This window comes from Rattus rattus, chromosome 15 (genome assembly GCF_011064425.1).
Source record: "Rattus rattus isolate New Zealand chromosome 15, Rrattus_CSIRO_v1, whole genome shotgun sequence".
In the NCBI taxonomy this organism is placed as follows: Eukaryota; Metazoa; Chordata; class Mammalia; order Rodentia; family Muridae; genus Rattus; species Rattus rattus.
In genome coordinates, this window is record NC_046168.1 from 25,848,424 (window position 1) to 25,920,512 (window position 72,089).

The following is a 72,089-nucleotide window of genomic DNA, read 5'->3' on the forward strand; positions in this document are numbered from 1 at the left end:
AAAACTTCACGCATAAAATAAAAAATAATTAAAAAATAAAAAAAAGAAATTGGAGAATTCATATACTAGCAGGTTAACAGAACATCTGAAAGATCTAGAACATAAAGAAACAAATGCACCCAAGAGGAGTAAGGCAGGAAATAATCAAACTGAAGGTTCAAATCAACCAAATAAAAAACAAAGAGATCTACACAGTCAACAAAACAAAGTGCTGGTTCTTTGAAAAAAACTAACAAAATAAATAAACCCTTAGTCAAACTGACTAGAGGACACAGAGGCAGTGTCTAAATTAACAAAATCAGGAATGAAAAAGGAGACATAATAAAAGAAACTGAGGAAATTAAAAAAGTAATCAAATCCGACTACAAAAGCCTATATTCAACAAACTGGAAAATCCAGATGAAAGAGATGATTTTCTAGAAAGATTCAAGGAACCAAAGTTAAATCAGGATCAGATAAAGTATTTAAATAGATCCCTAACACCGAAGGAACTAGAAGCAGTCCTTAGAAGACTCTCAACTGAAAAAAGCGCAGGGCTAGAAGGTTTTAGGGCTAAACTCTATTATACCTAAAGAAGAGTTAGCACAAATAATTCTCAAACCATATAAAAAGAAGGAATAATACCCAATTCTTTCTATGACTCCATAGTTTACACTGATAACAAAGTCACGAAAAGACCCAACAAAGTAAGAGAATTTCAGACCAATTTACCTTATGACTATCAACGCAAAAATACTCAATAAAATTCTGGCAAAGCAAATCCAAAAACACATAAAAAACATCATTCACTATGATCAGGTAGGCTTGATTCCAGGAATAAAAGTATGGTTCAACATATGGAAATCTATTAATTTAATCCACTACATAAATACATTAAAAGAAAAAAAATCACCTGAATATCTCATAAGATGCTGAAAAAGTCTTTGGCAAAATAAAACACCCATTCATGTTAAGTTTTAGAGATACTAGGAACTCAAGGTCCATAAGTTTAATAAGGGTAATAGACAACATCAAACTAAATGGAGAAAAATCCACAGAGATCCCATTGAAATCAGGGACGAAACAATTTGCCCACTCTTTCCCTACCTATTTAATATAGTACTCAAAGTTCTATGCAGAACAAGTAGACAACAAAAGGAGATCATAGGTAAATAAATTGGGAAGGAGGAAGTCAAGATATCACTATTTCCAGATGATATGATAATATACATAAGGACCCCTCAAAAAAAATCTAGCAGAGAGCTGTTACAGTTGATAACTTCAGCAAAGTGGCTAGATATAAAAGTAATTCTAACAAACCAGTAGCCCTCCTCTACTCAAAGGATAAATGGGCTGAGAAAAAAATTAGGGAAACAAAACCTTTTAAAATAGACACTAATGTTATAACGTATCTTGGTATCTTTTACTACCAAAGGAAGTGAAAGTTCTGTATGACAAGAATTTCAAGTCCTGGAAGAAAGACATTGAAAGAAGACTTCAGAAGGTAGAAAGATCTCCCATGCTCATGAATTGGCAGGATAAATACAGTAAAAATGATCTTGCCAAAAGCAATCTACAGATTCAGTGCAATCCCTATCAAAATTCCAACTTAATTCTTCATAGAGTTAGAAAGAACAATATGAAAATTTATTTGGAATAATAAAAAACTCAGTATAGGGAAAACTATTCTCAATAATAAAAGAACTCCTGGGGAATCACCATCCCTGACCTCAAGCTATATTAGAGAGCAATAGTGATTTAAAAAACATATAGCATTGATACAGAGACAGAGAGGTAGGTAGATCAGTGGAATAGAATTGAAAACCGAGAAATGAACCCATTTCTATGGTCACTTGATATTTGACAAAGGAGCTAAAACCATCCAGTGGGATGAAGATAGCATTTTCTTTTTATTTTTTTATTAGATATATTTCTTTATTTACATTTTAAATGTTATTATCTTTCCAGGTTTCCTGTCCATAAGCCCTCCATCCCCTCCCCCTCCCCCATACGGATGTTTCCCCCATCCACCTCCCTTACCACCCTCCTTCCCTGCCTCCCAGCGTTCTCCTGCACTGGGGGTCCAACCTTGTCAGGACCAAGGCCATCCCCTTCTACTGGTGCTCCAACAAGGTTATTCTCTGCTACATATGCAGTTGGAGCCCCGGGTCAGTCCATGTATAGTCTTTCAGTAGTGGTTTAGTCCCTGGAAGCTCTGGTTGGTTAGCATTGTTGTTTTTATGAGGTTGCAAGCTCCTTCAACTCTTTCAATCCTTCCTCTAATTCCCCCCCAAGGAGGGTCCTGTTCTCAGTTCAGTGGCTTGCTGTTAGCATTGACCTCTGTATTGGACATGCTCTGGATGTGTCTCTCAGGAGAAATCTATATCTGGTCCATTTCAGCATGCATTTTTTAGCTTCATCAATCTTATCCAGTTTTGGTGGCTGTATATATATGGGCCACATGTGGGGCAGGCTCTGAATGGCCGTTCCTTCAGTCAGTGCTCTAAACTTTGCTTCCATATCCCCTTCTATAGATATGTTTTCCCCTTTTAAGAAGGAGTGGGAGCATCCAGATTTCAGTCCATAGCACCTACCACAACACTGTGTCTTTACATAGCTGCTGGAGGATACCTATTTTTATTTTCCTAAAACTGTGTCCAAAAATGGTCATTCATAGAAGTTCTATAAGTTATATCCAAATCCATAGTATAGTTCAAAAACCAAAACAGTGCCTTCCAAGGCAGCAAAAGTAATAGCTGTATATTTGTACCATAAAATTTTTAAAAAGTCTGTAATACATAGACTATCATACACACATGGCTGCATATGAATATTTTCTATATGTATGAAAAATATGGGTAGATAGACTGTAAAGTCTATATGACCATATCCATGTGCAACTCAAATATTGGGAAAGGGATCCAATACTAGTCAAGTCAGAATAGTAGGTATCATTACAGAAGGTAACAACTGACGGGATATTTGACTATAAGACTCCTGTTCGGCTTCTGTCCCATACCATTGGAACTTTTTTCATCATGCTCAAAAATTCTATTATACTGTCCAGTTGACTGTTTTCTCTTGTTAGCCTGCTCTTTTCTGAAGAGGAAACAGAGAGGGAATAGGTCTGGTGGTGAGGGGATATGGCAGGTGGAGCTGTGAGGAATGTAGGAGGAGAAACTGATTGTAATGAATTATATGATAATTTAATATATAGATAAAACTATAAAGTAGAAATAAAAAACAATGATTAATGTGTTTATGCTCATAAATACTTAAATGAAATTTTTCTTTTAAAATGACACATCAAAAATGTATAATCAGAGGACCCCAGTTCTAAATTAAATATTTTACACACAACCAAAATATGAACAAACCTTCAGTGTCTGGGCCTTGGGGACACTCTCAACAATGTTTTACACTGTTAGTAAATATTTTCAGAGGATTTTCATACCATATTATATGTTTTGCTACAATCAATGCATGTAATGAGAATGCTTAGGATAGAGATAAATTTAGGGGTTTTGCAGAACAGATTGTGAATGCAGATGAGGCCAGTTAGATATTTATTCACAGCTCCCCACAACATAAAAACCACTTTTTTTAACTTTTCCAGAATTAGACTTAATTTTATTTATCCTCTTCCATTTTCCTCAGCTAGGTATTATCAATTAAACATCAATTCTAAATTTAATTAGTTAAAGTTTTCATGAACCTTCTATTGTGAGATGATTGGAAATGTTTCACTTAGGAAAAGCACCATAAAATTATGTCTGTTGTAAATAAATAATACCATGTTTTTGAAATGTGGCAGCAAAGTATAAACTGAAACATCACCCAGCTTGCTTAGTGGGAGGCGCCATATGGAAGTAATGAGTCAGTCAAGCTGTCAATAAACATTTGCTGAACATCTACTTCGAGCCAAGTTCCACTCCAACAGTAAGAGTACACTGGTAAATCAAGTGTGCCGGCTACTGGCCCTCAGGAGGCTTGCTGGGAAACTATGCTCAGCTGGCCAGATGTATTAGTTCAAATGTTGAAATATTAAGGTGTCCTAAACCAAGCCTAAGAGTTTCATTTCACCCTTTATGCACATGCAATACTCTTGGCAGTTATGGGTCCAAAGTCAGCTTTTATTCAAAACTCTGTATGGGAACATCCAAAACTCTATATGCGATTTCACTATTGGTGAAATTGCATTAAGCATTTACAAGGGACTGTTGAGTGGGTAAACGAATTCAAGCATACGAAACTCGTGTTCATCTCACCATCAATGTAAAAGTCAGATGTGACAGTGAGCAACCAGGATGCCTACCTGTGGGTGATTAGGGTGAGGTTATGTAGATCCAAGGTCTCACTCGCCAGCCCAGCCAGCCACAATGTTGAGCTCCAAATCTGATAAGAGAGTTTCTCAAACAAAATAAAATGGAGAGAGGTACTGGGCTTGATCCCTGGCAGTGCAATATAAATAGTAAGTAAGCGTCCGTGAGGTTAGTTAGAATTGCTATTGTGTGAAAATTGTGTGGCAACTGTAATGAAAAGTTATTTTTCCATTAATTTATTTATTCACTTTAAATCCCGGTTGCTGTCCCCCTCCTGGTTACATCCTCATAGCGTCCCTTTCCATATCTCCTCTCCTCTATTCCTCAGAGATTGCAGAAACCCCCTCCCTGGGCCCCTGGCAGACCAAGTCTCTGCAGGGCTGGGTGCGTCCTCTCCCACTAACCCAGATAATGCAGCCCAGTTAGGGGAAAGGATTACACACACACACACACACACACACACACACACACACACACACACACACACAGAGACAGGAGAGAGAGAGAGAGAGAGAGAGAGAGAGAGAGAGAGAGAAATAGGTTGAGGTCCAGCCCCCAGTTCCAGTTTTATTTTTTTTTGGGCGGAGGAGGGAAGACCAAGCCGCACATCTGCTCTTAGGGCATGTATGCTCTTTGGTTGGTGACGCATTCTCTAAAAGCACTCAGTGCTCGGGTTAGTTGACTTTGTCTTTCTGTGTGCTTCCTATCCCTTCAGAGCCTTGAATCCTTCCCCAGCTCCTCCATAAGAGCCCTCCAGCTCCATCCAACATTTGTCTGTGGGTGTCTGTATCTGTTTCAGTCGCTTGCTGAGTGAAACCTCTTGGAGGTCAGTTATCCTAGACTTTTGTCTGCAAGCTTAACAAAGTATCATTAATAGTATCAGGGATTGGTGCTTACACATCAGATGGTTCTCTAGTTGGAAAGAAATATTTTAAAGTACAGGTGATAGCTACTAGGTATTTACTGACACCAAATTAAAGTAGTACACTGAATTTTATGAATTTGGATTAAAATCTACATTTCACTAAAAGTTTTTTTTTTCATGATTCAACATCTAACTTTCTAGAGCAGTAGAGAAATTATCCAAAGATATAACACTATGGTGTAATGATCTGCATTTTACAATTTAAAAAGTGCAACCACAAAGACCTTATAACATTTAAAATACATCACATTGTAGTAAAGGATACGAAGACCGACAGCACTCTAAACTCTGACCTAAACCTTCACTAATCCAAATCTGTCTACAAGAATAATATTAATTTTTTTCTCTTACAGTTCTAATTCTAGTGTTACACTTCTGCTGGTGAAGATTCAAACATGCATTTATTCCTGACCAACACTCATATTTTCTGTGTTGCAAAATGAAACAAATTATATTTCAGTTGCTGTCATAAAATTATATTCTCTCTCAGAATGATTTTAAGTGAAATACTCTGATTTGCTGTATAAAAAGCCAAAAACCCCTTACTCCCAGAATCTCACAGTTAATTGATATTCTGAACTTTTTGTTGACTTGATAACACTATTAGTACTTTTATCTTTTGATAACTTAGCCTATAAAAATGAAGCAGCAAATTATATATGTAATGATGCCTAAACTTTGTACTACAAGTGATTGTGATGGTTATGTAGACTTAGAAACTATAAATTAGCTCAGCCATTATTAAACTCAATTATATATTTTTGAGACCACCCTATACCACCTACAAACCACTGTTTTAGATTCATGTAGACCTTATTTGTAAATCCACGAAGAATTATGCCCACACCACTCAACGTTCAAGTTTCTCAAAAGATTTTTTGACTTTAAAGATGAAGTTTCAGTTTCCTACAAAGAAATTTCCCTCTGCTTATATCCACACTTCTGGTCTATATGAAACCCAATTGAAACACGAGAATCCTATAGACCTTGGTTACTATTTCACACATATCATAAGAACTGGAAAAAAGATACATTCTCATTACATGTTTTTCCATAATTTATCTAAAATAACTATCAAACCTACCCAAAACTTGTCAGTTTTATACTCAATGATTTATATACTATAGTTTAAGAAATTTCAGAACACAAATTTTAGTTTCTTAATTGTATTTCTTATTCATTAGATAGCTTATTGCTGTGTCAATAGTCAACATGAATGAAATAAAACCTAAGACATCAAGAAAAGCAACATTTGTTGTTAATATAAAACTTGGCCAACTGAGCAAACAAATGAAAAGATTAAATAAATCCAAGATGGCACAATGAAAATCTGATACTGTAGTCCAGCCAGAAATTCTTTCATCAAAGAAATTGGTTAATATAAGAAGAATAAAACTAGTTCTATATTCAATACTATGGGAAGAAAATAAATTATGATCAATTCGAAAAGTTACAGCTCAATGATAGTATAGGACTTATTCAATATTTATGTCAAACTCATACTTCATAGAATGATGAAAAAATAGTGGCTATTTTGTTTCATGGGCATGCATAAAATACAGTTGATATACATCAAACTTAAGACTAATGTTTTCTCCTAGCCCTGGTTTAAGCTACCTCAAGGGGCAATTATAACAGCATACTTGTTTTAAAGGGTATGATACACCATAAAATTCGAATTTTTCTGCAAATAGATATTTAAAACCTCTATCAAAGACAAATTTTGACAGATAGACTCAGACAAGTATGAATACAGGAACAGCTGAGTACAAGACTGGTGAAATGAAAAGAAGGAAATTCAGTCTTGAAAAAAGGGTCTAGACAGAAAGATGGAAATGCAGACTGTGATCAAAGTACACATATGCCTTCATACGCCTGAAGTGTTTCCTACTTGACATAGAAAACTGGTTCCTAGCTTTCAGTAAAATGATCAAATGAGGGACTATATCCTTCAATGTTTTCACTACTCCTAGGAGTATACAAAAGCTCTAGGTCTTAGAAGATTTGCATATGCATGGTGAAGAGAAATACTTCATAACTAATAGTTCACTTCATGAAGTGGGAAGTCTAGAAGAAGAACCTACCTGAAAGACTATTATGCCTAGAAACTTCTATAATATGGAGAATATGAGCTGTGGCCCTAGCTTAGCTGTTTGTTCTTTGCCTCCTTATGTTCCTTACCATACAAATTCCAGTAGGAAGTACAGTTATTCATGTGCCAGCATTTTAATAGAAGTCTGACTTTATATACAATGCCTAGAATTACCTGATGTATTAATTAGGCAGTTGTTTGTGACAAAGTTATTTTTTTTCTTATTTTAAATATACAAGCATGTCAAGCCCATGGCTTATGAGAATTCCTCTACCAAAGGTGGATTCAAATGTGACCAAACATAAAAATATCATAAATTTACTTAAAACATTATAGCGGCTTGTGATTTTTGTATATATATATATATATATATATATATATATATATATATATATATATATTAAGCTCTTAGTGTTTGGATATCAGAGGCCAACAGCTAAAGGACATATTACGAACCCTTGACATTACTTAGGGCCTACTGAAAGGAATCTGAGGAATTGGTCAGTGTGTCTTTGAAGGAGATGAAGAGAGTCTGGACCCTTTCTCTTTAGCTTACTACTAAATATCTACATTGAAGCAATGTCTTCTACCTTGTACTCCCATGGTGATGGACTGTACCTCCAAAGATTCAAAAAAATGAGTTAATGAACCATGGACTAACACCTTTTGGACTGTGGCACAAAATCATTATTTTCTCCTTTTAAGTTTATTTCTTGAACATTTTCATATGGAAACAGAAATTTCACACACACACACACACACACACACACACACACACATGCACACACACATTCTAATCACCATCATCAAATTATCAAAAGTGTACTTTCAGTAAACTATAGAAGGAAAAATGTTTTGAATGTATTTTATAAAAGTGATTAAATTTTTAAAGCAGATATTTAAAATGTTCTTGAAAAACAGAAAGATGAAATTGCATGTTAATTATTCACACGCTTTGTTGTGCAGGTACCAGATCTCTCTAGACCCTCTACAGTGTTCTACATTGATGTTAATGTGTGTTGCTACATCCATGCCACAGTTCAAATTCAAGGAATCAAATATAAAAAAAATGGGTCTTTCCATAGAAAACACAGTTTCTGTTTTTTGAGAGGACTTTGGAACTAATGCCTACTCTCTGTTCACTCTTCATCTTTAAGCCTCCTTAAAAGACGAGGTTACTTATTTTGCACCATATCAATGGAAACCAGGTTAATAGTTCTTAATGGGCATAGGGAGACATATCTGGAATGCACAAGAAGACTCCTTGGAAAGCCCCTAACATTTCCATGTTCTGTTATTAAAGTCAGTGGGCAAAATAGAACAAAAAAGTACCACAAGAATACCAATACCCTTTATTTTAGCATTAATATTTATAATTCCTCCAGTCAAAGGCTATGAACCACAAACTAGCTGGATTACAGCAAAAATCATATAAAAATTCCAGTGAAAATAATAATCAATACCAACCCGTTTTTCTTCTGACCCTATGGCAATACAGCACACCATAGAACATATTATTCACATTATGATTGGAATAAAATAATCATAAAGAGAAGGAATTAAAAGCCCATTCTTTTCTAGAGCATACCTACCAAGGATAAAAGTTCTTTAGTGTGTTTCTCTTTCTGAAGTCAAAACAAACTATGATCAATGAGGAAGGTAGGTAGAAGCAGTGTCACAGTGTCAGCAAAGCCCAACAAAGATCAGCTAAGAGTTGCAAGCCAAACCAATGCCAGAGTACCATCCACTGTCTGTTGGATTATGTACATGCCCAAATATCACATGTCCTTTCAAGTGTCTACTCCAGCAAAACATCACATGCCTCTTTTCCAGCAGCTTCCAGAAAAACACTATATATCTGCTTCAGCAAAACATCCTCTCATAACAGAGTTTCCAGAAAATCATTACATGTCACAACTAAGTCTCCACATCAACCAAAAAATTCTACTTCAGTGAAACATGAAAACAAACTGGAAGGGAGATGTGCCTATAAGCTCTTAAAGTCTGCTTCCGTGACATACCTTCTCCATCAAAGCCAAACCTTCTAAGCCTCCCCCAAAGCGCACTAACTAGAAATCAAGAGTTCAAACACATGGTCCTATGGGACACATTTCTCTTAAAAAAGAAAAAAAAAACACACTCATATACCTCTTCTACTAAACTTCAAGAAGAGGGTCCTATATTTTTATTAATTATCTTTGCTTTCAAAAGTTAGTTCAGACATAGTGTATAAGAAAATTTTAGGATTCTCTTCTTTATGTACTTTAAGGAAAACCTCAGATTTTGCCTAGGAAGCATTCCCTGTATGAGCCTGGTTTAAAATATACTGACTTGCTACGAGAGCTTATTTATCTCAAAGAGGAGCCAGACCCTGTAGAGACCATATCCCATGGATAGGTACGGACCCTGGTGGAGGGAAACGGCCACCCACCCATCTCAAAAATATTGATCCAGATTGCTCTTGTCAAAAGGAAATGCAGGGACAAAGAGTGGAGCAGAGACTGAAGAAAAGGGAGTCCAGAGACTGCACCACCTAGTGTTCCATCCCATCTGCAGACTCCAAATCCACACCCGTTTTTCGGTATTTCACTGTTGCACCCTGGCAACCTCTTGGATCTCTGGCATCTGGGACTTTCTGGAGGCTGTCTCCAGTTCCTCATCCCATGGCTATACTCCTCCATTCAAATTCCTGATGTTCTGTAATTCTCCCTTTTTCTCCACCACCTGATCCTGCCCCCTTATCTCTCCCTCCCTGAAAACTCCGTCCTCTTACCTCCCGTGATTATTTTTTCCCCATTCTAAAGTAGTACCAAATCATCCACATTTCGCTCTTCCTTCTTTTTGGTTTTCATATGCTCTGTCAGTTTTATGATGGGTATTCCGAGGTTTTTCTTTCTTTTTTTTCTCTTTGGGTTAATATCCACATATTGCTGAGTACATACCATGTGTGTTCTTTTGTGACTGAGTTAACTCACTCAGGATGATATTTTATATTACTCTGCTATTAAAAACAATGAGTTCTTAGCATCCACAATAGTGACTGGTTTTGGCGGCTGCCTATGGGATGGATCCCCAGGTGAGACAATATCTGGATGACCTTTTCTTCAGTCCCTGCTCCACCCCTTGTCCCTGCATTTCATCCCTTGAGTATCTTGTTCTCCCTTCTAAGGACTGATGCATTCACATTTTGGTCTTCCTTCTTCTTGAGCTTCATATGGTCTATGAATTGTGTCTTGGGTATTCTGAGCTTCTGGGCTAATATTTCCTTATCAGTGAGTGCATACAATGTGTATTCTTTGGTAATTGGGTTACCTAACTCAGGATGATATTTGCTAGTTCCATTCAATTGCCTAGGAATTTTATGAAGTCATTGTTTCTCATAGCTGAGTAGTACACTATTGTGTAAATGTACTATATCCAATTCTCTATTGAAGGACATCTGGGTACTTTCCAGCCTCTGGCTATTTTAAATAAGGCTGCTATGAATATAGTAGAACATGTGTCCTTGTTACATGTTGGGGTATCTTTTGGGTATTGGCCAGGAGTGGTATAGCTGGGTCCTCAGGAACACTATGTCCAATTTTCTGAGGAACCAACAAACTGATTTCCAAAGTGATTGTATCACCTTACATTCCCACCAACAATAGAGAAGTGTTCCTCTTTCTCCACATCCTCCCCATCATCTGCTGTCACCTGAGTTTTTGACCTTTGCCTTTCTGGCTGGTATGAGGTAGAATCTCAGGGTTGCTTTGATTTGCATTTCCCTGAAGACTAAGAATGTTGAATATTTCTTTAGGTGCTTTGCGGCTATTCAAATCCCTCAGTTGAGTATTCTTTGATTAGCTCTGTAGCACATTTGTAGTAGGATTATTTGGTTCTCTGGAGTCTAAGTTCCTGAGTTCTTTGTATATATTAGATATTAGCCCACTATTGGATGTAGGATTGGTAAAAACTGTTTGCTGACAGGAGCCTAACATGTATGTCTCCTGAGAGGCTCTGCCAGAGCCTTACTGATACAGATTAAAATACTTGCAGCTAACCATAAGACTAAGCATAGGGACCCTAATGGAGGAGTTAGAGAAAGGTCTGAAGGAGCTGAAGGGGTTTGCAATCCCATAGGAAGAACAACAATATCAACCAAACACACCCCCAGAACTCCCAGGGACTAAACCAACAACCAAAGAGTACACATGGGGAAGCCCATGGCTCTATCCACATACGTAGCAGAGGATGGCATTGTCTGGCATCAAGAGGAGGAGAAGCCCTCAGTCCTGGCTTGTTTCCCCAGTTTTGGAGAATGCCAGGTTGTTGATGTGGGATTAAGTTGGTGGGAGTGAGAGCATCCTCATAGAATAAGGGGGGAGGGGGATGGAAGAGGGAGGAGACAGAAAAAGCGATAACATTTGAAATCTAAATATGTAAAATATCCAATGAGTTCATTAAATTTTCAGGCAAATGGATGGAACTAAAAAGTATAATTTTCCTAATTCTTACAGGATGATAAATCATTCTGCGTTTTTGGTATATAAATGTCACTTTTATTTCATCAGTTAAAGTGATGAGATAAGAGCCGTATCCAACCATTACAGATTCATAGCTTGGGCAGAGCTTACAGCATTTCTAACTATCCCTTGGCCTAGTCCTGGAAACATGTAGCCTCCATAAAACCTAATCTTTGGCACGGCCAGAATTTGAAGGTTTCTGCTTCTAACTTGTTTCTGCTAACCTAGGCCTAGATTGTTTCAGCCTCTGATATTTACTGCTTTATGAACTCATCCTGTCAAACTCTTTCAGGACTTTAATTAGCTGGTTCAACTCAGCTGTCCTGGCTCAAACTCCTCTGCACAATGACTCATTCCAATTGTTTTCTCTCAGCTTCTGACTGAGTTCTCTGAAGTAAGTGATCAGAATCCTTGGAGTGCAACTGCTCTGCTCTGAACAGAGTTCAACTGCACTCAACTGAACACCTTTGAAATGAACTTTACTCTCCTTCACTGCTTTTCTTTTTCTTTTATTGAGTTTCTGAAGCTTTATTAGCACACAGTGATTAGCCAAATTAGCACATAATGGGCTTCATGACAATATCATTGTACAAGCATACAAAGTGTTCTTATCACAGTTACTCTAGTAACCTTTCCTGTAAACTTTTCACTCTCAGGCCTTTGCCAGGCGTCTTCATCTAATATTCTACATTATCACCATCATCATAATCATCATCATCATCACCGACCTCATTTATATTATTACTTTTTTACTTTTTATTGATTCTTTTATTCATATTTCAAATGTTATCCCCTTCCCCCATTTCCCATCCACAAAACCCTGTCCCATTCCCCTTCCCCTTCTTCTATGAGGGTGTTCCCCCACTCATCCACCCACCCATCCCTTCCTGCATTGCCACCCTGACATTCCCCTACACTGGGGGATCCAGCCTTGGCAGGACCAAGGGTTTCTCCTCTCATTGGTTCCCAACAGGGCCATCCTTTAATACATATGCCGCTGGAGCCATGGGTCTGCTTATTTGTACTCTTTGGATGGTGGTTTAGTCCCTGGAAGCTCTGGTTTGTTGGTTTTGTTGTTCCTATGGGGTTGCAAACCCTTCACTTCCTTCAATCCTTTCTATGACTACTCCAAGAGGACACCCTTCTCAGTTCAATGCTTTGTTGTGGGCATTTGCCTCTGTATTCATCATGCTTTGGTAGAGCCTCTCAGGAGACAGTTATATCAGGCTACTATTAGCATGCAATTCCTGGCATCAGCAATATTGTCTGGGTTTGGTGACTGTATATGGGTTGGATCTCCAGGTGGAGCAGGCTATGAATGGTCATTACTTCAGTCTCTGCTCCAAACTGTGTCTCCATATCTCGTTCTATGAATATTATTGTTCCTTCTTCTGAGAAGGGCTGAAGCACTTTTATCTCCTTCTTCTTGAGCTTCATGTGGTCTGTAGATTGTATCTTGGGTAATCCGAGCTTATGGGCTAAAATCCATTTATCAGAGAATGTGTACCATAATCAGGTTTGTGAGTGTGTGTGTGTGTGTGTGTGTGTGTGTGTGTTTCTGTGTAATTGGGTTACCTCAGGATGATATTTTCTTGTTCCATCCATTTGCCTATGAATTTCATGAAGTCATTTTTTTGACACCTGAGTAGTACTCCACCGTGTAAATGTACCATATTTTCTGTATCCATTCCTCTGTGGAAGGACATCTGGGTTCTTTCCAGCTTCTGGCAATTACAGATAAGCTCCACTATTATGGTGTAAACATAGTGGAGCATGTGTCCTTGTTATATATTGGAGCATCTTTTGAGTATATGCCCAGGAGACATATAGCTGGGTCCTCGGGAGCACTGTCTCCAATTTTCTGAGGAACCACCAGACTGATTTCCAGAGTGGTTATACCAGCTTGCAATCCCACCAACAATAGAGGACTGTTCCTCTTTTTTCCACATCCTTGCCAGCATCTACTGTCACCTTAGTTTTTGATATTAGCCATTCTGACCAGTGTGAGGTGGAATCTCAGGGTTGTTTTGATTTGCCTTTCCCTAAATGAACAAGGGTGTTGAACATTTCTTTAGGTGCTTCTCAGCCATTCGATATTCTTCAGCTGAGAATTCTCTGTTTAGCTCTGTACCCCATTTTTAATAGGGCTATTTGATTCTCTGGAGTCTAACTTCTTGAGTTCTTTGTATATACTGGATATTAGCCTTTCATTGCTTTTTAAGTAGTCTCTCATTTCTGCCGGTCTCATAAGACTTGGGTATATCCTATCTCTGATTCAATCTGCAAATCCTTTTTCACTTTGTCTGCCCCTTAGTTATATGTTGGTGCTTGGAATTAAAGGTGTCTAGTAAAGGCATGTTAATATTCCTGCCAGAAGGATTAAATGTGTTTATTCCAGCCAGTGGGATTAAAGGTATGTGACATGTTTCCATTGCAGCTGGATCACAATTTTGGATGTGACCTTTTGCCAGGGAAGCTATATTACAGTTCCTCTACATGTTTTAATGAACAGTTATTTCATTTAAGAGACTCTGATTCTGTGAATACAGAAAATAAGAGACTATATTATGCTACTATTATTTCTGATATCTAAGGGTAGAAAGAGAATATTGTAAAAAGGACAAGGTTGGTTTTGTTTTCCCTGATCAATGTGTGTGTTAACAACCAGTCAAGGTCTTCCATTGTGAAGAGTCCCTTCTCCTTCCTCCTCCAAACATAATGGACATTTCCACAGAACACTGAAGAACAATTGTGCTTTTGAATTGTAATAACAATACTGATGCTTACAGTAAAAAGATGACAATGTCCTTCTACCTATGCCATAAACTCTGAAAGAAAATTGCTAGAACTACGAAATATCAAGTTAAAGCATATGAAAGCCCAATTTACTTACACATCATATACATTGATAATTTTATTACTAATAGTTAGAAAAGCTCCTGCCTGAGGCCCCTAGGAACCAAATACCAGCTAGTTATACAATAAACACAATGAATTTATAACTAGTAATTTTGTGCATTTTACTTACACAAAGATATGTAAGTATCTAGATTTTTATCCTGTCTTTATTTATTAGAAAAGATCTAAAAATCTCTTAGAATAAACTGTATTTGTAACAAATAGGATAAAAATATATTTAAACACTGGGTGACACCATTCATTCCAAACAAACAAACAAACTAACAAACAAAAAACAATCAAATAATAAAACTGTCAAGGATGTTGTTGAGGAACTGTGTCTGGTGGATGTCAGAAACCACACATGTAAATTCTCTCCAATATGACTTCCTAAATATTAACTGAACAGACACAGGCTAGCAGGGTCTGGAAAGCTTGGTACTTCTCAGCTCTACACAAAAGTCTACAGGCAACTAATAAATGTTGAGAGGATGAGATGCAGTCTCTCCTATTGAAGAGTACAATTTGTTATCAAATATCAAATTATCAGCCTTGAAAACATATATATATATATATATATATGTAATATTATAAAATCTGAAAAAGTTTTTATTCATTAAGAAAAAGTATAATTAGAAATATCTATATTTATCAACTAAGAGGTAACCTAATCACAGAAAATCACATTTGGTATACCCTTATTGATAAGTGGATATTAGCCCAAATGCTCAAATTACCCAAGATGTACAGACCACATGAAACTCAAGAAGGAAGACCAAAATGTGGATGCTTCACTCCTTCTTTAAAAGGGGAACCAAAATATCCATAGGAGGGGATAGTGAGTCAAAGTTCAGAGCAGAAACTGAAGGAATGGCCATTCGGAGCCTGCCCCACATTTGGCCCTTACATATACAACCACCAAAACTAGATAAGAGGGATGAAGCTAAGAAGTGCATGCTGATAGGAACTGGATGTAGATCTCTCCTGGAAGACACAGCCAGAACCTGTCAATTACAGAGGTGAATGCCAACAACAAACCACTGGACAGAGAACAGGACCCTGTTGGAGGAATTAAAGAAAGATCTGAAGGAGCTGAAAGGGCTTGCAACCTGATAAGAACAACAATGCCAACCAACCAGAGCTTCCAAGGACGAAGCCACTACTAAGAGAAAGGATAAATAATGTAAATATAACTTCAGTATTATGAAAATTAATTTTAAAAGATAGTTGTAAGGCATATTACATGGCATGGGGACACGCTTAAGTCAATATTTCCTCCATCACCATTGCTGTTGTACACCAAAGACTATACATGGACTGACCCAGGGCTCCAAACTCACAGGTAGCAATGAATAGCCTTGTTGGGGCAACAGTGGAAGGGGAAGCCCTTGGTCCTGCCAAGGTTGGACTCCCAGTGTAGTGGATTGTTGGGGGGGTGGTAATGGGGGGAGCATGGGGAGGGGAACACCTATATAGAAGGGGAGAGGCAGGGGTTAGGGAACTGATGGACAGGAAACTGGGAAAGGGAATAACATTTGAAATGTAAATAAGAAATACACAATTTAATAAAAAATGGAAGAATAAATAAAATATGATCCTTTCAAAATTAAGAAAAAGATTGATGATTCACAAGAAAAAGGAAAGAGCTAGGAGGGACATGTTTGAGTTAGGAAGAGAAAAGATAAATAATGCAAATATAATTTCAGTATTATGAAAATTAATTTAAAAAGATAGTTGTAAGGCATATTACATGGCATGGGGACACATTTAAGTCAGTATTTCCTCCATCACCAATGCTGCTGTTGACTTTTCTTGCATGAATGTGGTAGATGCATCAGAGAACTCTCAATATATTCAGTATTAAGTCCTGCTTTCCCACCCCTGCACCTTCTGTGTAAGATTAGTGCATGTGGCTAAACAGAACAGGACCGAAATGAAGACCAGAGTTACAAGGGAACTCTGAGTCAGTTGTGAAAGCGAGTTATCTAAAGGAGGAGGACAAGGCACGCAAGAACAAATGTGCATCCTGGAGATGCATCTGCCTTCTGCAAACTCTAGTAGAGCCAGGAAGGAGCATTCCAGCCTGATCCACAGTCAGCACAGACCCTGTAATGGGAATAAAGAAAAATACGCAAGCCCTCACCTCAGTGTTCATCTCTGATTTTTGGCTCATATGGCCATCTGAACACACATAGTGCTGTGATAGTAGGAACCTCCATGCCCACAACTTACTTTGAAATGTAGTAATTATCTCCTTCACAGTCCAAACTTCTTTCATTCTATAAATATAACAAATTTTGCATTTCTTTGACACTGATAGAGATAGCTTGTCAAGGTAAAAATAGAATAAGTTTCACAAAATGTATATTATTTTAATTAACAGAGTAGTATTCTATTTTTTCTATTATTGAAGGAATCATCCCATCTTATATTCCTGATAATCAAATGAAGCCAATTTTCTTAAATCTTACAAAATTAAAAAAAAACATTAAAGAATACAACTGAGGAGAATATAAAATTCTTTTATATTCTATGTTTTATTATATAAAACATTTTTAATTTAAATATATTTCTTATTATCCATTAATTTGTTTAAAATAGATTTTTTTCATACAATATATCCTGATTATAGTTTTTCCTCCCTAAACTCCTCCCAGTTCCTCAAATAGCGAGTCCACAAAAATAGGTTAAAACCAAACACTACTGGACATTAAAGAAAAAGAAGTCAACAAAATGACTTCTAGAAGTATGCTGCTTTATTCATAGATCAAGGCCTAATTCAGTCATCATCAGAGAGGTTTCTTCAGTCAGCAGATGGGAACAGATGCAGAGAGCCACCCCCAGACAGTATATGGAGAATATCAAAGTCTTTATGTTTGCTCGATTTGTAATGAATAGGCTAACAATATGCAGTTGTCTCCATATTTAAATGAAGATAATGAGGTCCTTTTTTACACCGATATTTCTACTTGTAAATTATCAACATAATCAGGTGTTAGAAAAAAAATTAAAAAAACCCTTTTGTGAACTTCAGGTTTTGGTTGAATAGGAGCATTTCATTTTCACAGTAGTCAAACAAATAAATAGACACAGAGTGCTTTTATAACCTCAAGGCAAAGTCATTCCAGCTAGTATCTAGGTCATCTGTTGTTTTCTGGCTCTGTTTTCGCCAAACAAATACTTCTTTTCAACTCATCATTGACCATTAAAGGCTAGTACCATTCTCTGAATGCTATTTCTTAAATTGGTTTCCATCAGTGAAATCTTGAAAATCTTACAATTGAGACTTTCGAGTGGGCCTCAATAGATAAAGACAGTTCTGAAAGCAAGTGTGGAGCCCGTACAGAGGAGGGCGTGGGGTGCTGTACTGGAACACACATGTGGGGCCTACACAGTGCTTGGTGGGGTACTGCACTGCCACACTGTCCCTCCACACAGAAGAAACGGGCAAACACTGCTCAGTGTGCTTCAGAGAGATTCCTTCTTTCCCATTTGTGGATTAATTTTTCTTGTTGGTTATTTTAATCTTAGTTTTTTAAAATATAAAACCAATAATTTCTCCGTGTGATTGATTGGTACAGCACAGAGAACATAAATAATCTCTGCAATCAATGGCTTTGCTGATCTTGGCTCAACTATTGAAAGTTTCAATCTACATGAAATAGAGAAAGGAAAAAAGGGAAGTGTAAAGGAAGAAATGACGGAGCGAGAATATATTGGTGTACTTGAGTCTAGCTTTGTGCTGTGCAGAACATTGATACTAATCGCACAGAGGAAGATGATCCCTAAAAATGACAACTCTGCACAAAACTTATGACGCTTTAAGCAGTTTATTAATAGCAAAGTAAAAAGTCTTCCATCTGTAGCTCCCTACACATCTAGTTGCACAGGTCAATTAATTGTTACTATGCAAACAATGGAGGAATCCCAGGAAATAAAAGTGACACGAAAAGTCTAGAAAAATAGTTTTATGATTTCACTGGTAGGGCAAAACTTAATTACTGATCCTATTGGTGGGAAGTATAAATGCCTGCTCCTTTTGTGTCAGATGGAGAAGTGTAGTGTCAGAATGTCCATTTCAGTACTCTTCCCATGTCCCTTCTACACAAGCACCTCATTTGAAATTACCCCTCGCTGACCTTCTATCCTCCCCTGCCATGTGTTTTCTCTCCTCAACTTGCTGACCTGATTTGAATACTATAACTAACTCTGGGTTCCCCACAAGAGCTAATCATATTTCTACAACCCAAACTGATGAAATAGTTATGGTTTATAAATAAGCTGCCTATACTTTTCTCTTGCAAAAGTAGTGAAGTGTTGACATTTTTTTAACACTATTCTTTTTGTTGTTGTTGTTGTTTTGTTTTTTGAAATAACAAAGGGGAGGGAGAACCTGTAGAGACCACATTCAGAGATTAGGAAAGGCCCACAGTTGGGGAATGGATCTACCCACTCAACTCCAAATTTTTAACCCAGAATGACTCCTGTCTCAAGGAAATAGAGTGACAAAGTGTGAAGCAGAGGCTGAAGGAAAGGGAACCCAGAGCCCACCACACATGGGGATCCACCCATATACAGACACCAAACCCAGACAGTGTATCGGTTGCCAAGAAGTACTTGCTTACAGGAGCCTGTTATAGCTGTCTCCTCAGAGGTTCTGCCAGAGCCTGATAAATAGAGGCAGATGCTCACTGCCAACCATCACACTGAGCATGGGGACGCAAATGGAAGAATTAGAAAAAGGACTAAAAGAGTCGAAGGGGTTTGCAACACCATAGGAAGAACAATAACATCAACCAACCAGACCTTGCAGTCCTCCCAGGGACTAAACCACAAACCAAAGAGTACATATGGACAGACCCATGGCTCCAGCTGCATATGGAGCAAAGGATGGCATTGTCTGGCATCAATAGGAGAGGTCCTTGGTCCTATGAAGGCTCCATTTCCCAGTGTAGGGGAAGGCCAGGGCAGTGGGGTGGTAGTGGGTGGGTAGGAATGAAAGTATCTTTATAGAAGCAGGGGGACAGGGGAGTTGGGATGGGAGAGGAGGGAAAAGGGATAACTTTTGAAATGTAAATACAAAAATATCCAATTAAAATTATTTAATTTAATTCTTTAATTCTTTTTTACAGTCCAGACTTCATCCCCCTCCCATCTGCCCCTTGATCATGCCTCATCCCATACCTCCTCCCCACCCCACCTGTCTCCAAGAGAATGTCCCCACTCCCCATCTCCAACCCCACCAGGCCTCCCTGTTCTCTGGGGCCTCAAGTCTTCTGAAAGTTAGGTGCATTTTCTCTCACTAAGGCTAGACCAGATTATCCTCTGTTGTATATGTGTCAGGGGCATCATATCAGCTGGTGTATGTTGACTGGTTGGTGGCTTAGTGTCTGAGAGATACCGGGTCTTCCCATGGGGCCGCCCACCTCCTCCTTAGTTTCTCCCAACTTTTCCCCAATTCAACAACAGGCTTCCTTGGCTTCTGTCCATTGGTTGGGTGTTAGTATCTGCAACTGATTCTTCCCACTGTGTTGTTCCTCTCAGAGGGCAGCCATGCTAGGCTCCTGTCTGTAAGCACACCATAGCATCAGTAACAGTGTTAGGACTCTGGGCCTCCCCTTGAGCTGGATCCCAATTTGAGCCTGTCCACTAGGCCTCCTTTCTCTCATGCTCTTCTCGAATTTTGTCCCTGCTGTTCCTCAGACAGGAACAATTCTGGGTCAGCGCTTTTGACTGTGGGATGGCAACCCCATCCCGACCATCATTCCAACCCTTATTCTACCCTAATTCCTTCCAACATCCCATCACTAGGTAGGAAAGAAGGTTAGAGAGAAATAGGATGTAGACCTCTTAATGCTATTTCCTGCAGATTAGGGACATCAGGTTCCCTAGGGGCAAATCCAGTTTTATCATCAGAATATTCAACAATCCACCAATCCAGGAAACACAATGGTAAATGCAAAAGGAACCAGCAGGAGCCAGAAGGGACCAGCAGAAAGTAACAAGGGGAAGCAGCATGGGGAGCAGCAGCCACCACAGGCTCTCTTCAGATCTCCCATTTATACCCTTTTCAGAGTCCCAGAATTAAACTATCTGCAGCTGGTAAAAATCATTCTCCTGCTAGTACATGTGCAAATCATGACCATCTGCTATGAGGCAGCCTCTCATCCCACACCTGGAATTACAACAAAACATATTCACAGAATATAACAGTATTTTTTAAAGAAACCAAAACTCTCACTACAGTGAAGAGTACAGAACCCTCATTTTTCTCTGCAACATGTGTCATATTAGAAGCTCCAAAAAGAATAAACCCATAGCTCTGTAATAAAATTTCCAGCAAGCAATAAAAATGTCATGATAAATTATGAACCAGAATTATTTAGAAAAAAGGAGTGTGTGTAGTATATTGTACAGAGGTCAAAGAGAAACACCTCTGTGATGAGTTCCCAATAAATATGAACACAAACTAGTCCACAAAGTATTATTTGCTGTTACATTTCAAAATTGAGACTCACGATTGCATGAGTCTTTAAAAGAGCTTAAAATGGGCAAAAAATACACTTCCGCTAAGAGAGAATACGTTCTTTCAGCAAGATAGGGACAAGAGAGTGTGGAGGGCCTATTTGAGGTTGAGAAGAGGGGAAGTTACTCCACCTTCCTTAGCCTGCCTTAGCACCATGGTGATCACCCTTATAGGTGAATGAGGAAAAGATACCCAACATTAGTTTTCAAAGGTCACATTGAAGACATTGGCACTTCCTGCAATTAAAAACTATCTACTTCATTGTTCACCTTCTCTTTGGAGATACACATACAGTCGTCACTTTCTATTCTCCCTGGTTGTTCGAATGCTTTCTTACACATAAGACTTATCTCCTACTTTCCATTGACTTGAGCTCTGGGTGTGTCTGTGTATATATCCCCTGATATATCTGCACACAAAATAGTTAACTGCAATCTTCCTCTTAAAAGCTATAATGATATTTTTCCTCAATTTGTTGCTTAGATTGATAATTGTGATTAAAACCATAAGAATATGAATTAAATTGTGCATGGCTTCATATATTACATTTTAATACTATATGCTTAAATTCATTATGTCAAAGCTGTGAATTTGCACTGTTTTTTATTTTGTAGCAGCTCTATTCTAACAATACAATTTTTCTTTCTGGAGCATTTGACTCTGCAATTTCAAGTGTGCTATAAAATAGCTAATCTTTCATATATTCTACCCTCTTATGCATTTCAATCCTTGGAGAAAATCAAACTTAAAATACAATCTATGATTCATTCCACAAAACTCTAGTTTCCCATAATCTTAATAAAATATCCCCAAGCTTAGCATCCAGAAAAGGCTGTTCAATAATCGAGTAGAGCTGGCTTTGTTTCCAGGGAGGGAAGGCTAAATGGAATATTTTAAATAAAATTGTGGATGCAAATCTGATACATTGCCTCAGTGCTTTTGTCTGATTCCAGAACTGTTGGTTCACTGGGCTGTACCAGGATTCAGCCTAAGATGAATGAACCATGCAGTCTTAGAGTTGATCTGTATGGCATCAATTCAGCACAAGCTAGTTCTATCCTGTGAGATTAAAATTCCCTCTCCCCCATTTTAGTAAGGAAAACAGAAATGAATAAGACAAGAACTGCAATTTCTTTTTGTATTGATCACATTTTTGCCATTAAAAACATCTGCTCTTTAACCTTTGGTTTTCAGAAATCATCCAGTTTCTCAGATATTCAGGACACAAACATGTTCCCCAGAAGATACCACACGTAATATTTTTTTATTACTGACAATGTAAAAAATGGACAGGCTTTAAGCTTCCTACAATTACTTCTAAAAGACACAGGATATGATTGATGAGCAAATGGAACAGTAAAAATGAAAACCAGGAGATAAAGACAGAATAACAATATTTAATCATAAATAGAGAAACAATGAAAATCTGTGGATTACTATATTCTACTTGCAAATAATAACCTTTCTTCTGAAGAAGTGTCATTTACAGAGTCTGCATTAGGAATATAAATCCAGTTGTCTTACAAATAAAAGTTGTGGGCTGACACACTTTATATAACTGAAAATGTGCCATCTATTTTAATTTGGAAAGGTCTAATATATTTTGATATTTGCACAATCCCCAGCAAAGATTATCATATCTGTTACTAAGAAAAAAAAATGTCATTTTTTCTTAAGAGTTCAGCTATAATGAAGTAGAGTTTATTTAAAAATAGTTAGTGAATGATATCATACTACAATCGCATGCAATAACATGTTAGACAAAAATTATTAGCAGAAGTCCGTTGTTTGAAGCAACAGATATCATTACATAATACATTATAATTATGTCATTATATAACATATAATGACAAATGTCATGTGGTTAAATTTCTACCATTGTGTATGGTCTAACTAAAATGTTAAAAGGTAAGAAATTTTATTATAATTCCCCACACTCAGACCAAGTATTAAAACTTAGAATTAAGAAAGACACTCTGTCAAAAATGTTATAACAATTACATTAAATGCATTTACAGCATCTCATGTCATCCATTTGCTTTCACTAAATCCTGCTGCCAGTCCCCACAGTTCTCAGTAGTAAACATCTATTCACATTTACCTCCATCTACCCTTCTGTCCTTCTCCTAGTTTTAAAGGCCTAGCCTCTTGCAAATGTATCATTGTCATCTGGCTGAACACCCTGAATACTTTCTGAAGTAAGAGAGTAAGCTATTTAAGCGATTTTAATGTGTTTGGGGTTTAAAAAGGCTGGAATCAGGTTTGACTTAATTTTTTCCTTATTCACTAAAACTAAACTTTGAGTTTACTTTACTCTACATGATTCATTGGCAGTGAAGAGCCTGGGAGATTGTGACAGGGTCTTCTATAATATCTACTGTAGGTGTCACACAGTTTGTTTCATAATGAAAAGGCATGAGTGGGTGGACCCTTAAGAATAGTTATTTTCTCCCATGGCAATGGGCAGAGACACCTTGTTGGTAGTACTCCTGTATCAGTCAAAGACAGAGCAAATGGCAGTCCTTTGTTCATCCTAGCTTGATGCCTGGCTTGATGGTCAAAGCTGTCTTATGTCCAGGACTCACAAAAATCTAATCAAATCAAACCAAGTCAATCTAGGTAGTGCAGTATAGCAGAAGGAAGACAGACTGAGAACTGAACTCAGAATGCTAGGCCACCAATGGATCTGTCCTCTAGCACATGGCACAGGCAGGCCACAGATACCCACCTACTACCAAGCCATGCAACATGGATGGAGGTTATTACACATGGGCTCAGTAGCCATGTGCCTGCCTGCAGAGGGTGCCACCACAATGTGTGGTAGTCATATGGGATTTAAAGAGAAGTGGTCGTTGTGGATCCTGCACAGGGTGAACCAGTAATGAAAACTCAAGGGACATAAGACAAAGCAAGTCCCTATTTTCACCATCTTAAAAAGGTATACTGCATAAAACAATTCTTTAATAAATGTGTGAAGTTAATATTTCCTGGTCAGCATAACAGCTCTTAGAATTATATGTCAGTGAACACCCTTCTAGCCTTTATTCATTTAATTTCAATATTTAATGCCTTGTCCACAGAAGTTATCAGCTCTAAAGAAGAAAATAAATACCTTGAAAACACCATTGGAATTCCACCAATTTTATATAATTTTTACCTTATCAAAGGAAATACAAGCCAATTTTATGTTCTCTTAATACTAAGGATGCATGTCTTTCTTATCATTTATTTAGTTTCTCTCTAATCTGCTAACTAATGATTTAATTTTAATTTGCCAATATTCCACCGTTTTTCAAGCATCCAAATTGTAGTTCAGTGTTAGGTATGCAGACTATTCAGTAGGTCTGTGGTGATCCAGTCAGGAATGCAGTTCATTCAACTAGCTTGAACAGATTACACAGTGATCCATAGCAATCTTTACTCAGGATTCCTGTCAGCCACTCCAGAGTAATGTCAGTGTGAGTGCTACTTTTCTAATAGGAAACCATTCATGTTATTAAAGTTCATAATCTTAGATTCCTTACCTTCTGTACTTTCTTTCTATCTCAAGAAAAAATAGAAAAGAAAAAAGAAAGTTGTATCTCATCAGCCAACTGGCACCTAGGTGATGCTGACTAAGCAGGATCTGACCTCATCCAAGATCTGACCTATTCCTTTCAAGTCTCCTGATGTCACTGTTAGGTGCAGAAAGCATGAGATGTATTATAATTACTTTAATGAGAAAAGAAGCACCTTAATTGGAAAAAATGTGTCATATAAATAAAACATTTACTCATAATAGACCCTGAATCCCTGAATAACTTTACTCATCTGTTTTCTTGGAGGTTGTTGAGCTGTTGAATACTGTAGCAAAGTGGGGTGGGGAAGCTTAATTACAGAATGTTTTAGTGATAGCAGACAAATTCATGAATGTAAAAAGGAACATAGGCTAAATGGTTAAGGCAATGAGGCTGACAGGAACATAAACGTTCATTTTTGTCATCATTATTAGTGCACAAGAGATTGTACAAAAGGCCACTAAGGGTGAAATCAATAAACTGTACCAAAATTGCAAAGACAAATTGCAAAGATAAAAAAATACAAATTAAAATTTATGAATCCTTGCCAATTATAAATAATGGCATATCATAGATGATACCTGTTATTGCCCTCATCTTACAAAACAAAGAGGAATCTTGTTGCTGGAATCTGAACTCAGTTCAGAAACCTCTGGGAAAATCATGTACAGAAACAAAACAAGAACCACAAACAAACACACTTAAATGTGGGAAGATGTGTACAATGACAATTGATAATTCAGAAGCACAGTCATGTGATGGTTTCTATATGTTTGACCCATGGAGTGGCATTATTTGGAGGTGTGGCCTCATTGGAGTAGGTGTGCCATTGTGGGTGTGGGGTTTGAGACCCTACACCTAGCTGCCTGGAAGTTAGTCTTCCACTAGCACTAACAGCGTTCAGATGAAGATATAGAACTCTCAGCTCCTCTTGTCCTTGCCTGGCAGGATGCTGCCATGCTCCTCCCTCCTGCCTTGATGATACTGGACTGAACCTCTGAACTTGTAAGCCAGCCCCAATTAAATGTTGTCCTTTATAAGAATTGCCTTGGCCATGGTGTCTGTTTACAGCAGTAAAACCCTAAGATAAGTCACAAGCATTGGCCAGATATAAAAGCTCCCTAGGGGCTGAGCATTCACTAACATTCCAGTAATACCTACTGTGTCCACAACTCAATGTGGAAAGCAGGTATCCATAATGGAATCATTCATTAGTCAACTAGAGACAGTTTTGAAACAAGACCAGTGTCTTACACTTTATTCTTTTTGCCTGTGTTTATACTTTCTCAAATCAAGCTGAGATGATATTAACAGCATGAGAAATGAATACTTATGCATAGACTCTGTAACACCACTATCTTTTAATTTGTTTTTGAAATGCTGATGCTTTGTAATGAAGACCAAGTGATTGGAAACAAATGCTTTTCTTGGATATTCTACTAAATCTTGGAAATAGAAGTCAAATTCTATTTTTCTACAAAAAAAATCTCTCAGATCTAATACAAGATCTATGTAATAGTTTACCTGGTTCACAATAAATAACATTTTTCCTGCTGATAATTACACATGTACACTGTAGCTTACAAAAGCTGACAGCATGCAAAGAAAGAAAGACAAGGGCATTTGCATGTTGTGGTGACCTACTATGCAGTGTTTCTTTCATTTTTTCCTTTACATTGTGACAAGTTTCTTGCTGTGTTTCTTAGGCTTGCTCAGAAATCAGAGCTTCATGGCTGGAAATAAGGCTCACCAGATGGTCGAACCAGTGTGGAGGACCTGAATCCCATTCTCAGAAACCACTACCTTGAAGGAGAGAATGAACTCTCACAACTGGTCCTCTGACCTCTACATTCTTTGGAAGCCTGCCACCGAGTACATTAAAAATAGATAAATAATCAAAACATGTAAAAAGTTTTAAATGCAAATAAATTCTGGATTTGAGCCACCTTTCTGCCTCAGCCTCCACAAGTTCAGGAGCACAGGGAGTTTAATGTAACAGTCATTTAATGATTGTTTTTTTTTTTTAAATATTGCTTCTTTGGTACTGCAAAGTAACTGAGTAGGATAAAGCCTTCCCTTCATTCAGTTTCTATCTGTTGCCTTTTACTGTGGGTTACTTGCTTCCCGAGGAATATACAGATGTCTATCACACAAGGACAGTCTGAAATAGGATACCCCTAACATAGTTATGGCCCTTTATGGCTGTAGGCACGAAGATTAGAGTAACTAAAGGAACTAAATAACATGTTGATTCCAAAATATGTAACATCTTAGTTTCAGATCACCCAGTGAAAGGCCATACACAGCAGGAACAATCATCTACAGGAAACCGTATTATATCAGCAACCAACAAGCCTTTCTTCTTTGTACCTCCTTGTAGAACACGAACTCAAAAAGAAGTAAATTGACTATTTTGATTGACTATGTTGATCATTTATACGTAAGCTATAGTTCCCCCCCACCTTTTTATTTCAAACTAAAACTCGAAACACCATAAAAATAGATGTATTTGTCACTGAACACCTTTATGTCTCTTTTTCCAATGTACTTATAAAATAAATCTCTTTTCTCTACATTAGCTACTCCTTTAACTGGCCTATTGAGCAGGTGGCAGACCATGGACTGTTGAGTCTACCAGACTAAGAGTGTTTCCCTAAAGCTCACATTTTATATAAATTTATAAGATGGTTAACTTCCGAAATGATTTTTGGTATCATTTAGATACCAATTTCTTAGAGAATTTCTTAGAGAATTAATATGTATTAATATTTTCACTTCTCTTTGTTCAGGTAATTAAGCATTAATAGAATTTAATATTACTTGAAAAATAAATTGGGAAATATTTCGGCAATCCCTTTTTCAGTCTAATAAGTAAAATTAGATCTGTCAATTCCATGCTTAACATGATAAGCAAATTGTGACTAGGGTTTTTCATAAGTGTCATAGAATGTATGTAGCCTGTGAAAAGCATTGGATTCAATTGCCATTATCCTAGAGATTTTTTTTTAATTTTTTTAAAAGATTTATTCATTTATTATATATAAGTACACTGTAGCTGTCTTCAGACACACCAGAAGAGGACATTGGATCTCTTTACAGATCGTTGTGAACCACCATGTGGATGCTGGGAATTGAACTCAGGACCTCTGGAAAAGTAGTCGGGTGCTCTTAACTGCTAAGTCATCTCTCTAGCCCCGAGAAATTTTTAAAAAGTAATCATTATACATATTTCGGAGTTTGTTGTCTTTTGAAGGAAACCCTGTTTTATACTATCTAGTGTTTATCTACCATGCACAATTTTTTGGTTTTGGTTTTGAACAACTTATCTTGTAAAGTATATACTAAGCACAATCAAAACAATACCAAACAGCAGAGAGACAACAAAACGTCATCAGATAAGGTGCTCACCTAATCATCCAGCAGAAATGTACTGAGTTGCCCGGTTGATGCAGCCAGCTGGAATCCTAATGGAGTGCCTCCCTGGTTCAACAGTCCTCTAGGTGAGTGATTCACATTAAAACAAACAGCAACAAAGACAAACAAAGAACAGAGCATTATGATCAGTTCAGGCACTTCCCATAATCCAGTAGGAACGAACTAGAGACACAGAGATGATCAACTAGAATTCCCCACTGAACGGGTCTCTTCCATCCTCTTCATGTATGAGCTTCCGGTTTCTTTTTTTCAACTACAGATAGTTTATTACATAGGATAAACAGGAGTAATCTGGGGAGAAACAACTTCCCACTGTTCAAGTATGTAGTGTTTTTAACACCCTTAGCCATTTGCCATATATGTTTCTTCCTGTTACAGAGCCAGAGGGTCAGTCAGACATAGGACAGAGGATTCTGGAGACACTTGGCCTGCACATGCTTGGGACTTAAATGGGAGGCCATTCCTTCAATGCAACATATGAATACACCTGTACAAATGTATAATACAATATTATAAATTGGTAATTTATTATCGTTTCAATATCCTTGTCCATATCAAACTGTGACTATCTTTTGCAGAAAATCTAAGAAATGGAATCACTAAATCAAAGAATATATAGATTTATGATTAAATTTTGCCTATTGTTTATAAAGTTTGGATCGCTTCATTTACGTACATTGTAAATTTCCAAATTCAAGTTCTTGGCAAATAAAAATATTTACTAAGGCTAATTATTTGATTTTTTGATAATAAATGTAGTTAGTGTTTCAGAAATGGTTCAGGGTCATATTTTCTCTGAGTAAACAGTGATGTTTTTTTCATCGATTTTTCCGTTGCTATATAGGTCCTTCATTTTAAGGACCTCATTGTACAGAAGGGATATTAGTCTTTTGACTGCCACATAATTATTAAGTGGTTTTGTACATCACCATAGTTGTAGTTTTCTTACTCTTTTCTTATTTAGAACCTGTTACTTTTATGGTGTAAAATTTGACAATTCCTATTTAATGAGAAATTTGAAAATTGTTCAAGCATGATGGTTTGAATTTGGTTCCTCAGCACCTACATAAAAAGCTGGACTCTGGTGGTGTATAATTCTAATCCAAAGGCAAGAAAGCAGAGAGAGGAGGACCTCTTGCATGTACTGACCTTCCAGTCTGTCAAGTGGATGAGCTTCAAATTCAATGGGAAGCTGTGGTTTTAATATAACTTATTAAAAGACTGAGGAAGAATGCAGACACTACTACACCTGGCTCTTGACATGTGCCTGGACACAGAAACACACACACAGACACACACACACACACACACTCACACACACGCAGGGAAAGACAGAACAAACAGACAGACAGAAACAGAGAGACAAATATAGGCAGAGACAGAGAGAGACAGAGACACAGAAACAGAGACAGAAATAGACACATAAAAGATACTACCAAAATTTGAAATATTATAAAAGTTGTTTTCAATGTAATATGACAAAATAATTCTAGACTTTTCACCTATGTGTTCTACTTGACATTTGAAATGGTGATTGATTGGGAGAGATCCTAAATTGTGATGTGATGTATTAATTCTATTTCATATACTCACACAACCTTTAGGAACTTGTTCTCACATTGTTTCTTGCCCAGCTATGGATAAAATCATTCTCTTCTTAGGTTCTCTTTGATTTATAATTATGTTTTTCTCCATAGAGTTTTATTTTTCAATAGTCTTTAAATTCCTAAAGTGTTGTTTATTTTAGAAATTTCTTTCTATTTTTTTCTAATCATCTGTTTCATTCAACATGAATTTCCTAGAATAAAATGAGCCTCCACAATCCCATAATACTCGTTTTACAGAAAACAAGAATATAAAAGTCATATGTGATTAAACAGGTTTTCTTAACATACATCAAGAATAAACTATAATAAATGTGTCTAGTATATATCAACATATTCATTAGTCATCTACTTTCCTTTCACAGCTTACATCCTGATAATGTTTCTGGAAATCAGTATGTGAACATTTACCACTTGGATTAAAATGAATAGATCATGTAGTTTGAATGAAAAGAAATGTACTATTATAAAATAATATTTTATGCTTTCACAGAGAAGAAAGATTAATTTCCACATAAAAGAGCTCTATTCTTGTATTAGATCCACACAAAGGAAAGTTGCTTTTAATGTACTCAATAATATATTTATCCTTTAAATTTCTAAAGTGTTGTTTTATTTTAGAAATTTCATTCTATTTTTATTGATATTTTCCATTGATTCCACTTGTAAAGTATTCCATTCTTCTGAAATAGAAAAGAGATATGTTTGCATTAGACTCACATTTAATATTCACTTATCTGACAACCTTCCACACTCATTGCTGCTTTTCCTTTGGAATCTGCTCAATTTTCTACTAGTTGTCAATCAGTGGTATTAAGTATTTATAATTAAGCTCAGCTACACTTTTATGCATAGCATTATTATTGCTTATGGTTTTATCTTAAAAAAGTGATTTTTATTATTACAATTACTTTGAGATTGGGTTCCATGTACACTCTACAGGCTTCCATTTGTAAATAACTGGAGATGATGATATGTTTGATCTTCCAGGTCTACTTCTTGAAAACGGGTACTGCAGACATGCTTTACCACACTAGGTATAAGAGTGCTGACTATTGAATCCAGGACATTACATATAAAAGAGAAACACTCTACCAACTTAAATACATCAGCTACAAAAATACTTTTTGGGTAATTTTCTCTTTTTCACATTTTTACAGGAACAAAGCAATGGATACATACATACATACATATATATATACACATTTATATGTATATGTATATATACATTTATATGCATATGTATATGTTTATGTTTTTATTAACTTCTCAATGTTCTTCATTTCCTCTAAGGATGACCATTTAGCAATTCAAGATAATTACTCAGACTATCATCTCATAAATAATAAATCAAATGTTTGACAGATTTCCATTTAAAAGACAGTTGCATTCTTACAGAGGCAAGAAAACCACCACACCCCTGCCCTTTTTGTCTTTTCTTCAGATTTTAGTCACTGATAGTTTCCTTCCTCAACTCTGCTGACAAAAAATTTATAGGTTCCTGCGAATGAACCTGCAATAAGAAATGGATTCATCCAGACATTGCAGCTCACTCTGTGGTCTCCGCTAATGCTGGCCAACAGATAGACCAGATGGCAAGAAATGTGTCGTGTGTCTTCTCTAATGTATGCATGTATTCCCACTGTCAGGTGTTGCTAAGGATAAAAATATCTCTTTTAAGAGGCACTGAAAATCTAAATTGAGTACATCTGGCACCCCTCCTTTATTTACTCTTTGTTAAGCATCATAAAGTATCCTTTCAAGGTGAATAGGGAATGATTTACATTTGCGAAGTCCTTACTGATTTATTCCAAACCAATTTTGTTTACCCAGATGATCTGTGTTCCACTTTCCAAGATCTTTTAAACTAGTTTTCCAGGTGCAGAGGTGAGAGTTGCCAGGGTATAATTTTTGGATTACTCTTAACTCCCTTCTGCAAGATGTTCAACATATTGGCTGTGCTCCAATCTCCTGCTACATTCTCTGCTTGAAAGGATAAATTGCATATTTTTGTAATTACATATATACTTTGCCAGTGAAGATGCCATATTTGCCAGCTATCTTAAAGCATCGTTAGTTTCTTGCACTCAAATCTTAAAATAAGCTCTGTGTAAAATTAAATCATTTTTTTCAAGGTATTACCAGACGACAAACAGTAAATCATGAAAACAAATTGTCATAAATTTAAATTTTATGGGGTGTAATACAATAATTAATGATAGCTAAAGGAAAGATAGAGCAATTGTTTTAGATACTTGACCACAGCAAGCCGCATATGAGGCCAACATTTTGAAGAGAAATTCTGTCATCTTTAATCTTCAGCTTACCAAGACCCTTAAATAAACCTTACATGTATGATTCTCTGCTTCCTCAACTGTAAACTAAATGTTTCCTACAAAATGTTGTCAATTGTTACAATATTAATAATAATGTAAACATTAAGTCTGCTGATTTGATGTCCAGAACATGAATTGTTCAAATCAAAAGTCCATATCACCACTGTAAACTGAAATTTCCACGATAATGACTTTTCTATGTTCAAGGCTCTATAAAACTGACTGGATGAATAGAACTCCATGGTAGGGAGAGTTGAAATATTGAGGACCTTTCTCCCTGACCCATGATTTGTGGCTATTGAGGGAAATCCTTTGGAATGTGTAAATGAAGCTATAGCTTCCACCCACTCAGAAGCTAAGCAACTCATGCAAAAGCACTTGATATTTTAATAAGAGGTAACCCTGATTACTTGAAACTATACCTAGTGCTTCCACCAATGTCTTAAAAATGCCTGATACACCTTACTTTGTTCTGTAACTGTAAAATCTTCATGAAACTGTTTCTATAAAACATCATGCTGTATGAGGCAACCTGCATCTGGACTACTAGGCCATCCTTACTCATATTTGGCTAAGAATAAATTTTATTTTATTCTCCCTGACATGAAAAGTGTGTTCTACATCAATACTCTATTACTTGAGAAGTTGGAACTTTTGGAGATCCTGCCTACAAATTGCGGTTTCTTTACACAAGTCCCCTGGGTAGCAAATGTTTGATTATGCAATATCAATACCTTATTGTAAGTGATCAATAAAATAACAGCAGACAATCTCAGAAGAAATGCAAAGCATTGGGCAAACACTCAAAATGAATCTTGAGAGAATATTTTGCATTATGATTTGAATATTTTCTCAGCTTTTTTCAGGACTACACTGGAAACCTTTATCAATCCAAGTATTAACCAGACGCAACTCTGATTATTTTCCAAGACAAGATTTTACAAGGGTGATATGGATGTAAACTGATGCTATCCTTTTTCTTTTGTCTAGGAAGCAACTTATGAGGAAATTAGTACTAAAAATTTAATTAAAGCCCTCAGCGCACTTAAATCATATATGTTTTAATGAATTCTAATACAGCTAACAAACAATAGGGTAAACAGATTATTATAAGAGAGGAAGGTTAATGGTAAGCCTCATTAACTTTCATTAAACAATGCATAAATATGTACAGAAACCTAATGAACTTACGAGGTGCATTAACCTCTCTCAGACTAATATCCCAAATCCATGACCTTGCATTTTAAGTGTTTTATTACAGTTGATATGAGAAGAATAATTTGAATTGAGTATAACTGTTTGAATGTATCTTGATGAACCATATCACAATTATCTCTACTTTCTAACTTTTCATTTTGCAAGCATGTTTTTTGATATTTCTGGCATTAAGTCTTTTATAACACCAAATAGTTCAAGTGATGTAACATTAACACTGTTCCATTTTCCATCATTCCTACTTCTTTTACAAAAAGAATTTTTTTCTAAAATTTTACAGCAATTAATCAGATTACTACACAAAATTAAAAGAAATGAGTAAAAAAGATAACTTTATGACATTCCTTTTATAATTGTCTTATCGTTGTTGTATTAAAAAAAACCATGAAACTCATTGTCCAAATACACAAATTGCTTATTTCCAATTAAGTACCCCCATAGTGCTGATATTCCCTCTACTGTTTCTGAGTGCAAACTCAAATAAGTATATCCATAATAATTATGTTTCATAGGATACAAATATTGTTGTCACCCTCACTTTAGCTCACCTCTACTTTCTTCCTTCACGAAAGCCAAATATTTTCATGATCTTTCTACAGATTAATTAGAGGTCTAGCATTTATAAATCACAATTTCTGATAGAAATATGTTTTATAGTTGCCAGTTCATATGAGAATATTCGCAGCATATTGGACTTGGAGAGATGGCCCAGTTGGCTGCTTACTCAATTTTTGTTTTCCAGCACCCACAACCAACTGACTGTATCTCCAGTTCCAAGGAATTCAACACCTTCCTATAACCTCCATGAGCACTGCATGCAAATATTTATAATTAAATTTAATTTTCTGTTTCTTAACTATCTTTGGTGATTTCACCACAGCTCTTATTGCAAAGAAGTCTTGTCTAGATATCAAGAAAAGATATCCTTGATCTTGACTCCTGCGTAGACTTTCATTTTCAGCATTATCATATCAAATGAAACATTACTTCAAATTCATCTTTTACACATCCTACTGAATGAATATATTACTGAACTAGAAATTTCCAAGATTTTGTTTTTCTTGTTCTTTATTATTGATTTAGCATTCTATTTATTTCTCATGTGCTTTGCAAAATACTAGGAAACTTCAGTCACATAAACTATTTATTTATAAAATTTTCTATTTATTATTTTCAGCCATGGCTAGTTGAAATATTTTGTCATATTTATCTCAGTGTTCTAATAAAATTTTTACAGGTATATTGATTTTCTTAATTAATCATATCTTGACATTATTAATTTCTTGTTTGAATACCTTTCCTTTTTATCTTGTAAGATGCAGTGGTTTCTTGAATTGAAAAATCATGATATCCAACCCACACTTAATAATAGAGACTAAGATTAAAAGAGAGGTTTTACATTAAGAAAAAAATTACATCAAGTGAGAAATCACGGGGTGACAGGTTTTTGGGGACCAATTCATCACAGCACAAGAAAGCCTTCATACTTGCTCTCTACTACTTAAAATGTACACTTTATTTTAAAACAACTTTGGGGTGATATTTTCTTTTTTATTTTCTTCTATTTACATTCCAAATGTTATACACGTTTCCAGTTTCCCCTCAGGAAAATCCACTATGCCATTTCCCCTCCCCCTGCTTCTATGAGGGTGCTTCTCCAACCATCCACTCCCTCCTGCCTCCCAGCCCTGATATTCTCCTACATTAGAGCATCTAACCTGTATAGGACCAGGGGCCTCTTCTCCCTTTGATACCCAACGAGGCCATCCTTGGCTACATATGCAACTGAAGTCATGGGTTCCTCAATGTGTACTCTTCGGTTGGTAGTTTAGTTCCTGGGATCTCTGGGAGTCTGGTTAGTTGATATTGTTGCTCTTCCTATGATATTGCAAACCTCTTCTACTCTTTCAGTCCTTTCTCTAACTCCTTGATTGGGGACCCCTTTCTCAGTCCAAAGGTTGGCTATGAGCATCTATATTTGTATTTGTCAGACTTTGGCAGAGTCTCTCAGGATACAGATAGTCTCTCAGTCTCCTCTCATCATGCACTTCTTGATATCCACAATAGTGTCTGGGTTTAGTGACTGTATATGGGATGGATCACAGGTGGTTTATGTTCTAAGATCAACAATATACAAATGGCACCTCATAAAATTGCAAAGTTTCTGTAAGGAAGCAACAAACAGATTGGGAAAAGAGCTCTACCAATCCTACATCCAATAGAGAACTAATAACTAATATATACAAAGAACTCAAGAGATTAGATTACAGATATTCAAAAAACCCTATTTAAAAATGGGGTACAAAGCTAACCAAAGAATTCTCAGCTGAGGAATATCGAATGGCTGAGAAGTACTTAAAGAAATGCTTAACATCCTTAGTCATTAGGGAAATGCAAATCAAAAAACCACTGAGATCCACTTCACACCAGTCAGAATGGCTAAGATCAAAAACTCAGGTAACAGGAGATGCTGGTGAGGATGTGGAGAAAGAAGAACATTCCTCCATTGTTGCTGGGATTGCAAGCTGATACAACCACTCTGGAAATCAGTCTTGTGGTTCCCCAAAGAATTAGACATAGTATTACCTTAGGATCCAATTATAACACTCCTGGGCATATACCAAAAAGATGCTCTAACATATAAAAAGGACACATGTTCCACTATATTCATAGTGGCCTTATTTCTTATAGCCAGAATCTGGAAAGAAGTCAGATGTCTTCAATAGAGACATGGATACAGAAAATGTGGTACATCTACACAATGGGTACTACTCAGCTACTAAAAACAATGATTTCATGAAATTCTTAGGCAAATGCATGGGTCTAGAAAATATCATCTTTAGTGAGGTAGTCCAATCATAAAAGAGCACTTCTGGTATGCATTCACTGATAAGTAGATAGTAGCGCCAAAACTCACAATGCCCAAGATACAATTTAGAGAACACATGGAGCTCAAAAGGAAGGAAGACCAATGTGTATATGCTTCCGTCTTGGAAGGGGAACAATATACTCACAGAAGGAAATACAGAGACAAAGTGTGGAGCAAAGACTGAAGGAAAGGCCATCTGCAGTATCATTTTCTGATATTCCATGTTACACATTAGGAGTTCATAGGAATATACATGAGCAATTTATTATTTCTTATAAGTTTCTCACTTACCATCTTGTTCTTGAAACCCATTTTTTGTTCCTATAGTACTCTGCCATTTCTTAGTCTGACACCCTTTGGAGATTTGCCTGGAGAAATGCTGTTTTCAGCAGTTAATTACTTAACCATTCATCTTCTTTGATTTTATAGAAGTCCATCAAATCTCTCTCTTCACTACTGACATCCTACACTTTTCTGGCTTGTAAACCTATCTTAATTTTTTTCCTGATGCATGTTAACACTTGAACACATGAGACACAAAGTAGTGTCCACTTTGCTGAATTTTTCTCTTTTCACATATCCAGTTAACCACTGTAAACTATGATCTTAGATAAATTAAAAGAAAATTTCTGGAAAACCTCGATTTACGGGGTTGACATCCTGCATTTCTCTGAGCATCATCCTGGCTACTTATGCCATATCGCTATATCTCACCTAATAAGATATACTCTTGTTCATTTCTCACCCAGAGCGCACTCAGCTGCTGGATTTACTGATATTTGTTTGTGAATAGTAATGATGATCATTTTCATATGTCAAAAAGCAAGCATAGAGCTCTTTTATCTTTGTTTATGAAATTGCGAAAAAGAAAAATAGCGTTTTGGTGCATTTCAAACAGTGGGAGTTATCATGATATGTTATAAGCACTTAGTTATATGAAAAGGCAGTAAATTTGTGGATTGAACACATAAACAAAGACTATTTTCTAATTTACAGAAACATACTTTATTGTAGAAGATGGAGGGACTCATCTCTTAAAACAAGTGACACCAAGTCCCTTGTCATCACAACAAGAATAAGTAAAGTAAGAGATTGTTTTAGAGAAGAGATAATATATTTTAGCATGTCATGTGTCTGTTTGTATTATTTTATTATTGATTACTGTTGCTCTTTCAATATGCCTAATTTAGTTTTATAATAGTTATGTTGCTTCTTTATGTTCCATCATCTGTATCTAAATGTATCATCCACAGTGTTTGACATCAGATTGAACTTTGAGGTATCCTCCGCACACAGAGGGACCACGTGTGTAAAGATGTTACTATCAGGGCTGAGCAATCTGTGTCCATTTTAACACAGTAAAATCCTGAAGGGAAGTTATTACTTTTTCACTGTACTTTTCTCTTCCTTATCTCAATACAGGAACTATGCAACATATTTTAAAAGAATGTGAATGAAGAATTAAGAGAGTAAAAAAAATATACATCCTAGTAACAAATTATGGCAAAGACACATCCTATCACAATCTGCAGGTTATGGTCAAGGGCTTCTTAAGAAGAGAGTGTATAGCAATAAATGATTGTATCCAAAAATCTGACAGGCTTCACAGCTCTGGAAATGCAAGTAGCCTGTCCCCCCAAAATAATAAAGACTGGCAGAGAAATCAGTGAAACAGAAATTAAAAGAATACACAAAATCAAAAAGCTGATTCTGTGAAAATAAGTAGATTGGCAAACCCTTAGTTGTCTGAAGAAAAAGTTAAGAGGAAACAATATTGACAAAATCAGAGCCTGAAAGTTGCCATGACAACTAAATCCTAGAAAACACAGGAAATCACAAGGAATGGTTCTGAAAACATAACCTCCAAAAAACTGCATAACCCATAAGAAAAGGAAAAACTTCTAAATGTATATCATCTACCAAAATTAAGCCCCAATGAAATAAAGAAACTTACTATAAGCATATTATAACTAAAACTTACTAATTTGTTCTACAAACTAGAAAATGGTGGAAGACTACCAAGATAAATTTATGAAGTTTGTAATATAGCTAGGCCAAAACTAGGTAAAGAAATTTTCACAACAGGGAACTATAGACCAATTTATTCGATGAACTCATATGTAAAAGTTCTCAACAAAATACTTGATTTCAGCAGTCCTCAGTTGTAAAAGTAACTTTTATTTGATGGTTGTAATTGTTGTCTCCAGAGACTACTTTAAATAAGCTCACCATATCTAGTTCTTTCTGAACTCTGACTGGTCAACTTAGCTGTTTGGTCAAAATTCTTCTTCAATAGAGCTGAATTAATCCACCTTCTCTCAGCTTCTAACTAAATTGTTCTGTCTGGCCTCATATGAACTTTGGCAATATGCTCTATTTGTCAGCCTCCTTCTCATTCTCTGACTTGTTCTGTCTTCACCTGCAATGTATCTCTGAAAAACTCTCAAGTAAAACTATCTCCCCTTTCTCTGTGTACTGCTTATTAAGTAACTGCTCTTTCCTTTCTGTTCTCCTGAGAGTTGGGAAAATATCATTCCGAGTGAGGTAACTCAGTCCCAAAAGGACATTCATGATATTTACTAACTATAAAGTAGATATTATCCAAAATAATACCAAGTACAGAATACCCAAGATACAGTCCACATAACTCAAAAAGATCAACGGGCTGAAGGGTCCAATTGAAGACAACTCAGTTCTACTTGGGAAGGAGAAGAAAGAAGTCACAAGGGGGGAGGGAGGGAGTGAGAGAGGGAAGAATCTTGGAGCAAAAGGGGACCGTGGTCAGGGGAAGAGGGAAAGATAATCTGGTATTGGGTGGTGAAAAAGTACTGATGCCCTGAGGGCCAGCAGAAAGAGAGGAAACAGGTGACCTTCGGAGGACAGAGGTTGGAAGGACCTTCCAGAATGTACCAGAGACCTGGGAGATTCTGAAGTCTCAAAGGGGAGACCCTAGATGAAATGCCCTACAGCAGGGAGAGAGAACTTGTTGAACCCACTTCCAGCAGAAAGACAGGGCATCAAGTGAGGGATGGGGTTGCTATTCCAGAGTCAAACCTCTGATCCATAATTTTTCCTGTCTGAAAAAATTGCAGGGATGAAAATGGAAGGGATCCTGAGGAAAAGGAGGTCCAGAGACAGGCCCAAAAGGACATCCAGCTCAAGGGGAAGCCCCAAGGCCTGGCACTATTACTGAGGCAATATATAGAGTTCTCACAAAAAGGGGCCTATCATGACTGCTCTTTGAAAGACCCAGTAAGTAGCTGAAAGAGTCAAATGCAGATTTTTGTACCCAATCAATGGACAGGAAACTAATTACCACTGTGTTGAATAAGGGAAAAGCTGGAAGCAAGTGAGGAGGGTGACCCTGTAAGAGGACCAGCCTCTCATTAACCTGCACTCCTGAGATCTCTCAGACACTGCACCACCAACCAGGCAGCTGCATCATCTGATATGACGCCCCTGACATATACATTACTGGGTCTGGGTTCAGTCAGAGAAGACTCTCAAGAGATTGGAGGCACCAGGGAGTTTAAAGGTCTGGTGGTGTGTTTCAGGTGGAGACATTCTCATTGAGATGGGGTGGGGGAGGTATGGGATGGGGGAACGGTCAGTAAGTAGGAGGACCAGGAAGGGAATAAAATCTGGAGTATAAAAAGAATCAAGAAAAAAAAGAAAGAAAAAAGGATAGAAAGTTAGTTATATTTCCAGTTTGTCATTGGATGTGTTCTTTGAAGGTGGGTATGTGTATTAAAATGTATTATATAGTGAAAGTATAAAATATAGTGTTAAGTTTCTCAGACTAGCTCTTAGTGGGAATTTAAAATAGATAGGAGTTTATTAAATTGTACAGTCTTTTCAACCTTTTAATTTCAGTATGTGATTTTATTTTAATATTGTGACTCTTAAATAATAAAGTATAAAATTAAAAAATTAAAAAAAATATTTGTTCTCAAGCAAAAATGGGCTTATCTAAAATTCATTGCATATCTACTAACATTTCTAATCTGTTATATAATAAATAGCAAATTAATGTTATTACTATGAGGAAATGGTTCATTTTTAATTTTCTTAAAAAGGAAAATAGTATTATCTACAGACCTGTTAAATTAGCAAGGCCTCCTGTAAGTGAAATATATTTACAATACAGTGCTCATTCAAGGGAATCCATTAATTTACATAAATATCCACACAGTACAGAATTGATGGATAAATTTTTATTTAATGGCATGTACTTATCAAATATTCATGTCTGTGCATCTTATAAATAGTTGTACCCTGTTATACTTGTCACCAGTGCAGGCCCTGGATAACTCAGTAGCTTTTTTATGTTATTAGTTCTGAGTTGTGATGTTTAAATATCACTCACAACACTACAGCTATTGAAGAGTTTTCAATGGATAACATTATTAAAACTTCTACAGTGTTTATAGATAACATACAATTTAGTTTAACATCATTGAGAATGGTGTCCTTTTGAATAAGAAAGTAAGCAGAGAACAGTGTGCTCTCTTTTTAAACTCAGTGAACATGTTTTCCAAATGCCATTTCATATCCTATTTACATGAAAGAGAAAAGCTCAATTCCTCTTTAAATGTCAACTGACACCCCAACATTGTTTAATCAACACTGTGTTATATTTGTTTTCCAGAAGAAATAAATTTTTTTTCGACAGTTCAATACAGACTCAATATCACAAATTATTGGATGCATTAGAGATAGAAATCAGCTCAATGCACTTTTATTTGGATGTGTTTTTCTTTATTTTACACAATCCATAACATGACACAAACTCCAAAATGAAAAAATGAGGTGCCAGGAAATAATTTGAGAGATGAGACGTTGTCAGTTTGAACTGTGTTTTAAAACATTGGGATTTTGGTTCCCAAGAGCCTCAGAAGCAACATTTTTCAAACAATTTTCACAGTGAAAGCCAAGGAAGGAAACGATTAAAAAGAACCTATAGTATGGAAGAAGATATTAGGAACATTGGTTGGTGTCTCACTCATTATAACTGAAGTAACTAAGTGTATCACATCCAGCCAGGACTGCTGTTATCTTCCCAGAGATAAGCCAGTGCAGAGGATAACATAGTGCACTCTTACTGAACCATCTGAGATGGCTTAAAGCTCCCAGGGTCAGAAGATGAAAAAGGGGAGCAGAAACTCTGCTGTCTTCAATTCATCTTCCCAAAAGTTCTAGTTTGAGAAATCCTTCTATGTGAAAGACAGGCTAGCAGATGTTTCCAATCAATGGTACCTTGGTTCTTGGATAACAGAACTACATGACAAAATTATGAGCTCATAGCTGGGGGTAGATTTCACCTAATGGTTATAGGAGAAATTTATGTTTACAGAGAACTGGAGGACCTATTCAAGATAGCTTTCAGCTAAATATAGACAGGGAAGGGAGGGAGAAAATTGTAATGAATGTCAGACCATAAAAATCAAATGAAGGAAGTACAAAGAAAGGCAGAAAGAAAGGTTAAAGTGATATCACACATCATCAAAAAGCCTGTTTCTGAGGTCGCCTGGTGCCCTCTGGCCACTTGCCCAGAAATGCACCTTCATAACTGTGTATCCATTTCAGTCTGGGTAAAAACTCTTGACACAGTCATTTGAAAACTGTATCAGAATTAATAAATGATTGACAGACACTGGTTTCAATATGGAATGCTGATAGGAAGCTTGTTCTTTTCACAGCATGACTACTTAGAGTGCTTAAAGCATGTTTTGAGGCCTGCTGTGCTTTAACAAAGGGAAAACATACTTCTTTTCTAAGTATTTGTTTTAGGGATACACAATCTTCAGATTCAGTGCAGAATGGAGATGGGAGGCCTCACTAAATGTGGTCCACTGTTCCAAAGGTTCTTCTGTAGGGACAATGGCAGATCCTACAGAAGAATCTAGGCCTTTGCACCAGTGTTGTTTTACAGAAAATCTATACTTTTGATAACTATGTTGTTTAGTAATAATCGGGTCTTACACTCTGACCTTCTTAACTCTTAGCTCTGTGAGAAATTATGACTACTCGTAATGTTTTGATAGCTATGTATATTTTTTACTTTATGCTCTCTGAGCTTTAAAAAATATCTCAGGCTTGGTACTAATCTGAAAACATATATATATGTATATGTATATATATATATATATATAGTGAAGAAAAACACACAGGTATACACTCACATATGCATTCACTCTTTCATACACACGAACACACAAATACACATACACATGTGCAAGAAGGTGTCATGGTTTGCATGAATACGTAATCACCTATTATACAGACTCACACTTGTTGAGTGACTCATGGAATAATCTTTATTTTCTTATTAAAAATAAATGAAGAATATCTATGCATGTTTTTATACTTCCATAAGGAATGCAAATGTAAAAATAAATTGAAGATGTAATATTGAATACAGAAAGGTATTATAATATCACTTTAACAGACTTGAGGGGAAGGAATGAATGAAATAGTATTGTCCCTCTAAGTTTGATAGTCGTGTCTACTTTGAAGAGTTTGGTAAGAACAGACCTGTACAACTTATGTGTGTTTTCTACGTCAACTGGCTAAGCCATTTTTTCTAATATTTTGATAAACAATACTGTTATTATGGTCATATGTGTCTGTAAATTTTGGAGAGATACATATATACGTGTGTGTGTGTATGTGTGTGTGTGTGTGTAATCCATGAGAAATATAGGCATATTGTATTGTGTTGTCTGTACATGTGAGGTATATGAGTGTGTGTGTGTGTGTGTGTGTGTGTGTGTGTGTGTGTGTGTGTGTGTGTATCTGAAGGATATTGCTGGCATGTGTGTGCTGATGTCCAAATTCCAAATGGAAATTTGATTGATAGTATTACTAAACACTGGTCTTATTCTCCAGTCACTGACAGTGTTTGCAAGTGAGATCAACAGTCAAATTAATAGAGAGTGTGTGTATTGTCTTTTCTCTAGTCAGTTTAGACCTTTAGAAGATAAGTAAAAGAGAAATAAATAGTCACCTAAGAAAGAAGAAATTCTGCTTTCAGATTAATTTCAGGCTAAACTGCAAATCTTCAGTCTGCAGTGGACCAACCTCCTTTTACTTTTTTGCCATTCAGTGTTTCTCGCTCCCTCTGTTTTTGTCTGACTTATACAGTTGGATTTGTTTCTCTGGAAATCCTTTGACTCAGGAACATTCTAGAATTATATTCCAGGATTGACATGCAATAACTATATGAATTGTAAAATTATGAAAAAGAGCCATTTCAGCATTTTAGAGAATAATTTTTCAGGTTTCTTGTGAAAAAAAAGAAAATATTGATCCCAACTTTTTGATTCACTTTTATCAATAACATTCATTTCTGCAATGATTAAAAACCTCAATTACATTTTAAAGGCAACGGATTTCTTTTTTCTATATCAGATCTATTCTGATTGCCAATGATCTCCTTAGATTTCAATATTTAAGTCTCTTTAATTAAAAACAGTCATCAATATTGTTCTTGATCTGCAGAATATATTATCTAACCTAACTTAGGTCAATGGGGGAAGAACTATGGTTTAAAGGCTATAAATTAAGGTATACATCATTGAAAAGCATCTTGTTTCAGTGCATTGTGGCAAGGCTAAGTCTGACCCCTGCTCACACTCTATCATTAGAATCCTACGTTCTACAAAAAAAAAGTTTCTTATTATTAGCAGCTCCTGGAACAGGGCACTTAATGCAGGCTTCAGAGAAATAATTAAAAAGCAGTTTTTTACAGAAACTCTGTTGCATGTGTCCAATAGCTGCTATTAGTGAAAAAGAGTAATTTTCTAATGGAGTATGCTTTGGCCATTTAGTCTCATTCTTTCTGTAAAATATTTCGGTGTACTCCAATTTTGAATAGCAGCAAGGAAGCATCATAAACTAGTTTTTATTTAATCTCTGTTTGTCTATCTCTCTCTGTCTCTGAGCCTGTGCCTGTGTCTGCCTCTGTCTCTACATATATTTCGTTTGCTCTCTCTCTTCCTTTCTCTTATTACATTACAAACATCTGGGACATGCAACACTTCCACCTTGTTTTCTGTTCCATGTAGCAGATTGGAAACTCCCCAAAGCATTTGGGTGTTAGATGCACTCCTTCCTAACATCACACAAAGTATCACATACTGTAAAGGAAGAGCAGAGGAGCTGCTTCAGAATTCTTGAGAAATCCATGTTTCGTCTAGCTGGTCTGACCTTTATGTAGAGTCAGTGTCTACAGAGCAGCTTGATAGATGTGTGTTGGCCTCTGCAGACCCATACATTACAAACGTCCATTCCTACACTGTTATTAATGCAGTTAACATTTCAATTCTCCTTATTGCAAGCACCCAGGGTGCCATAAATAATGAAAGACCAAGGGTGGCTGCTTCCATTCCAACCTATTACAATTACTTTTGATCATAAGGATCATAAGGATAGTCAAAATGTATCTGTTATTTCTATATCTATCTCACGAATATTTTTAAAGAGACAGAATAACGTGTAGAAAGTGCCTATGTAATCTAGAAATCTCACAATGGACATTAACAAGGGTTCCAATTAAAGGCAAGGTGCCAGTCTTTTTGGCTCCAGATCAGTATAATATTGAATAGTGAACATGTACTGATAGATTGCACATTTCAAACGAGAGTGGTGAATCCAGAATACTTTTGGATGATAAATAACAGTATTTTCCTGGTCAATGTTTGAAAGGCATTAGAATGTTTTAAAAAATGTTAATTCACCAGAAAGGAATCTATACTTAAATATTTATATTTAAAATATATCTTTAAGAAAATATAGATATTGATGAATTTTATAAAACACAATTTCTGACAATTAAGTACAGAAGTGAGCAGGGTTGGATGTAGAAAGAAGTTGGATAGGAAGGAAGATGTAGCTTCCATTATCCTTCCTATAGTGTGGAAAAAAGGGTAACCTTTGCCTAAGGGAGATAATATTAAGTTGTTCAAGAAAGAGTTATTTTAATCCACAGATTTTTTTTTTGGAAAACTCACTATTTTTGAGTTGTAATGCCAAGATTTGTGATGTCGCCTCCTGACAGAAGCAGGACAATCAGGAATTGAAAGCTGACAGTGTTACAGAGAATGCATGGCAGCTGGAACAACTCAGTGAGACTTGATTTGTTCTAATGAAAAGTTACAAAGGCTTGGCCATAGTTCAGTTTTAAGGCTCTTTCTTATCATGCAACCCTCCACCAGGTTCAACTTTTAGTATGAAAAAAATGAAAGGCACAGATGGATGAAAGAAAAGAATCCAGTTCCCTTTTAATTAATGTATCTGTGATCTGAGTAGTCTCAAAAAGAAAACAACAAGAAACAAAAAGCCAGTCCCCACAAGAGCAGATAATTGGATGAGCCTGTTGTCATTGAGATTTGGTTACATGTTTGGGGGAGTCACATTTTAGTTAGTCACGTAATACTAGAAATCACTAGTACAGATATTCTTATGGCCTGAGCCTGCAGCAGAATCCTTCAGTGGGGAAATATAATTAAGGAGAAGCCAAAGAATAAAGGGGAAAAGAAATTATAAAAACAAAGGAGGTATTTGCCCTTCCATCCCCAAGAAGGGTAGTAAAACAGAGATTGTTTAACTATATAAAACTGCATCCAGCTGAGGAACCAAGGCTAAGCATACAGAGAAGAATTAATTGGCTTTATTTTTGAACACATGTGGTACCATGAATCTAGCTAACTATCCGTGACTAGTGAAGTCAAGGATCATGGAGGACAACCTACTCTTGCCACTGTCTTGAACCAGGATAATTTTTAACTACCTTCTGAACACTAGTTCTTATACCCATAGATCAATGTACTTCTCACCTTTCATCAAAGAAGTATCTTTTTTTGTGTTAGATGGAGACTATTATAAAAGTCCACATCTGGTCACCATGCAAATGACCACTGGGTGCCCATCCTCAACTGATATACCAGCAGCACACCTACACTTAAGGCTCAGGGAACATTCTGGGAAAAGGAGGGGGCAAAACCCACCTGTACAAACCAGAGGATCCAGCTTGTGCTGTACTGAGAAGAATATTTAGATTTCACCTTACAGAGTTCATCCCAGAGAATGAAAGAATAAGTTGGGTTATTAAAGGATTTTTAAAATATATTTTCTGCTCAGAAACAAGTAAGCCACAAAAATGTTCAACCACATCTGCAAGCCTAGTTCTATGTCACAACTATGGGAGGAGAGACAAAAAAGGACCACTCTTTGGACGTATTTCTGAAAAGCTTCTCTCCTTTATGTCCTTCCTGGCTTCATCCGTGTGGAAATTCCAGGCGCTTTTCAATGACACCAAATACTTAGCACACTACCTCTTAAAAGATCTATCACCTCAAAACATAGCTGACCTAGCAGCCAAGATCTCACCCCATGATCTTATGAGAGACAAAGCAGAAAATTTGTGCCATAAAACATAAAATAAAATATGGAGTTGTTGAATCATAGTGACACAATTTGTGATCTTCCAACATTAAAATACAACTTTAATTCTTGTGTATTTTTATAGCAATTCTTTAACACCCTCCCAGCACCTGAGGGCGATTCCTCCCTGACCCATCTTCATGGGTATTTTAGAGAAATACTTTGAATTGGTTCACAGTCTCTCAGACATTCTAAGAGTTATGCTCTGTGTGACATGTTTCATTATGGCTCTCTTGCTCTATAGTTGACAATATAGTGATCACTTTTGTTCAGCACATTTCATGTAATTTTGGTTAATCACATCAGTCAGCAAGAACTGGAAATAGTAGACTGAAAAGAATTATCAAAACTATGATCCAAAGTGTTTATATCATGTAGATAAACAAACCAGTGACACGGTGTCTTCTCATATTTATTTTCTGTTTTCTTTAAAACTACTTATTTTATTCCTGTTCTTTTCAAGACTTTTAACACAAAGGATATTGAATTTTGTCAAATGCCTTTTCAGCATCTAATGAGAGGATTATGTATTTTTTCTTTGAGTTTGTTTATATAGTGGATTATATTGATGAATTTCCATAAATTGAACCTTTCCTGCATCACTGGGATGAAGCCTACTTGATCATGGTGATGAATAGTTTTGATGTGTTCTTGGGCAACCCCTTAGGAAGAACAACAATATCAATCAACCAGATTCCCCCAGAGCTCCCAGAGACTAAACCACCAACCAAAGAATAAAATGGAGGGACCCATGACTCCAGCTGCATATGTTGCAGAGGATGGCTTTAAGTGACATCAGTGAGAGGGGAGGCCCATGGTCCTGTGAACGCTTGATGCCTCAGCATAGGGCAATGTTAGGGCAATGAAGTGGGAGTGGGTAGGTGGTGGGTGGGGAAGCACACTCAGAGAAGCATGGGGAAGAGGGTGGGAAAAGGGATAACATTTTGGAATGTAAATAAATAACGAATATATTTTTAAAAAACTACTTATTTTAAAACTATGTTGTGAAGATGTTTTTCCCAGTGTGTAGGATGCCAATTTGTCTTATTGACTGTGCCCTTTGCCTTACAGAAGCTTTCCAGTTTCATGAGGTCCCATTTATCAATTCTTGATATTAGAGTATGAGCCATTGGAGTTCTGTTTAGGAAATTTCTTCCTGTGCCAATGAGTTCAATTTCTTTCCCACTTTCACTTCTATAAGATTCAGTATATCTGGTTTTATTTCAAGGTCCTTGACCCACTTGGACTTGAGCTTTGTGCATGGTGACAAATACCAGACTATTTTTTTCTACATACAGACATCCAGTTATAGAAGCAACATTTATTGAAGATGCTTTCCTTTTTTTCATTATATATTTTTGGCTTCCTTGTCAAAGATCAAGTGTGTATAAGTGTGTGGTTTTATTTCTGGGTCTTCACTTCTATTCCATTGATCAACCTGTCTTTCTCAGTACCAATAGAATGCAGTTTTCATCACTGCCATATGATATCATAAGTCAGTCTTTGAGGTTTCCTACATGGATTGTGATGATCTAGGTGAAAACATCTGTGACTTTCTACCTCTTATATTGTGCATTTCTGCAAAACCATAATATATGAATAATACAGAAAGCATTGCTAACTTTAACAGGAGAGAGCACCCTTGCACCACAGATGCAGCAGTGTGGAAGACGAACCTATGACCCAGGTCTACTCCTTTGTATCATCTAGGAGTTGATGTAACAGGCAAGTCCAATTACTTAACGGCTTCAAAGCATACTATCTCTTTTTCTAGTTCAAAGTCTTTGGATTGGCTTTCATAATTCATCTCTTCAGTGTCCACCTTCTTTGGTCACAGCTTTATGTGTGTATCTTTTCTTACAACATTCAGATAAACCTGAATGTCCCGCTGCCTTACCTTTTCCTCTGTACCTTTAGATTCAAACTCACTTAAAATCATCAGCAAGGAGAAAGGAAGATAGGTTATCTGTACCAGGGTAGCAGGTATTTTCCTAACTTAGTTCCCAGTAGCATTCCCTTTGAAATCTCATGACTTTGGTCTTCATTGTTCATATTCTCATTACATTCTGCTCTTTGGACTATTCACCTAATTGTCTAGGGAGACCCCTGTCCAATTCTCCAAACTTTTTCAAATTTGTTCCTTCAACTAACTTCAGAAGTTTATATACCATATGGTCATATTTAGATATTTAGTCAAAAAAGTTACCTTCACAGCAATATTTCAATATTTTTGTTTTAAATTTTTATGTCTCTTAACACAAGACATTTGAAAAAAAACTATTTTAAATAGGAAGTATTTGCTTCCTATCATGGTCAGGAAAGTATGTTGGAATGTGGAAGTTCTCATTATGCAGGCTAGACCACACAGATACACACAGATACACACACACACACACACACACACACACACACACACACACAGACACACGGGGGACTAAGGGGAGGGAGGAGGTAGGAAGGGAGGGAGGGAAAGAGTTTCTTTACAGGTGGTTATCTCCCCTCTCTCATGGGTATTCAGCCTGCAACTTAATGCCACCCACATCTAGACCAGGGCATCCATGTTTAATAAATCCTTTCTGGGTATTCCATCACAGACAGTCCCAGAGATGTGACATATCAGTCTTCTAGATGTTTCTCAATTCAACCAATTTGATAATCAAGATTAATCACTATACATTTGCAACCAATCAATTATATTTTCAAATTCAAACATTTTGTTGGAGGTGGTGGCTATGTTGTTGTTTTTGCTGTGGTTGTTGTTGTTATTGTTGTTGTTCTTCCAGGAATGGAATGTTATCCAAAATATTCTGTGAAGTATAGCTCACAAACTTGAAACTGCATTTCTTGGATAAATATTTGCAAGGACATTCTATGGATTCATAAACACTTAAAAATTAAAAGACTTACCACAGAACACCTCAGCTGGAAACATCCAAATTTCACTGATGATTGTTTCTGTGTATCAACCAAACATCATTGGTCCTTACATAGGCCAGCATCGTTAGCATCTGTGATCACCATATGCCAAGTTAACCTACCTTAGAGCCTTACCCTACTGTCCTCACTGTTGAAAATAGCTTCTCATATGGCTAAGATGAATGAGGTTGCCTCTTCTCACACAAGGCATAGAAACAGAACTTGGAAATGGAAGAAATCATAATTCTACTCCAAAATTTTAATTACCTTGAATCTTAGCAACTCATTCATTTTTCCTCCTTGTTTGTGGTCTATGCTCCATCATGCTTTGATATTTGTGAAGAGTCATATGTCAGTGAACATTATAAAAACAAAGCATGGTTATGATTCTTAAATTTGTGAGATATCAAATTCTATTCTTGCCTATTTACCTGGTTTTAATGACAATCTATAATCTTGAACTGAATCCATAATCAAGTTTGTTACAACGAATTTCCTCCTCTTGGAGAAATGTACCCTAGACATGTTTTGTAATAATTACTTTATCTTTTTTAAATCCTCATAGACTATTGTGCCTCACAGCATCCTGGAATTTAAAACATATTCATTGCGTGAAAAATCTGGCACCTCTTGGCTAAGACCTAATCAGAGACACTCACGTGCAGCTCCATGCTTTTTCCTTTTTATGCATTATTATCTCACATTCCTTGGACTTCATAAGAACCTGAGTTTTCTTAGGTTAAAGACTGAGGGTGTCCTGAGCCACCTAACTGATAGGAAAACTTGAATGATTTTATTTACCTGTGAACTCCCTTAGATGGTTGGGAGTGGGAGAGACCATATGAGCCAGCTGTGAGGCTTCCAAGAGACCTCCTCTGCAGCCAGCACTAGGCCAAGTTTAAGCCAGGCAAAATGCCTAGAGAGCTACTGAATAGGTTAGTGCAAATTACATTGTCCTGCTGGTTTGAAAGCACACATTTCTGGAGTCATTAACCATAATCATCCTCAATTACAGGCACTATAAGCATGCATACAGCCAGCCAGTAAATGAAGCCTTTGTCTGCCTGTGGAATCCGTAATCCACGAAGACATTTCCTTCTCTTACCAGATAGGAAGGACTGTCTTCTCTGTCCCTTTTCTCTCATCTGGCTTTGTGTTTCTCATGTCTGAAAAATTACGTGTGAAATAATAGAAGTGTTTTAACTTCACTGACAACTTGATATGTTAAGGATTCTGCTCTCCCCAATTCTAGGTTACAGTGTCTACATAAATTTAAAAAAAATCTGGTTATCTTTCATCTCTGCAATTATTGTAGCCCATTTAAACAAACAAACAAACAAACAAGCATAATGAACTGGGCTGAAGAATTGACTCAGCATTTACAAATGCTGCCTGTTCTTCTGGAGAACTAAAATTTGGTCCCTTGCATGCACATGAACCATCTCCCAACAACCTATATTTCCAGTTCCAGAAGATACAGTACCCTCTTCTGGACTTGGCAAGCACTGGCATGTAAGTGGCATATATTCACACAGAGTCACATGAATGCACATAAATACAAATAAAAATTATTTTATCCAAAATAAAAATGTCTAAGTGCAGTGAAATGTGTCTATGAAACTATAATGTTGAGTGTCTCTCGAAAAAAATGACAAACTGGAAACTTGGTTTAAAGTAGTCATTATTTAAGCCTTTAATCATTATTAATACTCCCTTTTTAAAGACATTGGCCTTTACATAAGTTGAAAATTAAGATAAAACAGGTCAAGGGTTTGGTAATCTATAAGAAAATGTTAACACCATTCTCATGCATATATGAACTGACAAGTTTATGAAAACTTTGCCTCTACTCAGAAGCTTGTAGATTTTTCTTCTTGACTAATTGGCACATCAAGATTTTGAAGTTATAGAATATTGCAGGATAAGAAGTGGGGGCTCTCTTGAGTTAGTTTTTCTTGCTTTTAGTAGTTATTTCTTATCTACTTCTGCATCTAACCTAGTATCTTTATGTCTTCTGGGTAGGACTCTTAGAATGAGAATTAATCTTGACAGACTATTTTGGAAAGCTACTAATTCTGTAAAAAGATTTTCTGACCTTGTGAAAAAAAATATTTGAATTTTTGGTAGATATCCCCCAGTCTCTCTTTTGTCCCCTATGTTGGTAAGGCCACTATTTTTTATTTTACTTTGACATAGAAATATGATAGCATTTCTCATTTCTTCCAAACTCATCCTGCCCTTCATCAAATTTATGGCATAGTCTACCCATCAATTATCTATTTATCTATATAACCTCTCTATTTTCTATGTTTTATCTATCAGTCTGTCAGTCTATCCATGTACATACCCATCTCCTCATCCATCTGCCTGCTATGGTTTGAATGTTTGCCCCTTCTTAAATGTAATTGCCATCAAACCAGTACAAAAAAGTGAGATCTTTAAGAAGTTGATATCCTGTGAAGACTGAATGCTGAAATTTCTGGTCTCAATCAAGGATGGTCATAAGAATATTTACACTTGGTTCTCCAGTCCACACGCCAGACAGTGCTTCTTCCATTCAGAACATGCTGCATTCAGATAGGCCCTTATCAGTCACTCAACTTTATTTGGTCTACTTAAGTCTACATTCATGAGAAAGAAATTTCTATATTTTAGATACATTTCTCTGTAACTTTATTTGGTCTACTTAGGTCTACATTCATGAAAAAGAATTTCTATATTTTAGATACATTTCTCTGTCTGTGGTTTTCTCTTATAGTTGCACAAAGAAATTGTGCTTTGACATTTTCACATTTTTGAAATGTTTCATGTTTCATATTTAAATAGCCTTTTCAGTCTAAATCAGCATTACTGTATATTCAGAATACTTCTAAAAACAGTGCATTCCTTCCTATAACTACTATATACTCATAAAAATACAAAAAATAGTACTAATATAGTAAATTATATAGTCCAATTATGTTGTTTAGATTTACCAGATATATACCAATGCCCTTTCTTGTTCTGGGAGCTACATAAGACAATGCATTCTCTTGCATTTCATTTTCACTCCCATATAATACATTCATTGATGTTCTCACTTGTCTGATGTCTCTTGTTCCTCATTATGAGCTTAACTACAGGTTCTAAAGTATTAAATACAAATTACTATTTTTTCCAAAATGAAACAGCTGATGTAACATGACACCCTTTATGTCAGAATTGAAACTTGAATGCTTATGCAGTTTTATCTTGGATATTTTTTCCAACATTGGATTTTTCCTTGGACACGTTGTTTCAGGTTTTACCCGTAGGAGGGACTTCCATCTATCCCTGCATTCTGCTGAAATGCCCAATTCATTTTGTAATTTGCCTTTACTTCTCTACACTATAAATTGTTGGATGTATATCTAATTTACATGTTCTAGTCCCTCGATATGATTTTGATAAAAACACTGTGTACTTTTATGTCAACAATGGTAAATAGATATTGGATTCCAAGTGATGGATTAGCCTACAATTTTCAGAGCTCTGGAAAAGGAAATAAGTTCATGTGTACATGTACATTGCACTGAGTGTCATGCCCATCTTTATATAGTAATTAGCATGAGATCAGACTGAACCAGTGCACTGCCATGACTCTCATTTGGCTATTCGGTTACTGTCTTTACATCTTTGATCTCTACTTCCTTTCTCTCAATAGTATTCCAGACTCATCAACCACACACATTTCATATTTGGCCTAATAGTTTCCTAAGTAATCCCTTGCCACGTTAAACACATGTCTGTATTTTTCTTACACTTTTCACTTACTTAATCATCATCTCTAACTTAAAAAGGGATTGAAAGATTTATCAGTGGTTGAAGGTACTTGCTGACAATCCTGACAAGGTGACTTTGATTTCCTAGAATTTACATGCCTGAAGGAGAAGTAACTCCCAGAAGATATTATCTGACCCTCACAATTTCAAAACACACACACACACACACACACACACACACACACACACACACACACACACACACAGAGAGAGAGAGAGGGGGGGGAGAGAGACAGAGAGAGAGAAAGAGAGAGACACAGACAGACAGACAGACAGAAACAGAGACAGAGAAAGTGCTAGAACTAATAAATTTTAATATTTTTATTTAATGTAGAAGGTGGGCCTAATGCTACATGTACTCTAATGTAAACTTGGCTTCTCCAAAACAGTTTGCATGAGAGAGTCTACATGTAAGTCACTTTGGGAACCTATTCAAAGTTAATTCTATTTTTTTCTTATTTATATTTCTTTTTTTATTTTATTTTTTCCCTCCATCTTTATTAAATTGGGTATTTCTTATTTACGTGCCAATTGTTATTCCCTTTCCCAGTTTCCAGGCCAACATCCCCTAGCCCTTCCCCCTCCCCTTTTATATGGGTGTTCCCCTCCCAACCTATTACTGCCCTCCCCCAAAAGAATCCCATTCACTGGGAGTCCAGCCTTGGAAGTAGCATGGGCTTCTGCTTCCACTGGTGCCCTTACTAAGCTATTCATTGCTACCTATGCAGTTGGAGCACAGGGTCAGTCCATGTATGGTCTTTGGGTAGTGGCTTAGTCCCTGGAAGCTCTGTTTGGTTGGCGTTGTTGTTCATATGGGGTCTCAAGCCCCTTCAAGCTCTTTCAGTCCTTTCTCTGATTCCTTCAACAAGGGTCCCTTTCTCAGTTCAGTGGCTTGCTGCTGGCACTTACCTATGTATTTGCTATATTCTGGCTGTGTCTCTCAGGAGAAATCTACATCGGGCTCCTGTCGGCCTACACTCTTTGCTTCATCCATCTTATCTAGTTTGGTGGCTGTATATGTATGGGCCACATGTGGGGCAGACTCTGAATGAGTGTTCCTTCAGCCTCTGTTCTAAATTTTGCCTCCCTATTCCCTCCCTAGGGTATTCTTGCTCCCCTTTTAAAGAAGGAGTGAAGCATCTGCACTTTGTTCATCCTTGAGTTTCATATGTTCTGTGCATCTAAGGTAATTTGAGCATTTGGGCTAATATCCACTTACCAATGAGTGCATACCATGTGTGTTTTTCTGTGATTGGGTGACCTCACGATGATATTTTCTAGTTCCATCCATTTGCCTATGAATTTCATAAAGTCATTGTTTTGGATAGCTGAGTAGTATTCCATTGTGTAGATGTACTACATTTTCTGCATCCATTCCTCTGTTGAAGGCATCTGGGTTCTTTCCAGCTACTGGCTATTATAAATAAGGCTGCTATGTTGGGGCATCTTTTGGGTATAAGCCCAAGAGATGTATAGCCAGGTCCTCAGGTAGTGCAATGTCCAATTTTCTGAGGAACCTCCAGACTGATTTCCAGAATGGTTGTACCAGTCTGCAATCCCACCAACAATGGAGGAGTGTTATTATTTCTTCACATCCTTGCCAGCATCTGCTGTTGCTGGAGTTTTTGATCTTAGCCATTCTGATTGGTGTGAGGTAGATTCTCAGGGTTGTTTTGATTTGCATTTCCCTTATGACTAAAGATGTTGAACATTTCTTTAGGTGCTTCTTCGCCATATGACATTTCTCAGCTGTGAATTCTTTGTTTAGCTCTGAACCCCATTTTTCAATAGGGTTATTTGTCTCCCTGCCATCTAACTTCATGAGTTCTTTGTGTATTTTGGATATGAGCCCTCTATCAGTTGTAGGATTGGTAAAGATCTTTTCCCCATCTGTTGGTTGCCATATTGTCCTAACCACAGTGTCCTTTGCCTTACAGAAGCTTAGTAATTTTATGAGATCCCATTTATCGATTCTTGATCTTAGAGCATAAGCCATTGGTGTTTTGTTCAAGAAATTTTCTTCAGTGCCCATGTGATTGAGACTCTTCCCCACTTTTTCTTCTAATAGTTTGAGTGTATCTGGTTTGATGTGGAGGTCCTTGATCCACTTGTACAGGATGATAAGAATGGATCAATCTGCATTCTTCTACATGCTGACCTCCAGTTGAACCAGCACCATTTGCTGAAAATGTTATCTTTTTTCCATTGGATGGTTTTGGTTCCTTTGTCAAAACCAAGTGACCATAGGTGTGTGGGTTCATTTCTGGGTCTTCAATTCTATTCCACTGGTCTATCTGTCTGTCCCTCTACCAATACTATACTGTTTTCATCACTATTGCTCTGTAATCCTGCTTGAGATTAGAGATAGTGATTCCCCCAGAACTCTTTTTATTGTTGAGGATAGTTTTAGCTATCCTGGGCTTTTTGTTATTCCAGATATGTGTGGAGACAATGAGGTTTTCAGACTACTGCTAACTACAGACTAGATGCTCAAATATAAGCCTCTTAGGGACATCTTTCACAGTTTTATAGTACACATGAAATCTCACAACCTTCTGTAATTACAGTTCCAAGAGCTCTGATAACTTCATTGTCTCCACAGACATCGAGTCCATATGATGTACACGTATTATCACACTTATTATCTACTGGATTCTTTACAAACCATTAGGCAACAACCTTTATGCACACGCTTGATCTTCTAAATCTTGGCATATTAAGAGAGTGACTGTATGATACCCTGCAATTGGATTAGAATACAACTAGAATTTTAATAGCAGCATAATAAGTTTCACTATATATATGTCATATGTCATATGTCATATATATGACATATATATGACATACATACACACACACATGTGTCATGTAGTAATTAATTGCTTACTCAGCTAGATGCCTGGGAAATGGAGCATTTTGTGGGTATATCTTCAAATTGACAGTAACATTAGTCTAGAGACATAAAAGAGCACTGTGAACAAAGTTTACTACCTTCCAGCTTAGAGCATAGGTTAATAATGTGTGAGTGGGAAAAGTATAAAAGATAGAGACAAATAAAAATGAATCACAAGTAATTAGGATGACTCCAGAGGACCTTGAAGCACATTGGTCTACAGACTTGTAGTTTTAGTTTTTTTTTTTCCAACATACATTTTCTCCTTTATGCAGTAAAATTGTTAGGAATTCAAAGAGCTTGCAATGTTGATATAAATTTAGCCTCCAGGGTTTTTTCCCCATCAGATGGCTCAGGATACTTATTAGAAATCCTGGATCCTGAGTCTGTATCCCAGACTTACTAAATAACCACAAGTGAGTAAGTCAAAATAGATGCAAATTTACATGAAAATTTTGTGTATATAAGGCGTAGGGAGCATTTTAATGGACACAATGTTGAACCACTCAAAGTAAGGTTTACCTTGTCTTTTTTTTTTTTTTTATTAACTTGAGTATTTCTTATATACATTTCGAGGTTTACCTTGTCTTTATTTTTGATTTATGCTGTTAGAAGTTTAAGCAAAATCCTAACAATTAAACGCACATTTTAAAAGGAGACATGATGTAAATTTTAACCATATTTAATGTTCCATATTAGTATATGCATAGCTTCTTCCTCCCAGGCTTTTCAAATCACACCAAATATTAATGCTTAATGAGAAAGGAGAAAGTGAGACAAAATATAGAAATAAAATATTATGTAATATAGAGTGTTTCAGTTATAAGAGTACATTATACAATCATCACAGTAATGTAGAAAATGTGATTTATTCTTATCCTGAAAAATGACTTCATGACTTCATGATATATCCAAACACACTCCAGCATATGAATTAAGCTTGTGCATCCCCATCAACTCTGACATTAGCACACAGTTCCCAGCACCCAGTCACCCCCCACAAGATTAAGCTACAAACATGATCTAGAACTTAATACATCTCACTATTGAAACAAATGCTAAAAAGAATAAAAAACATCCTAATGGAATTAAGATTTCCAGAGTCTCTGGAATTCGTGCTGTTGGGTCTTCCCTCATCTCTTTATGACTAACATAAGGACATTAATATTTTATCACTTAGTATCCTTGGGTTGCCTGTAATCCTATTACTCTATTTTAGACACAAACACAAAGAAGCAACCCGTCTTTGAACCTGCTTATGCAAGAGACCCTACACCATAAGTCAGCCACTAGATGAATTCTGGAGAGAAATACAATATATTTATTATAAGTTAGAGAATTCAAGTAAAGATTTACTATTTTAGAGCTTTATGAGGACCCTGGAAAGAAGCCAAACATTGCAGTGTTTTCTATGTCTTTTTCAATATTCTATGAAAAACTTTTACATAATAACAACAGCTTTTATTTATATTTTTTTAGTGGTGTTGTAAATACTTTCACATAGGTTTATTTATTTGTTCCAAAATAGAATCAAGTGCGACAAGCAAGATATGCATTATTACTGTTTTACTAATAAGGAAGATCAGAAAAGTTTTAATTCTCATAAATTATAGTAGTTATAAATCAATCCAACTCTTTTAAAATCAATCTAAAATGTCCCTGAAATATAAATATAAATTGCAATTTCTTTAACAGGAAATTAATATGGTAGTTAAGGACATAAATGTGATTGGCACAACCGGTCCCCATCTACACCATGAGCCAGGACTGTTCCATAGCCCTCGGACACAAACTCCCTGCAGAGAACTGGTCTGTCAGAAGCACTCTCTGCACTAAGCCCACAGCCCACAGGTAAGACCTCACTATCATTCCATTGACTATCCAAGGAGAGACGAGCTGGAAATGCACAGGACTCCAGAGCCATAGGACAGCATGGCACAGGGTCCTTCAGGTCTCTACTGCACCCAGAGCAGGGGCTGCCCCACAGCTCTCAGACCCAAAACTTGCCAACACAGAGCTGGTCTGCAGGAACACTCTCACTCCAAAGATCACAGGCTCACAGACCCACAGGAGAAACAAGATCCAGTCAGAGACAGCAGGACCAACTAACATCAGAGATAAACAGATGGCTAGAGATGAGCACAGAACCTACGCAAAGGATACCAAGACTACTTGGCATCATCAGAAACCAGTTCTCCCACCACAGCAAATACTTGATACCCCAAAACACTGAAAAACCAAGATGTGGATTTAAAATCACATCTCATGATGATAATAGAGGACTTTAAGGAAAACATGACTAACTCCCTTAAAGAAATATACATACAGCCACCAAACCTAGACAATATTGCTGATGCCAAGAAGATGACAGGAGTCTGATATAGTTGGCTCCTGCGAGCCTCTGCCAGAGCATGACAAATATGGAGACGAATGCTAGCAGCAAACTATTGAACTGAGAATGGATTCCCCATTGTTGGAGTTAGAGAAAGGATTGAAGGATCTGAAGGGGCTTGCAACCCCATAAGAACAACAATACCAACCAATCAGAGCTCTTAAGGACCAAACCACAACCAAAAGAGTACACATGGACAAACCCTTGGCTCCAGCTGCATATGTAGCATAGAATGGCCATGTTGGGAACCAATGGGAAGAGAAGCCCTTGTTCCTGCCAAGGCTGGATGCCCCCTGCCCCAGTGTAGGAGAATGTCAAGGCAGGAGGTGGGTAAGGGTGGGTGTTTGGGTGGGGGAATAATCTTATACAAGAAGGGGGAGAGAGTATAGGAAAGGGAATAACATTTGAAATGTAAATTAAAAAATCCAATAAAAACATACAAAAAATGGAAATACAGGACAACATAGGTAAACAAGTAGAAGCCCTTAAAGAGAAAACACAAAAATTGCTTCAAGAATTGCAGGAAAACACAAACACACAGGTGAAGGAATTGAACAAAACCATCTAGGATCTAAAAATGGAAATAGAGACAATAAAGAAATCACAAAGGGAGGACACCCTAGAGATAGAAAACAGGAAGGAGATCAGGAGTCATAGACGCAAGCATCACTAACAGAATATAAGAGATTGAAGAGAGAATCTCAGGGGAAGAAAATTTCCTTGGAAACATTGACAGAATAGTCAAAGAAAATGCAAAAAGGAAAAAGCTCGTAACCCAAAACATCCAGGAAATTCATAACACAATGAGAAGTCCAAACGTAAGAATAATAGGTATAGAAGAGAGTGAAGATTCCCAATTTGAAGGGACAGTACTCCAAACAGATTGGGAATTTCTGAAAAGAAATTCCTCACATCACACAATAGACAAAACACCAAATAAAAGAAAGAAAGAAAGAAAGAAAGAAAGAAAGAAAGAAAGAAAGAAAGAAAACACGTAAGGGAAAAATGTCAAGTAACATAAAACAGCAGACCTATCACAATTACACCAGACTTCCCACTAGAGACTATGAAAGCTAGAAGATCCTGGAGAGGTGTGATGCACACCCTAAGAGAACAAAAATGTTAGCCCAGGTATTATATCCAGCCAAGCCCTCAATTATCATAGATGAAGAAACCAAGATATTCCATGACAAAAATAAATTTACACAATATCTCTCTACAAGTCCAGCGCTACAAAGGATAGTAGATGGAAAATCCCAACACAAGAAGGGAAACTATACCTTAGAGAAAGCAAGAAAGTAATCCTCTAGCAGCAAACCCCAAAGAAAATAGAGCCACAAACATAATTCCACCTCTAACAACAAAAATAACAGGAAACAACCACTATTCCCTAATATCTGTTAGCATCAATGAACTCAATTCTCCAATAAAAAGATATAGACAAACAGACTGCATAAATAAACAGGACCCAGCATTTTGCTGCATACAGGAAACACACCTCAGCGACAAAGTCAGATACTACCTCAGAGTAAAAGGCTGGGGGAAAAGGTTCCAAGCAAATGGTTCCTAGAAATAAGTTGGAATAGCCATTCTAAAATCAAATAAAATCTACTTTCAAACAAAAGGTAACAAAAACTATAAGAGAGGACACTTCATCACATCAATGGAAAAAATCTACCAAGGTGAACCCTCAATTCTGAACATCTATCTTCCAAATGCAAGTGCACCTACATTCATTAAAAAAAAAAAAAAAAACCTTACTAAAGCTCAAAGCACACATTGCACCTCACACAATAATAGTGGGAAACTTTAACACCCCACTTTTTGCAATGGACAGGTCATGGAAACAGAAACAAAAGAAAGATATAGAGAAACTAGCAGGAGTTATGAACCAAATGGATTTAACAGATATCTATAGAACATTTCATCCTAAAACAAAAGAAAATACCTTCTTTTATGATCTCATGGTACCTTCTGAAAAATTGACCATATAATTGGCCACAAAACAGGCCTCAATAGATACAAGAAGATTGAAAAAAATTCCCATGCATTCTATGAGATCACCATGGAATAAGGCTGGTCTTCATAACACCAAAAACGACAGAAAGTCCACATGCGCATAGAAGCTGAACAATGCTCTACTTAATGACAACTTTGGCAAGGGAGAAATCAATAAAGAAATTAAGGACTTTCTTAGAATTTAATGAAAATGAAAGCACAACATACCCAAACTTACTGAATGCAATGAAAACAGTGCTAAGAGGGAAACTCATAGCTCTGAGTGCCGCCAAATAGATATTGGAGAGAGAATACACTAACACTTCGAAAGCACACCTAAAAGCTCTAGAACAAAAAGAAATAAATAAAATCAAGAAGAGTATATGGCAGGAAATAATCAAGCTCGGAGCTGAAATCAACCAAATAGGAACCAAAAGAACTATACAAAAGATCAACAAAACTGGGAGCTGGTTCTTTGAGAAAAATCATCAGGACAGATAAACTCTTAGCCAGACTAAACATAGGACATAGAGACAGTATCCAAATCAACAAAATCAGAAATGAAAAGAGAGAGGTAACAACAGAAACTGAGGAAATTCAGAAAAAAAAATCAGATCCTGCAACTAAAGCCTATACTCAACAAAACTGGAAAATCTGCAGGGCATAGACAATTTTCTAGACAGATACCAGGTACCAAAGTTAAATCAGAATCAGATTAAACAATCTATACAATACAATAACCCCTTACAAAATCAAAGCAGTCATTATAAGTCTCCCAATCAAAAATAGTCTAGGACCAAGGGATTTAACAACCTTCAAAGAAAACCTAATACCAATACTTTTCAAATTATTCCACAAAATGCATACTGAAAGAACACTATGCAATTCATTCTTTGAAGCCATAATTATGCTTATACCTAAACCACACAAACTCCCTACAAAAACAGAGAACTTCACACCAATTTCTCTCATGAATATCAATGCAAAAATACTCATTAAAATTCTCTCAAACCAATTCCAAGAAAACATCAAAATGATCTTTTACCGATCAAGTAGTTTTCATCTCAGGGATGCCGGGATGGGTCAATATACAGAAATCCATCAGCGTAATCCCCTACATATACAAACTCAAAGATAAAACCACATGTTCATCTCATTAGATGCTGAGAAAGCATTTGACAAAATTCAATACCCCTTCAAGAAAAAAGTCTGGGAAAGATCAGGTTTCAAGGCCTACATCTAAATATCATAAAAGCAATATACAGCACACAGGTAGCCAATATCAAACTAAATGGACAGAAACTTGAAAAAAATCCCACTAAAATCATAGACTAGACACAGCTGCCCACTCTCTCCCTTTCTATTCAATACAATACTTGAAGGACTAGCCAGAGGAATTAGACAGCAAAAGAGGTCAAAAGGATACAAATTGGAAAGGAAAAAGTCAAAATATCACTATTTGCAGATGATATGATGGCATACTTAAGCAACCCCAAAAATTCCACCTCAACAAAGTGGCTGGATATACAATTGACTCAAACAAATCTGTAGCCTTCCTCTACTCGAAAGATAACCAGGCTCAGAAAGAATTCATGGAAATGGTTGCCTTCACAATAGCCACAAATAATGTAAGATACTTTGGGGTGACTCTAACCATGCAAGTGAAAGATCTGTATTACAGGAACTTCAAGTCGCTGAAAAAAAGAAATTGAAGAAGATCTTAGGAAACAGAAAGGTCTCCCATGTTAATTGGTTGTCAGGATTCATATATTAAAAAATGGTCAACTTGCTGAAAGCCATCTACAGAATTCAGTGCAATCCCTTCAAAATTCCAACTCAAATCTTCATAGAATTAGATAGAGCAATTTGCAGATTTAGTTGGTAAAACAAAAAACCCAGGATAGCGAAAACTTTTGTCAACAGTAAAAGAATTTCTGCAGGAATCACCATCCCTGACTTCACTGCATTACAAAGCAATTGTGATTAAAAAAAAAACAACCTGCATGGTATTCGTTCAGAGACAGGCAGGTAGATCAATGGAATAGAATTGAAGACCCAGAAATGTACCCACATACATATGGTCACTTTATCTTTGACAAAAGAACTAAAATTATCCAATGGAGAAAAGAAAGCATTTGTAACAAATGATGCTGGTTGAACTGGAGGTGAGCATGTAGAAGATTACAAGTTGATCCATTCTAATTTCCTTGTACTAAGATCAAGACCAAGTGGATCAAAGACATCCACATAAAATATATACACTGAAACTAATAGAAGAAAAAGTGGAGAAGAGCCTCAAACACATAGGCACAAGGGAAAATTTCCTGAACAGAACACCAATGGCTTATGATCTAAGATCAAGAATAGACAAATGGGACCTCATCAAGTTGCAAAGCTTTTGTAAGGCAAAGGACACTGTCAATAGGACAAAACAGCAACCAACAGATTGGGAAAATGTCTTTACCCATGCTATATCTGACAGATGGCTATTATCTAATATATTCAAAGAACTCAAGAAGTTAAACAGCAGAGATTTCAATAATCATATTTAAAAATAGGGTACAGAACTAAAAGAATTCTCCACTGAGGAATATCGAATGACTGAGAAGCACCAAAAGAAATGTTCGACATCCTTAGTCCTCAGAGAAAGACAAATCAAAACAACCCTGAGATGCTGCCTCACACCAGTCAGAATGGCTGTGATCAAAAATTCAAGTGACAGTAGATGTTGGAGAGACTATAGAGAAAGAGGAACTCTCCTTCAATTGCAAGGTAGTACAACCACTCTGGAAATCGGTCTGGAGGTCCCTCAGAAAATTGGACATAGTACTACCCAAAGACCCAACTATACCACTCCTGGGCATACACCCAAAAGATGCTCCAACATATAACATGAGCACATGCTCCACTATGTTCATAGCAGCCTTATTTATATTAGTCAGAAGCTGAAAAGTAGCTGGATGTCACTCAACAAAGGAAGGGATACAGAAAATGTGATACATTAACACAATGGAGTGCTATTCAGCTATTAAAAACAATGACTTTATGAAATTCTTAGGCAAAAAGATGGAACTAGAAAATGTACTTTGAGTGAGGTAACCCAGTCACAAAAGAATAAAATGCTATGCACTCACTGATAAGTGGATATTAGCCCAAAAGCTTGGAATGCCTAAGAAAACATTCACAGATCATATGAAGCCCAAGAAGAAGGAAGACCAAAATGTGAATTCTTCATTCCATATTAGAAGGGAGAACAAAATACTCTGAGAAGGAAACCCCTGGACAAAGAGTAGAGCAGAGACTGAGGGAAAGGTCATCCAGAGACTGCCCCACCTGGGGGATCCTTCCACTATACATCCACCAAACCCAGTCACTATTGCTGATATCAAGAAGTGCTTGCTGACAGGAACCAGATATGGGTGTCTCCTGAGAGGGTCTGCCAGAGCCCTACTGACACAAATGAGGATGGTTTCAGCTAACCATTGGACAGAAAAAGGGGACCCAATGGAGGAGTTAGAGAAAAGACTGAAGGAGCAGAAGAGGTTTGCTTACCATAGGAAGATCAACAATACTAATCAACCAAATTCCACCAGAGCTCCCAGGGACTAAACCACCAACCAATGAGTACACATGGAGGGACCCATGACTCCAGCCACATATGTGGCAGAGGATGGCATTGTTAAGTTTTAATGGGAGGAAGAGCCCTTGGTCCTGTGAAGGCTTGTTTCCCCAACGTAGGGTAAGGCCAGTTGATGAGGTTGGAGTGGCTAGGTAGGAATGGGAGCATCCTCATAGATACTGTGCAAGGGGGAAGGGGTATGGGAGAGTGGAGGAAGGGGGTAACATTTGAAATATAAATACAGAACATATCCAAGAAAAATAAAATTATTAGAAAAAAGATAATTATACTTTCTTACAAGATGTTTTTATTTAAGCACAATGTTATTTTATATACCCTTTCATCTAAACAAATGCTTAGAAAGAAGTCAATAATTCTATCATTGTCTATCTATTTTATTGATTATGTAGCCTGCTATCATGTCTAATTAAATAGCAATCAAATTTAAAAAGTACAGCATAAACAAATTCTGAATACCAAGATCCTGACACACTACCCTTATTGTTTCTGATGTCATATGGCACTGTGTAGAATAATTGTTTCCTGATATAGAAAAGACATGTAACAAAAGTTTATGCATATAGTGGATCACTGTTAGGGTCAATTTGAAGAGAAAAAGTAATTTAGTCCCCAGCTCTCTAACACATAAAATCCCTTAGATGGATGAGAATTATATTTTACATGTCTTTGCTTAGGTATATAAAGCCAAAGTGCTATGCTAAACTATGATCAACACTGACATTTTTTGAAGCTTTTGAGTCACTGTAATTTCTATATTTATATATGCAAAAAACAAGAAAAAAACTGTAACATGTCACAGATGTAAGATATCTTACAACAATGGACTTTTGGAGCTAATCACAAAAATGGCTGAGAAGATTGTTGCAAATGAAAGATTGTTTTCTAAATAGAGTTCAGTTAATGACAATTTTAAGGAATGACATACAATTGGAGTCTAATTCCAGCGCAGTAGGAAGCTGAGATTTGCACAACACTGCATACATACAAATCATCTTTTATATTTCAACTCAGTTCGGAAACAGAATACAGAATCGTATCATATGAAACCTTGAAATTTAGAAGAGAGTCTTTGGAATGACAAAGATTCAACCATGTGACTGGAACTTTACTAGCACTCACCAAACCATTCTGATTTTTCAGTTTTTTGGTTGGTTGTTTGACTTGATTTTCAAGTAGTATTTTCTTGATAGGAAATTGCACTTCTGAAATATTTTATACTATAGTGTATTTCAAGATTCCTGGAGGTTTAAATAACTTAAAGTCACTCTTTGGAGAATAACAATCAATCTCTGAATAGATTTTACTTTCTAGTGTTATTTACTTCCCAAAGAAATCAGAGTCCTGGAAAGATTCAGAAATCAATCCCGTTTAAGGAAAAATAAAATAAATTTTCCGGCAGGTTGTGGCACTATTCACTTTCAAAACCTGGGTATGATTTAGGTCAAATTTCAACCACAATATAATTTAAATGTAGGATTGTTCAGCGGCATGTAATGTAACATGCATCATCTGTAAATATTAAAATGACAGGTCTGTGGATTTGGATGCTCATTCTGGAAGGAGAAACACTTTACAGGCATGTAAACATTTCCACAGAGAAAAGCCAACACTGTGCCACTGATTCTCACCAGGAAAGTCCAAACGATCCATTCTGTGCTGTCTGTGACATTAATGACAGAATATTGGATGAAAACCTGGTGGGAACTGGTTTATGTCAAGTGGCATTTCAAAGTAGGAAATTAAATTACAAAGATCCTGAATGAGGTACCATAGAACCAAAGGCTTGGCAAGAGCTAATGATTGAAATTCATTTCTACTCTTTCCTCTGAAAGATCATTTCACAGTTTATGCAAAAATGCCAGCATTTCCATGGTAATTAGCAGAAGTTAATCCAAATGAGTGTCTATGCAGAAGAACTCATGGACTCACAAATGTCAGTTAACTGTCTTATATGAAGAAAAGAAGAATATCATAAATGAAGATTGATCATATGACAAGCAGCATAGAATGGTCTTCTCTGCACTCATAGCCCTCAGTACAATTTCACTCAGAAAAAGCCACTCAGGAAACAATCTCTTTAACCCCAGTGCAGAATGTCTGTAATCAGTGCTGCTTCAAATTGTAAAAGGAAAATGAGTTTATCTAATTCCTTCCTTGTCTCCAACATATTTATCAGAAAACATTTGTACTATGAATGTATTAGGAATGAGCCCTATAGAATGCAAACTGTGTATGTTTCCTAGTTAAGAATAAGCAGACTTTGGGCATACTGAAAATGGAGAAATGGAAATGGAGAGTTGCATTTAGGTCTATGGTAAGAAATAACATTTTGATCAATAACGTTGAAAAAAAATAAGTGCCAAAAGAAAGTTTCTCTCTGTATATGGATTCTGATATGTTTCACCAATTTCTACATTGTCAAGTTACTACCAATAAAATCTTAAGGTTTAGTTTGTTTTTTACTTCATACTTATCATCGGTATCCAAAGTATACCATTTTTGATATGTCAGCTGTGTAAACTAGAGTAAATCAAATTGCTTTCCTGGTACTTTGATTTTGAAATTATGAAGCGAGTGCACGTGTATAGGTTTTCGCGATTTTCAAGGCTACTTCTACAGGTGATTATATTCATCATAAATACATTTACAAAGTAATGATATCATATTTTCAAATCATATTTTCACCTTTATTCATTTTCAGAATTTAGAAAGTTATTAGTTTTATGTTTTGTATAATTGTATCAGTAGAATTCTCAAGAACTAGGAAATTTATCAGGAAATGTAGTCTGATATTATAAATATTTCATAAAACTCGAGGTTGGCTTTTATGACTTCTGGCAATACATATAGAACAATGACCCACTCTGTGTCTGACTCCTTTATTCTACTACTGAAATCACCAATCAACGCCTCCAAATACATACATATATATATATACATATATATATATATATCACACACACACACACACATATATATATATATATATATATATATATATATATATATATATATGATTAATCCTGTCCTTAGAAATACCTGCCCTTTATACCACCCAAGATGAAAATATTCCATACTTTCATATCCTTGCCTTCATCAGTTTATTATCATTTACTAGTCTTTTAGAGTAGGTCAAGTGGAATTGCCTCCTACTCTGTTGTTAGCTATCACTTTTCTCAATTTCATAATTGTGCTGGTCTTCAAACCCCCAAATCAAGAAAATCTCATCTGGATTTGTATTTGTTTCATTATGCTGCTAAGTGTACGGTCTACTGAGGTATCTGTTCTCATTTATGGTGAGCATCAACTTCCAGTTAACTACCAGCTCCATTAATTGTAGCATTCAAAAGTCACATAATGTACACAAGATAACAGAGGAAACTCAATGTTTGAGTCCAACTGTGTAGCCATCTCCAGATGTAGACATTAATATATGTCCACAGGCTTTTCCTGTACTCTTAAGCACTGATCAATTTAATCAGTGCTTATACTCATGTTCTGACTTCAGAAAAATTCAGCTATTCCAACCACAGAAAAATCTCCCAGCATCTGTTCGTGATCTGCAGGATTTGCCAATCGGTTGATACGTAGTGGTATCCTTAAAACTTATATTCAGCTAATTTGTTTTCTTCCACCTCTACCATACAATTTCACATTTCAAATATTGTCATGTCAATAAAACATAGGAAACTTAAACATAAAGGCTTCAGGTTTACACCTCTCGATTCTGTCAGATTTACACTTGGGAAGAGAGAATGGAATCTCTCTCCAGATTGCACTTTTGCAAGTAATTCTTACCTTGAGACTCACTAGAGTGTCCAGTGAATTTATATGTAGCAGTAAGGAACACAGTGTATATTAACATGTTTAGAAAAAAAACTACTGAGATAAATATTCAAAATCTATATAATTTGTAAAACATATTTAATGTATGATCAAATATCATTATACTTACATGATATATTTAATATAGTTAATACAAAGTTAGCATTTTAAATTATACATAATAGTAACCATTAACTTTGCCTTTCTATTTACAATTCTCCAATAGTTCCCTTCTTATTCAGAACAAATGTCAGCCTTATACATTACAGCTTCTTTTATTTCATTTCTTATTCTTCTTTCAGTATTCTCTTACTATTTTTATAGATTTCCAGGAACATTACTGTCGATTGGTGCTTAGGTTTTTGTACTTTATCATTTTGCTTTTCACCATACGGAATGCCTTTCACTGCACTATATGTCTTCCTAAATAGCCTTCTAGTTAAGATGCTTTCTCATAGTATAGAGTACAAGATATCATCCTCATGTCACTGTACTCATTCTTCACTAGCTCTATCATCTTGACCAGCACTCATGTTTTCTTCTTTTGAGATCCAAGTCCTTCAACCTAATATTAGTTCTACAAGCATAAGCCCTTTATTTTCTTAGTTTCTTCCAGACATATGTATTCTGAGAATACATATTGATTCTAGCTGTCAGGAATCATACAAATGCATAACTTAAAATTTATTCTGGTAGACTCAGCTTTAAGCCATTAGCTAAAATTCATAGACAAGTTTAAAATTAATTTAGTAATATTTATAATAAAGAAAACAGTTCATCCTAACTGGTTATATTCTTTTTGTGTGTAGTGACTCCTGACTCAAGAATGAGATGTACACATGTTTAAAATACTTCAAGCTGAGAAAAGGTTGGACTTAACTAAATTTCTTTTGTTTCTTTTTTTTATTAATATATTTATACCCCAAGTTAACTAGATCTACTAACCATATTTATATTTATATTTATATTTATATTTCCTTTAGATTGCTTTGGTAAAGCTAAGTACTTTAGCATATAATTTAGCAATAGTTTTAAAAGAATGAACATGAAGAGGGTCACGTATAAGTCATGTTGTAGGCAGAATCCATTTCTAAGAGATATACTCCAATATCCCTTATGTATCTATAAATTTATTATAATACAATTTCTGAATATTTGAGTGAATTTGGATATTCATCCTTCTTCTTGTAAACTTCTGTCACAAAGAAATTTAATTGAACTAGATTTTAACTACCAAATGATTGAATAATAATTTCAAGGCTTATTTGCATCTACAAATACATTTTCACTCATTATGTCCTCATTTGATGTTGCATTTAACTGCAGAAAAGGAGATTCAGACATGCCATTAAGGTTCCAAATGCTTAGAAATCAGCAAAATGAGTAAAATGTGTTTTACTCAAGTGTGACAGAACAAAATGCAACAGTACCTGGATCTTAACAAGACCATTACAAGTTATATTGATGAGAAGGCTTGTCAGTCAGTAAAATATTTTATGTGGATAATAAATTCATTAGAAAATTTTAAAATATGAAAAATAAAAATTCAGCTTATAACATAAGGTATTATAATATTATATAATATACATAGTTATAAAAGTAGCATGAGTCATGAGGATATTTTAAGTTTGGTTATAAAACTGCCTAATTAATTTTTTTAAAAAGAATTTATTATTAAAAATTTCACCAAAATATCAAGACATCAGGAAATTATAAAATATTGACAACAAAAGTAAAATGTCCTGGGGTTTGTGGTTTGTTTGTTTTTTGTTTGCTTGTTTTGTTTTGTTTCTTTCAAACACAAGGTAACACTCTGTACCCAGATCCCCTGGAAAGGGCAGGACTCTCAGAAGTGCAGACAATCCTAAGAGCAAAGGGAAGACCACCTCTTCTGTTCATGCTCCTAGCCCAAGAGGAACTTTCCTGGAGCCCTCTGGACAAAGGAACATAGGAACAATCAGGGACAGGATCCTTCTGGTTTCTGCCTGTGCCTAGAGCTGGAAGACAGTCTCCATGAGGCCTGACACACCTGAGAGCAGAGGTAAGATCACAACTTCTGCTCATAGTGACCCACCTGGAGCCCTCAGGACATAGGAACCCAGTAGCTGTCTGGGACAGGATCCTTCCACTTTCTGCCTGTGCCCTGAGCTGACCGGGTGCTACAGCGCTCTTATCTCTCCAGATCCCACCGGGAGAAAGTCTATCTCCAGGTGTGCTAAGACACAGGCTTGCAGGAGGGTCGAGCCACAGTCAGAGACATCAAGACCAGCTAACACCAGAATTAACCAGATGGGGTGAAAGGCAAGCACAGAATCTTAAGCAACAGAAACCAATCCAATTGTGCATCATCAGAGCCCAGTTCTCCCACTAAAATGAATACTGGATATACCAACAAAACAGAAAAGCAGGATTTAGATTTAAATCACATCTCATGATGATGACAGAGGACTTTAAGAATGACATAAATAACTCCCTTAAAGAAATATGGGACAACACAGGTAAAGAAGTAGAGGCCCTTAAAAAGGAAACACCAAATTCCCTTAAAGAATTATAAGAAAACACAACAAAACGTGTAGAGAAACTGAACAAAAATATTCCAGGATCTAAGACAAGAAATAGGAAAAACAAAGAAATAACAAAGGGAGACAACCCTGGAGATAGAAAACTTAGGAAAAATATTAGAGGTCATAGATGCAAGCATTACCAACTGAATACAATAGATAGAAGGGAGAATCTCAGGGGCAGAAGGTATCATAGAAAACATTGAAACAATAGTCAAAGACAATGGAAAACACAGTGAGTTCTTAACCCAAAACATCCAGGAAATTGAGAATACAGTGAAAATATCAAAATCTAAGGACAGCAGATATAGAAAAGAGTAAAGATTCCCAACTTAAAGGGCCAGTAAATATCTTCAACAAAATTATAAAAGAAAGCTTCCCTAACCTAAAGAAAGTGATGCCCATACACATACAAGAAGCCTACAGAATTGTAAACACATTGGACCAGAAAAGAAATTCCTCCCATCACATAATAGCCAAAACACAAAATACAAAAAGCAAGGAAAGAATATTAAAAGCAGTAAGGAAAAATGTCAACTAGCATATGAAGGCAGACCTATCAGAATTATACCAGGGACTATGAAAGCTGGAAAATCCTGGCACAGTAACAAACAGACACTAAGAGAAAACTCTCAATTAACATAGATAGAGAAACCAAGATATGCAATGACAAAAACAAATTTACACAATATCTTTCCACAAATCAAGCCTTACAAAGAAAATAAATGGAAAACTCCAACACAAGGAGGGAAACTACACCCTTGAACAAGCAAGAAAGTAATCTTCAAGCAACAAACACCAAAGAAGATAGCCCGCAAACATAATTCCACCTCTAACAACAAAAATAACAGGAAAAAATTCACTATTCCTTAATATCTCATAACATCAATGGACTCAATTACCAAATAAAAATACAGAGATTAACAGACTGGACATGAAAATAGGACTCAGCATTTTGCTGCATACAGGAAACACACTTCCTGTGACAAAGTCAGACCTTTCTTCAGAGTAAAAGGTTGGAAAACAATTTTCCAGGCAAATGGTCCTAAGAAACAACATGGAGTAGCCATTATAATATCAAACAAAATCAACTTCTAATGAAACATTATGAAAATAGATAATATGGAAATTCATATTTCTCAAAGGAAAAAAATCCACTATGTCAAACTCTCAATCCAGAATGTCGATCCAAATATATATGGATTGTTAGAAGCTTAGACATGGGCCCAGAACTCCCAAAGACTAGTTTCTCTTTGAGGAGCTTTAAAGTCTTTCTTGAAGAATGACACTGTTTATCGCAAAGAAGTAATCAGAGTATAAACCAAAGACAAGTGTGGTTATATAGCATGAGAAATGGCTCG